Raw genomic sequence first — 72089 nt, 5'->3', positions numbered from 1 at the left:
ATGTAAATCTGAAAAGAAACCAAAAGAGTTTAATCTAAGAGTTTAGATACAAGAAAATCTTAAAGTTATTGGACATCCAGCACTGCTCTGATCTCCTCATTTCTCCTTTCATTTTCTCTTCTCTGCTGCCTTCTCTCCTCACTTCTCTTTTCCACTCTGATCTGGATGTCCTAAAACAGGGATATGTTTTATTATCCAACATTTTTGAAACAACATTTGATTGTGATTTGTAAAACAGGTTCTACTTGAAATGTTGTGTAAAGCTGTTGTTGTGTAAAGGTGTTTCATAGGATTTTTTGGGATTAAAAACATTGATCTGATGGACCATCTGAATGTCTTTATTGTGGGCAGTACATTATACCTTCTCTGAATAAGTAATTAGCTTTTATTTGAAGAGATAATTTTTACCTAATTTTAATGAGTAAGTATCTATTGATAAATGTGAGGTATTGTTACCCAATTTATGCAAGTATTTAATAGCTATTTACTTCAGATAGTTTATACTCACTATATGGGATTAAATTTACCCCACCAAAGTCAATGCAAATTGTTACCTCACATTTATTGGGTAAATTCTATAGATTAGTTTTTACAATGTATCTGGCGTTTATAACCACCAATGTTGTGGAACTGCATTAGTAGCATGGAAGTTGGACAAAAAGCAAATTTACACAATGTTTTGAGAAAATGTACCATATAGTCACACACAGGCATCAAGAATTTGCATGATTCACAAAAATGGAGACAATAAATAATAAAAAAAAAATGCTTCATGCTGCAATGCATGATGGGTAGCTTTCATAGTACAAAACATCCTTGATTCCCAGGCTTTTTTGTTTTGGTTTTCACCATCGTTGAGAATCATATGCAAAATCTTGAAATCTGTGTGTGACTATGTGATTCACTTTCTTAAAACACATTGTACGCAGTGGTCATTATAAAGTCCAAATAATGCAGTTCCACAAGACGAATAATTAGAAATTTCAGATATAAAAACAAAAGTTTAGATGTTGTTTAATGCTTGCATTGTGTTGATTTTGTCATCATCAACAAGCAGCTGATGACAACTAATTTTTAATTTTCTTGGCTTTCTCTGCACAATGAATGGTGTTATGCAAATAGTTACAAAAGCCAAAGAAAAGCTAAAGTAAGAAGAACTGGGACCAAAAGCCCAACTAAAGCAAACACTCATCACCACAATGGTGATTTAAAATGAAACCAATATCACCATCTAAACCACATCTAAACAATGTAAATAAACATGAGTTTTAATTTAATGCATCCCAAGAGTGTTTATTTGGTCAAGAAACAGTTTAAATTGTCTAAATAAGACCATAAGTTATGATGAAAACATGTCCACAATGGCCACATTTGCACTTGTTTTTAACCTTGTACGGAGGATCCATTAATGTCTATATCGGACGTGCAGAACACGTCACAAAAAGACATTCATGCCCCTCAGTGGACTTCTTTTCAACGTCAGACTTTTGTGACAAAGACAAAAGACAATAGACAATATCTAAAGTATAAAATGTAAGGGTTGACAGACTGCCCCACTGAAGCAAACACCGATCTCCATAATGGTGACTTATAATTTTGATTTTTCACTTTCAGTGATTCTACTTGTTAACATCAGGTATCTTCAATGTTGGTCAATCATCGCTCAATTAATCACTTAATTATCTCATTAACTTTAACACTGATTCAGTGTTAATTTAACACTCTTGAGTGTGGAGTCATATAAACTCCCCAGGAGAGTTAATTTAACACTGGAGTTTTTGCTCTACTAAAGTTCACCAAAAATCTCAAACGTTTGCACAAATCATGACTAGATCATGTAGTAACACTTGAGTACTAGTTAGTTCCAATGATCTTCACTTTATAATACAGATCCAAATAATTAGTAATTCCCACAGAAGTATCTAGTAACACTTTCATCTGTGAGCTATTACTTACTAATTTGTTAATAAGAGTTTCTTTTAGTTAATAGTAGTTACTAGATTCTTAATAAACTTTTTCAGTAGTTCTCTGGAAAGTATTAAAAAAATAGTAGTTATTGATTACTTAATAGTGAACTACCACTTTCGTCTGTGCGCTATTACTTACTAGTTCGTTAATCTGAGTTTCTTGTTAGTTAATAATAGTTACTAGATTGTTAATATTGTGTTACTCAATGGTTCTTGTGTAGTTATTCATTAACGAAGTAACCGTATTCTAAAGTGTTGCCGACATTTCAACTAGTGACAATTTAATTATTGATATCAGGAATTCGCATTTTTACTAACAATGTAATTATTGATATCAAAATGATATTTCTACTAGTAAAAAATCAATTCTTGATATCAACAATTCATTTTGAATGGCAGCCTATGGTGACATTTCACTAGTGAAAATACAATTACAGATATCAGCAATTCAGTTGTTGATATCAACAATTCAATTGTTGATATCAAGAATTCTTGATATCAACAATTCAATTGTTGATATCAAAAAATTGCATTGTTGATAGCAAGAATTCATATCCTGGAAGTGAATTAAAGCTATTCAAATTGAATTGTTGATATCAAGAATTGATTTTTTACTAGAAACATCATTTTTGATATCATAATTACATTGTTACTAGTAAAAATGTGAATTCCTGATATGTAATTGTTGATATCAAGAATGTAATTGTTGATATCAAGAATTCATATCCTGGAAATTATTAAAAGCTTAAACGGCTTGCCATAGAAACCTGTGTTTTAAACGCGTCTCTTGTGACCATTAGCCTTTGGTTTTCATTGAGATCCTCCCCTTTTGCGTCATTAACGTTTGACTGCCTGAATAGGATAATTCAAATGTTTTTGCTTAATCCATTGTATTTATGGCAAGCCGTTTTAACATTTAATCATTTTAACCTACTAGTCTCTATTTTCATGCTACTAGTACTTATTTTTTAGATACTAGTATCTATTCCATTAAGTACTAGTACCTATTCATTAGGTACTAGTACTTATTCATTAGATACTAGTACTTATTCATTAGATACTAGTACTTATTCATTAGATACTAGTTCTTATTTATAAGATACCAGTGCTTATTCATTAGTTACTGGTACTTATTCATTACATACTAGTACTTATTCATTAGATACTAGTCCTTATTCATTAGATACTAGTACTTATTCATTAGATACTAGTGCTTATTTCAATAGTGACTAGTAACTATTATTTTGTTACTAGTAACAATTTTTTTTTTTTTTTGCCATTGACTTCTATTGGGATCTGTCATTCAGATATCAACTATTCAGTTCTGACTAGTATGTATTCCAATTGTGACTAGTACATATATATTAGATACTAGTAGTTATTCATTAGGTACTAGTGCCAATTAAATAGATACTAGTACTAATTAAATAGATACTAGTACTTAATCATTAGATAATAGTACTTATGCATTAGCTACTAGTACTTATTAATTAGATACTAGTACTTATTCATTAGATACTAGTACTTATTAATTAGATACTAGTACTTATTCCATAGATACTAGTACTTATTCCATAGATACTAGTACCTATTTAGTAGATACTAGTATTTATTCCAAATGTTACTAGTAAGAATTTTTAATTTACTAGTACATTTTTTAATTTAACTATACAGCGGCTGTTCTGACTAGTCATAACTTAAGACTAGTAAATAAGCAGTTTTGACTAGTAATATAAGATTTGTTACTAGTAACAATTACAAAAGATACTAGTGTCTAATAAATAGTTACTAGTATCTATTGAATAAGTACTAGTATCTAATGAATAAGTACTAGTATCTATTTAATAGGTACTAGTATCTAATGAATACATACTAGTATCTAAAGAATAAGCACTAGTATGTTTTAAGACTATACTAGTCAAAATTGGAATACTTACTTGTCATAAATTAATAAATGATATCAAAAAAGAATAGCTACTAGTATCTATTAATTTGCAGATATCTTCAAACTTATAAGGAACTAGTAAGGAAATATGAAGAGATATCTTCTTTCAAGCAAATTATTACATAAACATGAGTATTCTAAACCATCCAATCAGAGTTCATATGGTAATGTAGGCTAAACTAAGGCTATGAGAAGAAGCTAATTGGTTAAGGGGAGAAAATGCGTTTAATATGGCCATACTGAATACATAATATGCAGTAATAAAATCCAAACAATAGTTAAAAACCTACTTATCAGCCAAACGACCACAATCCAGAGATTGTGACTTTTGGAGAGCATTCATAATGCACAATTAAAAATTCGGAATAAGTCTTCGTCTGATATACGATTCGTGTCAAAATAAGAGTTGTTTATTCATTTTTTTTTTTTTTTTTTGCGCACTCGCACACATGACTGCAGCACAAGATTTTGTATACAAAGTTCATAAAGGTAATAACTTTTCATTTTGGTCTGTTTGCGACAGATTTGCATGGGCTCTATTTTTTATTTTTTTTTAAATCCACCATTCAATGACATTAAATGGGCAAGTGCGAGCATACTTTTCTCTCTCTCTATCTCTCTCTCTCTCTCTCTCTCTCTCTCTCTCTCTCTCTCTCTGGTGCATGCTGGGAGTGTGTGAGGAGCTTGAGTATATGTCGGGAGCGAGTGTGTTTTCTTTATCTAATTTGTTTTTCCTCCTTTTTTTTTGTTCTTCCCCTCGGGGTTACTTTTTTTCTAGTTTGAGGCAGAGGCTAGAAAACGAGAGTGCGGTTTTCTAAACCGCGTGCGTCTGATAGACGCAGGTATGGAGTCTGTTCCCGGGTCAGCTCTGTCACTCCGGCATGGTTGCAGGTGTGTGCCAGAGCCTGGAGTGACAGTGGAAGATCTGCTCGTAGTTATCGGTGAGCAGATCGGTTTTGATAATATACTGTCGGCATCTCGAATGAATAAAGCGATCGTGGTATTTTTGAAATCTGAAACGCTGGTAAACCAGGTGACGGTGAGCGGGTTATGGGTTAAGGAAACGTTTGTTGCTGTAAGCCCATTATCCGCTCCGGCAACTAAAATCAATATATCAAACGTGCCTCCGTTCGTGTCGAATGACGTGATTATGAAAGAGTTGCAGCGGTTCGGTAAGATAGCAAGTCCCGTAAAAATGATTCCTCTTGGCTGTAAAAATGCGGCACTTAAACATGTACTCTCTTTTAGACGTCAGGTCTATATGTTTCTTACTTCACCCACGCGTACTCTTGAAGTTTCCTTTCGTGTGAATCACGGAGAAAACATGTTTATGATTTATGCGAGTACTGAGAGTTTGAAGTGTTTTGAGTGTGGTGATTTGGGCCATAAACGCCTCGCGTGTCCACATCGAGATGAGCAAAGGCCGTCCACATCTAGAGAGGATACTGGAGTTACTGTTGAACATCATAATAATGCTGTAGAGCAGAGGAGTGTGGAACAAGGAGGAGTGACAAAGGAGGCGAAAGAACAAGAGGAGGTGAGTGTCAATGCTGAACGTGTGAATGATACTGAGGCTATTGTACAGGTTGGCTCAAAGAATACTGCTGTTTCTGATATGATTGAGATGAATGATGGAAGTAAAGGAGTTGTAATGGAGGTAGTTGATGATGAGGGAGCTCAGGCAGGAGGCTCAGAGGAGAACATTGTTGATGAGGTTGAGGAGTGTTCACAGTCAACTGATGATGGCATGAGAGAGGGAGAGCAGTGTTCAGATGGAGAGGTTGGAAATGATCTATACACTGTTGAAGAGATTAATGCTTTCTTAGATGAGACAAAAGGAAAGTCTGGGGTTGAAATTGAGGATTATTTTCCTGACCTTGAAAAATTTGTTAGTTCTGTGATGAAGGTAAGAAAAATGAGTAGTTATGAAGCAATCTCACAACAAAAGAGGTTCCGTCTTAAAAAGCATCTGTAGAGACCTGGATAAATGTTTGGGTTTTTAAAATACAGTAGAGTTTTTGTATGGGAAGAGAATTTTATTATTTGTGTTTGGGTCCGAATAGAAACACACATATGGAAACAAAAATGTTGATGGACTTGTTTATTCTTTTCATGTTCTTATTTGAGACATGTTTACAAAAGTTTTTTTCAAATGTGTGTGTAAAGGAAAACAAATAATACAATGGGACATTTAATTGTATTTTCTGAGATCGCCAGTTTGACGATGAGAACTGTGTACTTTGACCTCGGAAGTTTACGTCATGAAAAAAAAAGAAGGAGAGAAGGAAATGGAAGCAACGCAGTTTTTTTCTCTCCCGCGATTGGCGAGTGAAGTTCGTCGTTCTGAAAATGCTGACAGCAGTCAAAGCTCAGGAATAATTTTGAGTTTTGTGTGAACTGGAAAAAGTGTCACGCATGAGTTTTCAGCCGATTGGGGAAGGGGGAAAAGACCGAGGGAGAGTTCGGTGAGAGACTGAGCACTTCATTTTCACATCGTCGAAAGTGGGAGGTCTGTGTTGATTTTCGGGGATTCCTTCAACCAGTTCGAGGAGGAAGGCGTTCATCGACATCCACTCAACATCGATGTGGGTTGCGTCACGGATGCTGTTTGTCATCTCGTTGGAGAGTGAAGATTGTGGATGACTATTCAACAAATGGAATTGTTGGTTTTCACTGATTTGTGAGTACACTTTTGCATCAAAGAGCTCCAACTAGCGCGCCATCTGTGTACTGAAAATCCCAGCTGGGTAAATTTTGAGTTGTACATTGACATTTGTTTTTTTGGTGGGGTTATGGTGATGATTGGTATTCAATGTTGAGTTGTGACTTTGTGAATTGAATTATTTGTTCATTCAAGGAGGGGAAAAACAAGACAAAAGAGTACTGAGAGAAATAAATACACAATTATTAATCTGTTATAATTTTGTGTGGTTTTGATAATTTGTTTGTTTTTTTTTTCTTTGAGGGATTTTTCATTGTCAAATCTAAAGAAACATAATTTGACACTATCAGGTGAAGATCTGAGATCTGGGTTATATGTTGATAGTGTAACTGAAGGGAAATGTGCCTCCACCGGGGTAGTGGATAAAATTAAGATCCCCTAGAAAGACTTTTACCTTGTGAGCCACAAGATTCTAACCGGTAGGAGGGCTACATTTTGTGGGGGCTCGTCCGGGATCGGTCAGATCATTCAGATTGTGTTTCAGAAACAGTGAACGTGTGTTCTTTGAAAAAAAAAATTGTGAAATTTATTTTTTTTGGGACAAGTGGGATTTTTTTTTTAGTGATTTATGTGTATATTGTTTCTTTGAGAATTCTGTGAAGAGAACTTTGTTTAACATTGTTATTTTTCTTTCCCCGAGCACATACTGTTGAGGACACGGAGAAGAAAAAATGGAGGTTATTGAGATTATTGATTGGTGCAGAGAGAAAGGTCTTGAGTTGGACAGGGTTATCATTCTGAGAAATGTACCTGCAGATTGTGAAGAAAAAGTAGTTTATGAAGTGCTGGATGCTGCTCTGGGAATGAGGAAATGCAAAGTGATTGATCGCCTCTTTGATAAGACTAAGCGACAGCAGTTTCTTCTGATTGAGACAGTCAGCAAAGTTTCTGAGATGTCTATACCTGCAGAGCTTGGAGGACCTGAAGTAGGTACCTGGTACACACAGGTTGTGCATGTTGCAGTTGAAGCACCTAAACACAGTAAGGAAGATGAGTTTCAGACTAAGCTGATGTCTTTTCTGCAAGCAGAGGGAAAGTCACTATCTGACATTCCAAGTTTAGCTTCCCCTACACCTGTGCTTGACACTAGACTGGTTGATGCCATAAACTCCCTTGTTCAAACATGTCACGTGGCTTCGTCTGAGGAGAGAGCTGGATATAGGAAGCTGCGTCCCTTCTCTGGGTTCATTCCCACTCCCCATGGAGAGGATGAGTATGAGGTCTGGGTGGAGCAGACTACTCACATTCTGGAAGAGTGGCAGTGTTCGGATAATGTCAAAAAGCAGAGACTAGTAGAGTGTCTCAGAGGTCCTGCAGCGGACATTGTAAGGTTCGAGAAGACCGGCAACCCATCTGCTACTTTCAGTGACTACCTCAGTGCATTAGAGTCAGCGTTTGGCACCACTGAAGATGCTGCAGATTTGATGTTGAAATTTAGGAGCACTTACCAGAGTGATGGAGAGAAGCTCTCAGCCTACATAATGAGGTTGGATAGGATGCTACACAGTATGCTGAGGAAAAGAGGCATTGAGTTCTCTGAAATGAATCGTCTTCGAATGCAGCAAATAGTTAGAGGTGCTCTTTCAAGTGACATGGTGGCAATGCGCTTGAGGATGACCCATAAGCTGTGTGCCCCTCCTTCCTTCAATGAGCTAATGAAAGAGGTGCGAGAAGAAGAGAGCATGTTAAAACAAAGGAGCTCAGTGCATGCAAATGTAGCGGTGTCTGGTTTGCCCCCTGCAAAGACTGAGTCATCTGGTAACACCAACCTGGCAAATTCAGAAGTAGAAATGCTGAAGAGGGAGATTAGGGGGTTGAAGAACGAGGTGTCTCGCTTGACAGCTGTGGCGAAGGAACCAGCGACTTATGATCATTCCGCTATGCACAGTTTAGCTGCAACTGCAGAGAGTAACACACCAAACAGACCAGTGAACAAGCCAAACATCTTTTGTTACAGATGTGGAGAAGATGGGCATCTGAAACGTGATTGTACCAAGGAAGAGAATCTCAGGAGGGTAAACCAGCGGCTCATCAAAATGAGACAGCCGTCGGGAAATGCCTCCGGGGCTCAGTAGAGGAACGGCCTGAAGCTCCGGGGAAGACACGTTCCACAAAGTGCAAAAGAGCAAGAGCTGAGCAAGTAGATCTTCCGAACGGGTTAGTGGGACCCAGCTCTGTCCTTCCCATCCAGGTGGAAGGTATCTACACTAAGGCTTTGCTAGATAGTGGATCGCAGGTTACGCTGTTGTACAGATCTTTCTATGAGAAACACTTAAAGCATCTGCCATTGACACCAATTGAAAATCTGGAGATATGGGGATTAAGCTCGCAGAGATACCCTTATGATGGCTGCTTGTCTTTAAGGCTGGAGTTTCCAGGATCTGTGGCAGGAGTGGTGGAATCCATAGATGCACTTGTGTTGGTCTGTCCCGATCCTGTCATGAAAGGCGATGTCAACATTCTGGTGGGAATAAATACGGCTGTGGTAAAGAAGCTTGTGGAAGTCTGCAAGATGAAGATGGGTAATGATTTCCTCCATACCCTCACTGTTCATCCTGAGATCAGAACTGCCTATGAACGGGTCATTGCTGTTAACAAGTGTGACATTGATGACTGTAGAGGGACAGTCTGGTTTCATCGCCTTAAGCCATTGAGGTTGTCTCCGGGAGAGAGTGTGAGGGTTTCTGGAATCTTGAAATACCCAGCCACATCATCTTCTAAAACCTTGTTAGTGGATCAGCCTGAGGAGTCCCGGTTTCCTGAGGAACTGCTGGTGAGAGCTGAGGTGCAGTCTGCTGCTGTAGTCCAGTCAAAAAGAATTGGAGTCACTATTAGGAATGTCTCTACTTGCCCAGTAACGATTAAGAGAGGAATGCCGATCGCCCATGTGTTTCCGGTTGACGTTGTGCCTACTGTTTCTAAACCCAGAGAGAGTAGTGGACAAACCAAACTGACCAAGGATTCATTTAATTTTGGCGATACCTCAGTTCCTGAAGAATGGAAACAACGGCTTGCAGAGAAGATGTTGGCGAGAAAGGATGTTTTCTCGTGCGATGAATTTGATGTGGGATGTTCGAAGAGTACCCAACATCATATCAGACTGACAGAGGATAAGCCTTTTCGTGAGAGGTCACGGCGGCTTGCACCAGCCGACATCGAGGATGTTAGGGAGCACTTGGAGAAGCTAAAAGAGGCTGGAATCATTGCAGACTCCAGAAGTCCCTACGCTTCACCGATCGTTGTAGTCCGGAAAAAGAATGGACAGATAAGGATGTGTGTGGACTACAGAACATTGAATCGTCGCACAATCCCTGACCAATACACCGTTCCACGCATTGAAGATGCTCTGGCCTGCTTAAATGGGAGCCAGTGGTTCAGTGTATTGGATCTTAGGAGTGGATATTATCAGATCCCTCTGAGTGAAGACGACCAAGAAAAGACAGCTTTCATTTGCCCAGTGGGGTTTTATCAATTTCAACGGATGCCACAAGGGATTTGTGGGGCTCCCTCAACTTTTCAAAGAGTGATGGAAAAGACGGTGGGAGACATGAACCTGTTGGAAGTGTTGGTCTACTTGGACGACCTGATTATCTTTGGACGGACTTTGGAGGAGCATGAGGAGAGGCTGCTCAAGGTATTGGACCGCTTGCAGAGCGAAGGGTTAAAGTTGTCCCTGGACAAGTGCACCTTTTGTCAGACTTCTGTCAGCTATGTTGGTCACATTGTATCTCAAGATGGTGTCTCAACTGATCCTTCCAAAATTGAAGCTGTCAAGTCATGGCCCAGACCCCAGAATGTGACAGAGCTACGTTCCTTCTTAGGTTTCTGTGGGTACTACAGGAGATTTGTCAAAGACTATTCAAGAACGTCTTACCCACTAAACCAGTTGCTGCAGGGATGTCTACCTGCTAAGACCATGAAGAAGATAAAAGCTGGGGACAACATAGACAGAGTCGTGTACAAAGCCTCAGATCCATTTGGAAGTAGATGGACTGATGCTTGTGAAGCTGCTTTCAATGAGTTGAAGGTGAGACTTACCCAGGCTCCTGTGTTGGTTTTTGCTAATTCTCAGCTCCCGTACGTCTTACATGTTGATGCCTGCTGTGAAGGGTTGGGCGGGGTGCTGTATCAGGACCAAGGACAGGGGTTGAGGCCTGTAGCGTTTGTCAGCAGAAGCTTGACGCCTTCAGAAAGGAACTATCCAGTCCATAAACTTAAGTTCTTGGCGTTAAAGTGGGCTGTTGTTGACAAGCTACATGATTATCTGTATGGAGCAAAGTTTGAAGTGCAGACGGACAACAATCCGCTAACTTACGTTCTGACCACAGCCAAACTGGATGCTACGGGACATAGGTGGCTGGCAGCCCTTTCTGCATACGACTTCAGTCTCAAGTACAGGCCTGGGAGACAAAATGTTGATGCCGATGCTTTGTCTCGTCGTCCTCATAGGGGAGTGAAGGAGCAGGAGTGGGCTAATATATCATCCTCTGGAGTAAGATCCCTGTGTAAGCTTCCAGTGCAAGACAAGTATAACTGTTTCACGACTGCCAGCAGGATTGTCATGTCATTGGGAGGATCTCTTAAATCAGTCCCCAAAGCTTACTGTAACTTAGCCACTTTGGATACTTCTATGATTCCAAAACTGAGTTCTGCAGATCTTTCACATGCCCAGCAAGAGGATCCTTGTCTTGGAGAGGTATGGAAAGCTCTTAAAGGAGGGGATCTGTCTACGGTCAAGAAGGAATCCCACAAGGATCTCCCCTTGATCATGAGAGAGTGGGAAAGATTAAGAATGGAAAATGGAGTGATGTTTCGGTGCACTCAAGCCCCAGACAAACCTTGTCGTAAGCAGTTATGCTTGCCCAGGAAGTTCCATGATGTAGTTCTCAGGTCACTTCATGATGATTCTGGACACATGGGACTTGACAAGACCTATGGATTGGTGAGAGAGCGATTCTACTGGCCACGAATGAAGATTGAGGTGGAGAAGTACTGCCAAACATGTGCCAGATGTGTCCAAAGGAAGACTCTGCCAAAGAGAGTTGCGCCATTGTCACACTTATCCAGTGATGGACCCATGGATCTTGTGTGTATGGATTTTCTATCCATAGAGCCAGACTCCAAGAACATCTGTAATGTCCTTGTCATCACGGACCACTACACAAGGTATGCGCAGGCGTTTCCAACTAAGGATCAGAAGTCGTCCACAGTTGCGAAAGTCCTGTGGGAGAAATACTTCATTCACTATGGACTGCCTAGACGGATGCACTCAGACCAGGGACGGGATTTCGAGAGCAGGCTCATACAGGAGTTGTTTGACCTCTTAGGGGTGGAGAAATCCCGGACAACACCGTACCATCCCCAGGGTGATCCGCAACCTGAACGGTTCAATCGGACACTTTTGGACATGTTGGGGACCCTGGATCCGAAGCAGAAACCGCAGTGGAGCCGTCACATTGGACATCTTGTACACGTGTATAATAGCAGCCTGAACGAAGCCACAGGATACTCGCCTTACTTCCTTATGTTCGGAAGGGAAGCCAGATTGCCCATAGATCTGAGTTTTGGTGTGTCTAGTGATGGTACTTCCACTAAGTCTTACCAGCGTTTTGTCAAGACCATGCAGCAAGAGCTGAAGTCTGCATACGAGCTGGCGGAGAAAAAAGCTGGAAAGAAGAATGCAGGAAACAAGAGAAGATATGATCAGAAACTGCATTACTCTCACCTTGTTCCTGGAGATAGAGTGCTGATCAGGAATCTTGGATTGCAAGGAAAGCACAAGTTGGCAGACAGATGGAGTGCTGAGCCATACATTGTCCAAAGTCAGATGCCTCACTTGCCTGTGTTTCGTCTTAAGCCAGAGAGTGGAACTGGACCTGTCAAGATTCTGCATAGGAATCACATTCTTCCTGTTGGACAAGGATTGAGACAGCAACAAGTTCTTAACAGGGTCCGGGAACCCAGAAAGAGAGTTCTAAGGAAAAAGAAGGATACTGGACAGACACAGAGTCCAGAACAGAACGGTGAAAATGCACCTGTGAGACAGGAAACAGAAGCGAGAGTTGATCAGAATTCTGATGTGAGTTCAGAGAGTGAGGATGAAATGTATGGAGTGTGGTATCATGTACCTGAAAATCATCCTTTGACTCCTAGGAGTAGAGACACTTCACATAATGATTCTGAAAATGTTGTCTCAGAGACTGTTGAACATAGTACTTCTGAGGAATTTGAGCATTCTGGAGCCAGAGTTGAGATTCCTCAAAAAGTCCAGACAGATGAGTCAGTAGAGTCTGTTTCAAGACTGCTACCAGAACGTGATTCTGATAACTTACAAAGTGTGAGTCAGCCGTCAGACATTGGTGATGTTGGTGCAAGTGAAGTGCAAGACCTTTCAAATGTGAATGAGGATGATGTAAATCAAGGTATCTCTACGGAGGTAGTTGAAAAGGAGAGAAGGTCTCAAAGAGAGAGAACTGTGCCTAAGAGGTTAACCTATGATACTCTTGGGAAGCCAAAATTTGAGCCTGCCATTGCTCAAATTAAAAGTGTAAGTCCTGTTAGATACTGTTCTACCATCTTTTTGAGGTTGAATGTGCCTGCAAGAAGGTTAAGTACCTGTTCAGTTGTCTTAACTGCTAGTCACTAATTTGAGTGAATTGCTTCAGAATAGATATGGGTCTATTGTAATCTTATTTTGCTCATTCATTTGAAAAATGGATATTTGTATATGTTAAAAAAGCTAAGATATTGAAATGTAAATTGCGTGATTCTCAGTTTTCCCTCGTTATGAGGACATAACGATTTTTGGTGGGGGGAGAATGTAGAGACCTGGATAAATGTTTGGGTTTTTAAAATACAGTAGAGTTTTTGTATGGGAAGAGAATTTTATTATTTGTGTTTGGGTCCGAATAGAAACACACATATGGAAACAAAAATGTTGATGGACTTGTTTATTCTTTTCATGTTCTTATTTGAGACATGTTTACAAAAGTTTTTTTCAAATGTGTGTGTAAAGGAAAACAAATAATACAATGGGACATTTAATTGTATTTTCTGAGATCGCCAGTTTGACGATGAGAACTGTGTACTTTGACCTCGGAAGTTTACGTCATGAAAAAAAAAGAAGGAGAGAAGGAAATGGAAGCAACGCAGTTTTTTTCTCTCCCGCGATTGGCGAGTGAAGTTCGTCGTTCTGAAAATGCTGACAGCAGTCAAAGCTCAGGAATAATTTTGAGTTTTGTGTGAACTGGAAAAAGTGTCACGCATGAGTTTTCAGCCGATTGGGGAAGGGGGAAAAGACCGAGGGAGAGTTCGGTGAGAGACTGAGCACTTCATTTTCACATCGTCGAAAGTGGGAGGTCTGTGTTGATTTTCGGGGATTCCTTCAACCAGTTCGAGGAGGAAGGCGTTCATCGACATCCACTCAACATCGATGTGGGTTGCGTCACGGATGCTGTTTGTCATCTCGTTGGAGAGTGAAGATTGTGGATGACTATTCAACAAATGGAATTGTTGGTTTTCACTGATTTGTGAGTACACTTTTGCATCAAAGAGCTCCAACTAGCGCGCCATCTGTGTACTGAAAATCCCAGCTGGGTAAATTTTGAGTTGTACATTGACATTTGTTTTTTTGGTGGGGTTATGGTGATGATTGGTATTCAATGTTGAGTTGTGACTTTGTGAATTGAATTATTTGTTCATTCAAGGAGGGGAAAAACAAGACAAAAGAGTACTGAGAGAAATAAATACACAATTATTAATCTGTTATAATTTTGTGTGGTTTTGATAATTTGTTTGTTTTTTTTTTCTTTGAGGGATTTTTCATTGTCAAATCTAAAGAAACATAATTTGACACTATCAGGTGAAGATCTGAGATCTGGGTTATATGTTGATAGTGTAACTGAAGGGAAATGTGCCTCCACCGGGGTAGTGGATAAAATTAAGATCCCCTAGAAAGACTTTTACCTTGTGAGCCACAAGATTCTAACCGGTAGGAGGGCTACACATCTAACTGCTATAAGACGGAATAAGAATACAGGAAGAGGAGGAATAACGAGGGGAACAGCAAAACTCTTATTATGATAACTTTTAACTTTGTTTTTCTTTCCTACCTTTTTCTCCTCTTCTCTTTAATGGAGTGTATGCGGGTGGGTTCTCTTAATATCAATGGGATGCGAGATGGGAGGAAGAGCGTGATATTATCAGAAATAATTAAATTGAAAGATTTAAGTGTTATTTTGCTACAAGAGACCCATAGTACTTATAGCAATGAAGTTGAATGGGGATTATGGTGGAAGGGTGGCTATGTGTTGAGTCATGGGACGAATCTAAGTGCCGGTGTAGCTGTTCTTTTTTCCCCTTCTGTTAAAGCAAATATTCTATCAAAAAATGAAGTGGAGCCAGGAAGGTGCTTAATAGTTAAGGCTGAAATTTGTAATTTTATTTTTTTGTTTGTAAATATATATGCTCCTAATGTTGGAGCTGATCGTTTAACATTTTTTGCCCGGTTAGAAAACATTTTAAAAGAAGAAAAAGATGATGTTTTCATTGTTGTTGGAGGAGACTGGAATTGTACCCTTGATTTCACACTAGATAGAAATAGGGAGGAGCCTCATGCAGTGTCAGCTGCCTGTTTAGCTGGTGTTGTAAAAAAGTTAAGTTTGTTTGATGTATGGAGAGAACATAATCCTCTTACAAAGCAATATACATGGGTGAGAGTATGTAATGAAAATATTTCTGCTGCTCGTTTGGATCGCTTTTATTTGTCTTACAATATAAGAAATAGAGTTGTCAATGTAAATATCATTCCTAATGCTATCTCTGATCATAAATTCATTACTGTTACAGTTGCTATGGAAAAAAACACGTACAAAAGTTGTTATTGGCATTTTAATATAAAATTATTGGAAGATAAACAATTTTGTGAAACTTTTAAAATGTTTTGGGAAACATGGAAAACAGAAAAAAGTAATTTTGAAAGTATTGTACAATGGTGGGAAGTTGGGAAAGTGCATATAAGAGATTTTTGCCAAAAATATGCATCTCATTCTTCTTCTCAATTAAAAAAAACTTTGGAGTGGCTAGAAAGAGAGATTTGTGTTATTGAAAACAAAATGACTGATAATGTTGCTGACAATCTAAAAGATTTATGGACTGAAAAAAAAAATCAATTAAGCTCAATTTTAAATGAAAGAGTTAAAGGAGCTCTTATTAGAAGCCGCTTTCTGACAATAAAAGACACAGATGCTCCTACGGCTTACTTCTTTAATCTGGAGCGGAAAAAGAGCCAACAAAAGCAGATGTACTCGTTGAAGGACGACAATGGAAATGTGACCTCGGATCCGCTGGAGATGCGTAGACTGGCTGTGTCTTTTTACTCCAGCTTGTACTCTGCTGAAGGCTCAGATGAACACTCCAGGAATGAGCTGCTCAGGGATCTTCCTGTTCTGCCTGAAGAAAACAAGGCTTCTCTAGAGACTGAACTGACCTTTGATGAAGTCACTGAGGCTGTAAAGGGCCTCTCCTCAGGTCGGACTCCAGGACTCGATGGACTTCCTGGTGAATTCTACAAATTCTTTTGGGACATTATTGGTGAGGACTTTTTTACAATATTGAAAAAATGCTTTCTGGATGGTTTTCTTCCAACGAGTTGTCAACGAGCTGTTTTATCTTTGCTCCCAAAAAAGGGTGATTTGACACTTTTAAAGAACTGGAGGCCAGTAGCACTTTTATGTACTGAATATAAGATATTTTCTAAATGTTTGGCCAATAGACTGAAATTGGTTCTACAAGAAATAGTGCACAAAGATCAATCTTATTGTATAAAGAATAGATCCATTACAGATAATCTTCACCTGATAAGAGATGTCTTTGATTTTACTGATTGCAGTGATGATAATGTGGGATTGTTATCTTTGGATCAAGAAAAGGCTTTCGACAGGGTTGACCATGTTTTTCTCTTTGAAACGTTGAAGGCTTTTGGTTTTGGGGTTGGTTTTATTTCAAAAATTAAACTTTTATATACTGAGGCAAAATGCATGATTAAAATGGCTGGTGGCTTGAGTATCCCAATAGGTGTAGAAAGAGGTATCAGACAGGGCTGTCCTCTCTCAGGTCAACTGTACAGTATTGTAATCGAACCTTTTCTGTGTAAGTTGAGGAAAGAGTTAATGGGTCTAAAGGTTGAAAATGTGCTCTCTAATATCAAACTTTCTGCTTACGCTGATGACGTCACTGTTATAATACGGGAGCAAAATGACATTCAGAAGCTTAAGGGGGCCTTAGAGTGTTATGGTAGAGCCTCGTCAGCGGTTGTAAATTGGGGTAAATGTGAGGCATTGTGGTGTGGAAAACATCTTAAAGGTCCGGTACTTCCTGGTGGCTTACAGTGGGGAAGAGCAGGTTTTAAATATTTGGGGGTTTTTATAGGTACAGAAGAGTATAAAAGAAAAAACTGGGAGGGCCTAGTGGAGAAAGTGTGTGCTCGGTTGTCTAAATGGAAATGGTTGCTACCCCAGCTATCCTACAGGGGGAGGGTACTGGTTTGTAACAACTTGGCTGCATCTTCTTTATGGCATAGAATGGCTGTACTTGAACCTCCCGAAGAGCTGGTGAGAGAAATTCAGCGGCGACTGGTGGAGTTTTTCTGGACAGGACATCACTGGTTGAAGGCGGAGGTTCTTTATCTGCCTAGACATGAAGGAGGCCAGGGGCTGATCGATGTTTCGTCAAAAATCAAGGCCTTCAGAATCCAGACGGCACAGAGACTGCTTTATGGAGAAGAGGTGAGCTGGGCTGGAGTCGCCTGTGCCCTCATGAGGAGAGGAGGGAAAATGGGCCTAGATCGTCACCTTTTCCTTATGGAAATTAACAAACTGGACCTTTCTGGACTGAGCCCTTTTTATAGATCAATTTTAAGATCATGGACACTCTTTAGTTGTTCACGGAGTGCAAATGGGAGACAGAAATTATGGATGACAGAAGAGCCGCTATTTTTTAATCGTGAATTAGATTTGGACATTTCTAAATCAGACACCATCAGAAAAGCCATGTGGAAAGCAAGAATTGTAAAGATTGGACATTTAAGAGAAAGACAAGAATGGATAACTGCTGAAAGTTTGGCTTGTAAACTGGGACTAAGATCAATCAGATTGGCACAGAAAGTGCTAGATCAGATTTTAGAGTCTCTGCCACTGGACTACAGACTTGCACTGGAAGCCTTTGAAGAGGAGGTGGACACATGTGAGTTTCCAGAGTTGAGTGTCTCTGCTGAGACAGGGACATGGGAAGAGAAGCAGGGTTGCTTGCTATCTTTTAAGACGCCACAGATGGCTCTGTTTCGAGATGCTGGAAAGAAAGATATCTACAACCTGTGTGTTAAAATACGTCACCTCAAATCCCTGGAGAGTGTCAAAGAGTCAAAATGGCAAGAGGTGTTTGGGCTGGGCGCTTCCCCTAAAGGTAGCTGGCGGTCCGTGTACAAACCACCCCTTGAGAAGCGATCTGGAGATCTGCAGTGGAGAATTGTACACGGGATTATAGCTACGAACAGACACAGAGCACACTTTGATCCACAGGCAGGGAGGGGTTGTCCTCAATGTGGAGAGGAGGAAACAGTTTTTCATTTGTTTTTAGAATGTGATAGGCTTCAAGTACTTTTTAATATTTTGGACGAGTGGTGTAATACTCTGGGGGAAGTTTTTACACCAGTTTTTTTCATTTATGGACCAAAATATAGAAGTAATAAGAAGGAAGTTCATGTTTTGATTAATTTTTTATTTGGGCAAGCAAAAATGGCTATATGGTTGTCACGGAAAAAGCTGTTGAGTGGCGATGCATCAACGGATGTGGTGTCCATTTTTAAGGGTTTATTAAAATCTCGCATTCAAATTGAATTTACTTTCTATAAATTGGTCAGAGACATGGAAATGTTTAGATATAAATGGGGAATAAATCAATGCATTTGTAATGTTGATGAAGATGGCTGTTTGAAATTGTATGTTTAAGTGTATCTGTGCTTTGAAAAAGTTTTTAAAGGAAAAAAAAAAAAAAAAAAAAAATTAAATCCTAACCTCAGATTTTTCAGATCTACTGTAACTCTGAAAAATTTGTTGATATGAAAAAAAAAGTAATGTTTTTTTAAATTTCTTTTGTAAATAAATAGACGTTTAAAAGTCAAGTCTCTCTCTCTCTCTCTCTCTCTCTCTCTCTCTCTCTCTCTCTCTCTCTCTGAGCGGATGTTGGGAGTGAGTGTGGGTGGAGGCTGCGTGAGAGTGTGGTGCGAAACGAGTGAGTTTCTTTTTTCCTGTCCTTTTTTCTGTCTTTTTCCCTTGCTGTGTTTGAGTATAAAGTTCTGGTTTGAGAGAATTTTTGGTTTTTGGTTTTGTGTGTAGAAAGGAAAGGCTTTGTGTGAGGCTATAAGCTGAGACCGCCGCCTGCCAGCGTTTGCTGGCCAGGTGTATAACACCGGCAATGGCGGTATCGGCGGCGTTAAACCCATTGGCGTTTGACAGACTCTCACGCAGGCACGGAATTAAAATCGTGCCGGTAATGGATTGCTCTGTTGAAGAGTGTAGTCTCGCGGTCGGAAAGGCCGTCGGGTATGAGAGTATCATGTCAGCGTCACGAATGAGTAGTGCGGTTGTTATTTTTCTTGACAGTATAGAGAAAGTGACTAGTGTGGTTCAAAGTGGGGTGGTAATAAAAGATACGTTTACCCCGGTAATTCCTCTGGTTCAGCCAGCAAGGAAAGTCACGCTATCAAATGTGCCTCCCTTCATAAAAGATGATATTTTGTTAACAGAATTATCAAGGCACGGAAAGGTAGTCTCCCAAATGAAAAAAATTCCTTTAGGCTGCAAATCGCCTTTGTTAAAACATGTTGTATGTTTTAGACGTCAGGTTCATATGATTCTGAAAAATGAAACAGATGAACTTAGTGTGGCTTTAAAATTTAAGATTGATGGGTTTGATTACATCGTGTTTGTTTCGTCTGAAACGATGAAATGTTTTGGATGCGGACGAGAGGGCCACATAAGACGTGCATGTCCAGAGAAGACTGATACTGCTGATGCTGGTACTGCTGAGGATAGAGGTGTAGTTGGGGTGCAGGAACAGGAAAATGAGGTGGAGAGCGAGAAGGAACAGGTGAATGATATGGAGATAGAAGTGCCGGTTGAATGTAGTCAGGTGGTTGAGGCTGCAGCAGAGGCAGTTCTAAAGGGAGGAGGAGTGGACAGTGAGTCAGTCAATGAGGAGGACATTTTCAAAACTCCTAATATCAAGAGGAAAAGGGTCAGGACAAGGATGGGAAGAGCCAGTAAAAGTAGTGACAGTGATGGTAAACATGATGATAGTGCACATAGCACAGTGGATGATTCAGATGAGGCACCTGACTGTAAAAATAGAGCAAAACAGAGTGAATACTCGTTTGTAAAAATCAGGGATTTTTTGCACAAAACTAAGAATGCAAAAAATGTACATGTTGTGGATTTTTTTCCTGATCGGAGATTGTTCATTGAGTCAGTTGGACCATTAATGAGGGGTGAAGGAACTGAACAATTCACTGTCCAAGAAATTTACAGGCTTAAAAAGTTTGTTGCAAAATTGAGACAAGAGCTACATAATGAAAATGGTTTTGAAACAACATAATTCCATGTGTCCTTTTCTTTTAATGATTTTTTGTGCCATTTTTTTTCATTTTTATTAATGAGTGCAATTAAGGTGGGCTCACTTAATATAAATGGTGCAAGAGATATTCAGAAAAGGATGTTGCTGTATGAGTTAATAAATCAAAAGAATATAGATGTAATGTATGTACAGGAAACTCATAGCGACTGCATGAATGCAATTGATTGGAAAAGGGAATGGGAGGGAGAAGTGCTCCTAACACATATGAGTTCTAACAGAGGAGGAGGGGCTGTTTTATTTTCAAAAAGGTTTTTGCCTGTATCATGTCAGGTGGAAGAGGTAATAGCTGGCAGGCTTTTGATAATACGGGCTACTTTTGAAAAGTGTAAAATGGTGTTTGTAAATGTGTATGCCCCTACAAATGGTGTAGAACGAATTGGTTCTCTTTCATAGGTTCACTCAACGCTGCGGATAGCGCAGTGGGATATTCTCTGAATATGCCGATTGTCTGAAGCCCAATAGAATCACGCCAATCCATTGGCTGATGGCGCTCGCGCAATCTGGCCCCGCCCCGACGCAATTACGTCGCATAATCATATACGCGCGTGCGCCATCTTCCCCTCAGATTTCTCTGCCTTCACGAAGCGATCACATCGCCCTTCGTCTCGGTTTTTCTAAGCCTACTTCGGATTATTCGGATTCTTGCACTTCAGCGACTGCACAAGTGGAACTCTGTTCTCCTTCCAGTGAAGCTGCAATGGAGTATCGACGTTGCTCTCCGCCATGTGCTCGCTTCATCGCAAGCGACGACCCTCACAGTAAGTGCATCAGGTGTTTGGGTTTCTCACATGCGCGCGAGGCCGTTTTGGGTTTTTCTAAATGTAAATTTTGCGATAATTTACTTCTAAAAACTCTCCGCTCTCGGCTTGCGGTTTTTGAGAAGGATTCTAAATTCGTTTCCCCCCGTCGCGCTCCCGAGGCTTCTCGAGGATCCGTGGCCTGGGGTTCGGATGTTGAGCTCGAGGATGTGGAGTTTGAGCAGACGGGCCCCGCTCTTTCTCTCCCTCCATCTCCCGAGCTCGCTCACTCGCCGGTCGAGTTTGCTCATGATTATTTGTGTCCCAGCCCGGGAGCACGCGATTCTGTTTCTTTCGGGCTGGAGGACGTCATCTTTACCGCGGCTTCCGACTCCGAGGATTTCGGGCCTGCTCTCGTCGATGACGTTATCCCGCCTAGCGGCCAGGAAACGCGGCCTACCGCGGCCTACTCTGAGCTCGTGGATGTGCTTTCGCGCGCCACGGAGAAACTCTCGATCGACTGGCCTGACGAGCCTCGCGAATCGCAGTCTTCCAAACTCGACGAGAGGTTTTTCAGTGGCCCTAATTCTAGGCCCCAACGGAGAAAATTGCCATTTTTCAATGATCTGCATCGGGAGATTTCCAGATCCTGGAAGCAGCCTTTTTCTTCGCGTCTCACTAATGCATCAGCTGCTGATTTCACCAACCTCGTGGGTTCTGTGGAACAGGGCTACTCTGCCATTCCGGCTATCGAGGATACTTTGGCCAGCCATCTTGCTCCATCGTCGGCGCCATCTTGGAGGGCACGTCCTCTCCTTCCATCGAAGGCATGTAGAACCTCTTCCTCTCTCATCGGGAAATCCTACATAGCGGCTGGTCAGGCAGGCATGACCCTTCACACCATGGCCATCCTTCAGGCCTACCAGGCCGATATCCTTAAAGAGATGGATGAGGGTAGTGGTGTCACTCCTGAGGCTGTGAAGGAGCTGCGTAAGGCCACGGATTTGGCCTTGAGGGCCACCAAACATACCGCACGTGCGGTGGGCCGCTCTATGGCTGGCGCGGTTGCTGCGGAACGCCACTTATGGCTCAACCTCACTGAAATTCGCGATAGAGATAAGGTTTTCCTCCTCGACGCCCCTATCTCTCAGTCAGGTCTGTTTGGGGAGGCGGTAAATACGGTGGTTGAGAAATTCCGCTCTTCCAAGTCTCAATCTGCCGCTTTTAAGCAGTTCATGCCCAGGAGAGTTAGGGAATCCCCCGCTCCCTCCCCTGCCCGAAGACCTAGAGAACGCTTTTCTCAGGGAGCGGAGTCCTCTTTCAGGAGGAGTGACCCAGCGCGTCCCCCACCTCCCACGGTTTGGGGAGCCAGCGGTCGCCCGTTCCCTCGTCAGCGACCTCATAAACGTGTGCAGCTGAAGCGATCCGACAAGCCGCCCGCTCCAGCTGCCTCGTCCCGCTCCTGACCCGTTGGTCGGGAAAAGGAGAGCTCCTCCACAGGCACGAGGTTGGGACAGACCGCGCAAGCGTTTCTGTCCACCTCCAACCAGCTCTCCTTTTCTTACCCTGTCTCCTTCGCCACCCTGGGTGTTTCGAAGAGCAGGCCATATTTCACCGCTTCTACGCAGCCCGGTGCGAGAGGAAGGAGACACCCTGGGTTTTCTCTCCTCTCCCCCGACACTCTCTTTGACTGCCGGTCACGTCCTCAGAAACGTTCTTCCTTTTTCTCTGGAGCAGGCAGGCCCGGTCACCCAGACCTCAGCGTTAGCACCTCTCATCGCGTGTCAGGACGCCAAGGGCTCTCCTGCACGGCCAACCTTGCAACTCCACGGCCTTCAGCACGACACCCTCACTCAGGTATGTCATTTGCATTGCAACACCCCTCTTCCTCTTTCACATTTCTTTCCAGAATGGGAGCGGTTACAAGGGGTATCGCCGTGGATTCTTCGCACAGTTCGGTTCGGCTACACTCTCCAGTTTTGCCGCAACCCCCCTCGGTTCAACAGGATTTTTCCTACTGTAGTCAACAGCGCCACTCAGGCTTCTGTGCTACAGCGGGAAATTTCTTCCCTCCTTCTCAATGGAGCTATAGAGGAGGTTCCTGCGGAGGAAACCGAACAAGGCTTCTACAGCCGTTATTTCCTGGTTCCGAAGAAAGGCGGCGGCTTGCGTCCCATTCTAGACCTCCGCAGACTAAATTTCGCCCTCTTCAGAGGGAAATTCAAGATGTTGACGTTGAAAGCCATCATCTCTCAGATTCGACCAGGAGATTGGTTCGTGACAATAGACCTCAAGGATGCCTATTTTCACATCCAGGTCGTGCGGCGTCACAGAAAGTTCCTCAGGTTCGCCTTTGGAGGGAGGGCATTCCAGTACAAGGTCCTTCCCTTTGGCCTTGCCCTGGCACCGAGAACGTTCACGAAATGCGTGGATGCAGCACTGGCCCCCTTGCGGCTCCAGGGCATCCGCATTCTCAATTATCTGGACGACTGGCTCATTCTAGCCCAGTCCAGGGAGTTGGTTACCCACCACAGGGACACTGTTCTCCGCCATATTCAGTCTCTCGGCCTGAGGTTGAACGTGGAGAAGAGTGTTCTTACTCCAGCTCAGCACACAGTCTTCCTGGGTGTGCACATGGATTCCGTTCGTATGCAGGCCCGTTTGGCTCCTGCACGGATTTGCAGTTTGATGACATGTTTGGCCCGTTTTTCGCTTGGCCATCATGTTTCTGTGGGCACTTGCCGCAGGCTTCTGGGCTTAATGGCCGCAGCCTCCCCTGTGCTACCCCTGGGTCTGCTCCACATGAGACCCTTCCTGTGGTGGATGAAGCTCTCAGGCATCCGGCCCACTGGGTCAGCCTTTCGCCTGTTGAGGGTGTCGGGCAGTTGCTCTCGCGCCCTGTCGATTTGGCGGGACCATCTCTTTCTTCAGAAAGGGGTCAGCATGGGTACGGTATTCCGTCGCCAGATGCTTACGACGGATGCCTCTCTAACCGGTTGGGGAGCAGTTTTCGAGGGCAGGCCAGCATGCGGGGTCTGGACGGGCGAGACCCTCGCTTGGCACATAAACTGCTTAGAACTGAGAGCCGTCTTCCTGGCTTTGCGTCATTTCCTCCCTTTTCTAAAGGGTCACCATGTCATTGTCAGGACGGACAACATGGCGGTAGTTTCCCATGTAAACCGGCAAGGAGGTTCTCGATCTCGCACCCTGGACAGGCATGCGCGTCATCTTCTATTATGGTCTCAGAGCAGGTTTCTTTCTCTGAGAGCGGTCCATGTCCCAGGGGTTCTGAACCTCGCAGCGGATTTTCTATCGAGGCAGAAACTCCAGTCGGGGGATTGGATGTTGAACCGTCAGACAGTTTCCCTGATCTGGGAGGTGTTCGGAAAAGCGGAGGTGGACCTCTTTGCCTCGCAGGAGTCATCCCAATGCCCGCTCTGGTTCTCCCTGAATCCTCCAGCTCCGTTGGGGATAGATGCATTCGCCCACCCTTGGCCAATGCAGAAACTCTACGCCTTCCCGCCCATCAAACTGATCCAGGCGGTCCTGGCCAGAGTGAGGGAGAGCGGAGTCCGCCTCCTTCTAGTAGCCCCATTCTGGCCGTCTCAGCCATGGTTTTCGGAGTTAATTCCTCTGCTGGAATCGCCTCCCTGGAAGATTCCAATCAGAGAGGATCTGCTTTCCCAACTTCAGGGCAGGATTTGGCATCCTCGCCCGGACATGTGGAAGCTGTACGTTTGGCCGATCAAGGGTCGTCGACTTTAGGCTTGGATCTCCCGACTGACGTTCAGGAGACCATCGCTAGTGCTAGAGCTCTTTCTACAAGGAGACTGTATTCTTCCAAATGGAAGGTTTTTGCGTCTTGGTGCTTGGCACGTGATAGGAACCCAGTTAACTGCCCTGTCGCTTCAGTGTTGGAGTTCCTGCAAGAGAGATTTTCCTCCGGGGCGGCGGCTACCACCCTCAGGGTCTATGTTGCAGCCATTGCGGCACATAGAGAGTCAGACGAGATTCCTTTGGGCAAATTGAGGTTAGTTTCGGCCTTCATGCGTGGGGTTAGGCGCCTGAAACCAGTTCGCTCCCCTAGAGTTCCCTCTTGGGATCTTTCTGTCGTCTTGGAGGGTTTAAAGGAGGCCCCCTTTGAACCCTTAGAGTCAGCTCCAGATCGGATTCTGACTCTTAAGGTGTCACTTTTGTTGGCTTTGTCTTCTTTAAAGCGGGTAGGGGACTTGCAGGCTCTTTCGGTTAGTGAGTCATGCTTAGACTTTGCTCCCGGGTTAGTCAAAGTTTCCTTGAGACCTAGGCCAGGCTATGTTCCTAAGGTTCTCTCCACAGCGTTCCGCTCTCAGGTTGTTAGCCTTAACGCTTTCCACCCTCCGCCTTTTTCCTCTGAGGAGGATAGGAAGCTTAATCTGCTCTGCCCGGTTCGGTCTTTGAAGTTTTATGTAGACCGCTCCAGCTGTTGGAGGAAATCTAACCAGCTTCTGGTTTGTTTTGGTGCTGGCCGCCGTGGGCTTGCTGCATCGAAACAGAGGATTTCTCATTGGGTCACAGAGGCGATATCGATTGCCTACCAGGCGCGTGGTTTGCCTTCGCCTCTTGGCATTAGAGCGCATTCCACCAGGAGTGTGGCATCCTCTCAAGCTCTTTTCAGGGGAGCTCTATTAGAGGACATTTGTGTTGCGGCCGGATGGTCCTCTCCGCACACTTTTGTACGTTTCTACAATTTGGATCTTGACATGACCCCGGGTTCCCAGATTCTTTCTGTTTAAACCGTTTGTAGTCTTTATCTTTTGATACCAGTCATTGCAGCGCTCTTTGCTTGGCGAGTTTGGTATCCCGTTCCCACTGCGCTATCCGCAGCGTTGAGTGAACCTATGAAAGAGAACGTCTCTGGTTACTTACGTAACCTATGTTCTCTGAATAGGGAACGAGACGCTGCGTTAGCGGCCAAGCTCCTCGCGCTGCTGACAGTCTTCTTTTCGGCAGAGAAATCTGAGGGGAAGATGGCGCACGCGCGTATATGATTATGCGACGTAATTGCGTCGGGGCGGGGCCAGATTGCGCGAGCGCCATCAGCCAATGGATTGGCGTGATTCTATTGGGCTTCAGACAATCGGCATATTCAGAGAATATCCCACTGCGCTATCCGCAGCGTCTCGTTCCCTATTCAGAGAACATAGGTTACGTAAGTAACCAGAGACGTTTTCTTAATAGCTTAAATACAATTTTACAGAGTTGTAAAAATGATGAATATGTGTTTTTGGGTGGAGACTTCAACTGCACAGAAAATTATATGTTGGACAGGAACCATGTTGAGCCACATGCAGCTTCAAGCCGAGCTCTTCGTGAACTGATAGAGACACATAGTTTATGTGATTTATGGAGAGAATTTAATAGTCATGTGAAGCAGTACACGTGGCTCCATACAAGAGACAATTTTCTTTCCATGGCAAGACTTGATCGTTTTTATTGTTTTAAACACCATGTAAATGTTGTGAAAAAATGTGAAATTGTGCCAGTTGGTTTTACTGATCATTTTTTGGTTTTATGTCAGGTGTTTATTGCAAATGTTAAGGTTAAAAGTGCGTACTGGCACTTCAATACTTCCTTGTTAGGCGATGTGAATTTTAAAGGAGTTTTTTGTTTCTTTTGGAGTCAATTCAAATTAAGAAAGCAAGAATTTAATGATTTGAGAGAATGGTGGGACTATGGAAAAATTGAAATTAAAATGCTTTGTCAACAGTATGCTTTCAATGTTTCTCGAGACATCACTCGACAAATGAGACTTTTGGAATCTGAAATTGTTAAATTACAAGCGTTGGCTGATGTTGAACCTAGACAAGCTGAGACATTGAAGTCCAAAAGGTCTCTTTTAGATAATATGCTTGGTATAAAGGCACAAGGAGCATTGATAAGGTCAAGACATCAGAATGTAACTGATATGGATGCTCCAACTAAATTCTTTTTTAGCTTGGAGAAAAAGAATGGACAATGCAGATATATTCACTCTTTGCGGTCAGAAAGTGGCCAGGAATTAACTGAAGTAAATGAAATAAGACAAAGAGCTGTAAGGTTCTATAAGGAGCTGTTTAAGTGTGAATATGAAGAGAATGTTCAGTTGTCTGCTGATTTTCTTGAAGGATTGCCCAGTGTTGCTGAAGACTCAAAGGCACATTTGGAAAGACCCCTGTCTAATCAGGAACTTTTGAATGCCCTTAAAGATATGAAAGGTGGGAAGTCTCCTGGTATTGACGGAATCCCTGTGGATTTCTATAAAGAGTTCTGGTCTGTGCTTGGTGAGGACCTACTAAGTGTTCTTAATGAGAGTCTGACGGAAGGCTCATTGCCTTTGAGTTGCAGAAGAGCTGTTATAACACTGCTTCCTAAGAAGGGCAGTTTACAGGAGATTAAGAACTGGCGTCCTATAAGTTTGTTATGTTCTGATATGAAGATTCTATCAAAGGCCTTGGCTAACAGACTGAGAGAAGTAATGAACCAAGTTGTTCATGTGGATCAGACGTATTGTGTGCCAGGTAGATCAATTTTAGATAATGTTCATCTAATAAGAGATGTTTTGGATGTTTCTGGTTTTTTGGGGGTGGATTTGGGATTTATCTCGCTCGATCAAGAAAAAGCCTTTGACAGAATTGAACATCAATATCTGTGGAGGACTTTAGAGTCTTTTGGTTTTGGATTGAAATTTGTTAAAATGATTCGAGTGTTGTATCAGAGCATTGAAAGCATGTTGAAAGTCAATGGTGGTTTAAGCGCCCCGTTTAATATCGGTAGGGGTATAAGGCAAGGTTGTGCACTATCGGGAATGTTATACTCCCTAGCCATTGAACCTTTGTTAATTAAACTAAGAAACAAAATTGTGGGTTTGCATTGCACAGAGTTACAGCATCAGGTGTCAGCATATGCTGACGATGTTATAATAATAATTAACAGTCAAAAGGATATTGAAAATTTGGTGTCTGTTGTAAAGGCTTTTGGTTTAATATCGTCTGCTAGAGTAAATTGGGAGAAGAGTGATGCTCTGGCAATTGGAAAATGGGAGGAGGGTTTGCCAAAGTTACCTGGTGAGATGTTATGGAAAAGGGGGGGGTTCAAATATTTGGGAGTATACCTGGGTGATGAAGCTGCACAACAGAAAAATTGGGAGGGAATTGTGGAAAAGATAGAGGGCAGACTTAAAAAATGGAAATGGATCCATCCACAAATGTCTTTTCGAGGAAGAGTGATAGTCATTAATAATTTAGTAGCCTCAACATTGTGGCATAAGCTGTCCTGTGTAGATCCACCTGTTGGCCTTTTGCCAAAATTACAGACAATTTTGGTTAATTTTTTCTGGGACAAACTACACTGGATTCCTCAAAGTGTGCTTTATTTGCCCAGAGAGGAGGGTGGGCAAGGCCTGGTACACTTGCAAAGCAGGCTAGCGACTTTCCGCTTACAATTTGTACAAACGTTTTTGAAGGGGTCTGCGGATCTGGTGTGGAGAATGATAGCTAAAACAATCCTACAAAGGGTAGAAGGTCTTGGCATGGATGCTGCATTGTTTTTAATGGACCACAAGAACATTTGCCTTAATGGACTACCATCTTTCTATCGTGGACTTTTTAAAGTTTGGAGACTTTTTGTCATTCAAAGACTGGAGAAAACAGACTCTTTGTTTTGGTTGCTCGAAGAACCCTTGGTTAAAGGAGCTAGGCTCGATATAACAGGAGAGAGCACAATTGGTCTCACCCAGAGATTGTGCACTTCTAAAAAAGTTCAATTGAAGCATGTTATTGATGTGGCCGGGCCTGAACTGAATGATATTAATGCTGTGGCTACTTTGCTGGGGCAGAGATCAATTCGCCAAACTGCAAAAATAATTGAACTTTGGAAGGAAAAACTAACACATGATGAATTAAAGCTGTTGAAAGGATTTAAAGATGGGTCTGTAAGTCTGGATGAGACTGATTCCTTTCCAAAACTTGGTCTTACACCAGATTTTAAAGATGCAACAGGTCCTTTATTGGATTTGAATGTTTTAACAGATTTAGATTTGAACACGCTAGGGGGTAAATTGATGTACAAATGTTTTGTGAAAGTGCATAATAAAACAATGTTAGATAAAAGAACTGACACAGTGTGGAGAAGTAAACTTGAAATAGATGATGAAGTAAAACCAGTGTGGAGGGCGCTGTATAAACCACCATTGATAAAACGTGTTGGAGATTTACAGTGGAAAATTTTACATGGTGTTGTGGCAGTAAATGCTTTTATATCTATTATCAACCCTAGTGTTGATGATAAGTGTATTTTTTGTGGGCATAGAGAGACTGTATTTCATTGCTATTCAGAATGTGAAAGATTGGTGCCATTGTTTGATATTTTAGGCCAGGTTTTTTATAATTGTGGAGAGGTTTTTACTCAAAGCACTTTTATTTTGGGAGCTGGCTATAGGCAGAATCAAAAGATGAAATGGCAGTTGATTAATTTTTTGGTAGGTCAAGCAAAACTTGCCATACTTATCACAAGAAGGAATACAATTGAGAAAACACATGGTCAGGAGCTTTTGCCTGTTTTCAAAGCTTTTGTAAAATCTAGAATCACAATAGATTTTAGGTATTATAGAGCAATGAATGATGTTGGAACTTTTGTACAACAATGGTGTTATAATGATGCTGTTTGTACAGTGGAGGAGGGAGAGTTGTGTTTTTTGCTGTAATTTTTTTTTTGATGAATTGAATTGAAGTGATATGAATTAAAGTTATTTTATAAAAATCAAAAATCTCTCTCTCTCTCTCTCTCTCTCTCTCTCTCTCTCTCTCTCTCTCTCTCTGAGTTACCCCAGTTTACAGTTCTAATAAAACATTTTTTCGGCCAAATGGTCTCCATCCTATGCATTTTGTAATAATACAGAAAGCTTTATATATATATATAGTCACACCGGGCCACGAGAGAGAAACACGCGCGCGCAGTTGTAAAAATCATATTTTATTATTTAGAAATAGTGTAAAAGGCCGGTAAATAAAATACAACCTTAACAATGTAAACACTACAAACAAAGTATATGCATATTTTACTTCCCCTTACTGTATGACAAATCCTTAAATTAATCGTAGCTAGGCTATTCAGAAAACAAGAATTAAAAATAAGTAGGCATATAGTAGACTATAATAAAAATAGCCTTTAAAAGCCTATTTCCTCTTTATTACAATCAACATTTAGCCTTATTTTTAAACACCAAGCCTAAACGAATTTACCTGAATCGAAACTGAAACTGTGCGGACGTTGGGTTCGCGCATCTCTCAATATTTACAATGTAACATTTGCTTGCTAACTATTAATATGAAGAAGGCTTCACACTTCAGTCGAGTCCCAACATAGCCTAAGCTAAATCCGCGACTTCACAGCAAGGGAATTGATTTATTTGACTAACTGGCACATCCTTTATATTTGAGGCAACAGACAAATTAAATTAAGCATGAATAACTTTTTATGCTTTATTTATTTGTTTTATTTTTTGATAGACAGGCTGCGATGTCAGCAAATAGGCTACACTGTCATTTATAGTCATAGCCCATACAGGCTAAATGTATATTTTTATTTTTTGGAACATCTTTCTGGCGCACACCAAAAATTAACCAAAATACAGCAATAAACGCCTTCTTTGAATGCATTATATTGGCCTAAGTCACTTTGGAATAAATCACAGCGTGTTTCATTAGCCTATAAAAAACGTGACTTTAGTCCGGAAAATGCAGTATAGCCTAGATGTGGCTTATCAAATTATTTCATGCACCCCCCTACACTTGAGAACTGCTGGTCTACACCAGTGGTCTCTACACAGAAGAAATTCCCTGTCTACTCATCCCTGGTGCAGATTGTGTCTGGTTGTTTGATGAGAAAAAGATGAAATGAAGTTGCAATAAACGTGCTAAGAACCGTACAAATGCAGCAGCGGATGACTTTTATGTAGCTAATCAATAGTTACTAGCATCTAATGAAAAATTACTAGTATATAAGTACTAGTATCTAAAGAATAAGCACTAGTATCTAATGAATAAGTACTAGTATCTAATGAATAAGTACTAGTACCTAAAGAATAAGCACTAGTATCTAAAGAAAATGCACTAGTATCTAAAGAATAAGCACTAGTAGCTAATGAATAGGTACTAGTACTTAATGGAATAGATACTAGTATCTAAAATATAAGTACTAGTAGCATGAAAATAGAGACTAGTAGGTTAAAATGATTAAATGTTAAAACGGCTTGCCATAGATCGCCTCCCTGTCTGGGTGCTTTTATTGTTTAGGTTCCTTGTTGGATATCTACAGATGCAGGGAGTGTCTTTATACATGGGTGGGGAATCTTGGCTGACAAGGGCTAAATGTTCAATTTATCTATCTATCTATCTATCTATCTATCTATCTATCTATCTATCTATCTATCTATCTATCTATCTATCTATCTATCTATCTATCTATCTATCTATCTATCTATCCATCCATCCACCCACCCACCCACCCACCCATCCATCCATCTACCCACCCACCCACCCACCCACCCATCCATCCATCCATCCATCCATCCATCCATCCATCCATCCATCCATCCATCCATCCATCTATCTATCTATCTATCTATCTATCTATCTATATCCATCCATCCATACATCCATCCATCTATCATAGATATCTATCAAATCACATCTATCATATTTTTTCACAAAGGACCAGAAATCCATGTGGATTGTTTTGAAGTTAAATATTAAAGAATAATTACCATACCATACCATGCATGTTACAGTTTGTCTCAGTCGCTTTGGTTACATATGTCAATTAACAGATTGCTATCAGAATGATGCGTCCTTGTGTCATTGTTCAAAAACAAGATAGTCAAATAGTTGTATTGTTAATTACGCACACCCTGACAGTATTTTCAGATTTAAACTATACCAATGATTTGTAACACTTATAACACAATAATAGTACATGAATAATGTACTAATACCTGAATTAATAGTTACTTCAACATTAACTCATGAACCAATTAAGAACCAATGAACCAATGAAGAGCAACCCTCAACTACAACATCTCATACATGTTTGCTTTTTTGTAAACAGAATTAATAATTAAAAACATGTTTGCATGTTGTATTTTGGAAATTTCAGGAGGCTATGGCTAATTAACTTTTTTTTTGAACCCCTAAATTAAATGTCAGAATGAGAAAGAAAGGTGCTTTAAGCCATTTTGAGCGTGGCATGGTTGTTGGTGCCAGACGGGCCGGTCTGAGTATTTCAAAATCTGCTCATTTACAGGGATTTTTACGCATAACCATTTCAAGGGTTTACAAAGAATGGTGTGAAAAGGGAAAAACATCCAGTATGCGGCAGTCCTGTGGGCAAAAATGCCTTGTTGATGCTAGAGGTCGGAGGAGAATGGGCCAACTGATTCAAGCTGATAGAACTTTGACTGAAATAACCACTTGTTACAACCGAGGAATGCAGCAAAGCATTTGTGAAGCCACAACACACACAACCTTGAGGCGGATGGGCTACAACAGCAGAAGACCCCACTGGGTACCACTCATCTCCACTACAAATAGGAAAAAGAGGCTACAATTTGCAAGAGCTCACCAAAATTGGACTGTTGAAGACTGGAAAAAAAGACGAAACAACGGATTGGCCTAGGCAACTGTCACTTTCTCGCAACCATGGCAACCACCCTTTTGCCACACAGGACCTGCCCACTTGCGCGTATCCAGATACCTGTTCACATGCTTTGTTTGAGCTTGAAGATGCAAAACTCGACGCAGGTCCTCTTTTCCAAGAAGTGCTCCTTGCCCTGCACTTCGACCACCCCGTCCTCGGCCTCTACTTCCTCGGACCCTAGCTGCATGGCCTCTTGCATGACCCAATCTGCTTCGCCCTCGACCACGGATCTGTCCTCGAGCTGATGAAGCGGTAGGCTACTTGTCTCTGGAGTGTCAACATGAAAACATGACTTTTGCGTAAACGCCACTTTCAAGTCAAGTGCTGTATTATCTATACACATTTTCAGCTATCTGCGTGTATGCGTGTATGTACACACCGTTAAATGTCCGAGCGAAACGAAGCAAAATGTAGATCTACATCTGGGTAGCGATATTTTTTTCCTTGGATGGTAGGGTAAGACTCATAAATGCTATTAACCCCACTGTCCTCATCAGAGTCAACAATGCTTTCATCATGGAAACTCTTAACGTTACATGCCGAACACCATAGGCTATATGTTATGAATCTCACACGAAATTCATCTTCATCACGATGGCAATCTTCTTAAATGATGGCAATGGAAAAACGTGTATAATGCAACTTTTTTTTAGCTTTGCCTTAGGCTATAGATGACTTTACCAATAGCTTGATGCTTGATAGTGAGTACTAAAATACATCTTATTTGTTTATCTTCATAATTATAAAGTTAGAAGTAGTTCTAATAGGCCTGCTTGTGTCAAAATGATTTATTGCTTTTTGATTGACAAGGGGCGTGGCTGACCTTTGACCTTCCGGATTCCATCTTTGAAGTAGTCATAAACCTTTGACCTTTGACATACCATGTCTGGGGTATTGATTAACCTTTGACCTAACGATCAATCAAATGGACAGGTGGTATTTGACCCGTTGACCTTTTTTAATCCAAAAAAACATGTGTGGGAACATCTGTGGTTTTGACCCGTTGACCTTTTCTAATTCAAAAAACATGCGTGTGAACATCTGTGGTTTTGCCCACTTAGTGACCCCAGGAAGCGATCGGTTGACCCTGGTTGACAGTTGTCTGGTTTTATCATTTATGTAGCCGTGATACCCCCTCCCATACCAGAAACCCGTCTATAAAATGGGTGGTCTCTGTTCTACAGAATTCCCCATCCCATCCTGCTGTTGCAATGATGGAATAATTTTCTAGTAATCCCCGTATCACAATATGGTCTGTAAAATAAAAGCGGCTTACTTGAGTGTTGATGATCCCTTCAGATTCTCTCACCGGCCTTCGGCCCTGTGACAGTGGCTGTGTGAGATGGCTGAACATTCCTACACCCAGAGAAAAAAATCTTACACGAGCTAAAAAATGAAACCGTGTTTTATAGATTATAAGGAAAAACATTTAGATTTAAATGTGAAAAAAGCATCTTACTTTATCAGTCATTTCCATAAAGATGTGAAAAACCTCTCTCCCTCACATCAACAGCAGCATCTGTGAGCCTGTGTTTTTCTGTCTGTGTGTGTGTCTGTGACTGCATTACATTCCTGCATCCTCTGCTGAAACAGTTACAGAAAAAAGTTCAAACTTTTTCTCACTAGTTAAAGTTAAAACCATGGATCTAAAAAGAATATCAATAAAATGCTTTATCATTCATTGTAAAATAATACAACATGTTTTATAGATTATAAGTTGACTAACAGTCTATCAAAAATAAAACCAAATTCCAACTGGTTGACAAAGTAGTTCCTAAGATGTCCATACAATACATGGATGGTTTACAAAAGATGTAAAAGAAGTTTAAAGTTGTGAAGATCTCCCTGTGATTCTCTCTCCCCCATGCATGGCCGGAGTGGTGTGTGTCTATGTGTGTGTGTCACAGGTCGAGGGGAGGAACGCTCGGGTGACCAACCACCCCCCCTCTAACCGAGTCACCACCGTGAGGAGCCGACACCACAGGCACACAACAGAGGACCACAGAGACAGAGATAAGTTTCAAAGGAGTAACAATCTTTATTAAACCAAGGGTTTCTCACAGTTTAAGATACTCTCGTTGATGCACGATAATGGAGCAGGGGGTTGCAGCTTACTTCTCCCCAGCGGTGCTGCAGGCTTCCAGACTCATGAGTAAGTATGGCAGGTAAGGATTCTTCACAGTACAGGGTACTCTCGTTGGTGCACGGTAATGAAGCAGTGGATTAAAAGCTTACTTCTCCTCAGCGGTGCTGCAGACTTCCAGACTCAGACAGTAAGTATGGCAGGTAAGGATTCTTCACAGTACAGGGTACTCTCTCTCTTCAGTTCACAGTATGGCGACAGTGGGTCAAACGATTACTTTACCAGCGATGCTGTATGCTTCTGGGCTCAAACAGTAAGTAGAACAGGTGAGGATATTCACAGGACACAGTACTCTCTCTTCAGTTCGCAATAGGGAGACAGTGAGTCATAAGGTTACTTTACCAGCGATGTTGTGTGCTTCTGGGCTCAAACAGAAAGTAGAACAGGTGGGGATCTTCACAGTACAAAGTACTCTCTCCTCAGTTCACAGTAGGGCGACAGTGGGTTAAACGATTACTTTACCAGCGATGCTGTATGCTTCTGGGCTCAAACAGTAAGTAGAACAGGTGAGGATATTCACAGTACAAAGTACTCTCTCTTCAGTTCACAATAGGGAGACAGTGAGTCATAAGGTTACTTTACCAGCGATGTTGTGTGCTTCTGGGCTCAAACAGCAAGTAGAACAGGTGGGGATCTTCACAGTACAAAGTACTCTCTCCTCAGTTCACAGTAGGGCGACAGTGGGTTAAACGATTACTTTACCAGCGATGCTGTATGCTTCTGGGCTCAAACAGTAAGTAGAACAGGTGAAGACATTAACAGTACACAGTACTCTCTCTTCAGTTCACTATATCACTCTGGGCTTCTGACGGGGGCAGATATAATAACCTTCCGATTTTTCAGAGGAAGCCTGTATCCAGCACTGCCTAGAGTCAACCCACTTTAATGCCTGATCTTGTCAACCCTTTGGACTCTTGACCCACTGTACACCCACCGAACGCGCTCCAAACACTCTCTAAATGCCCCTTTTATATCGTGGCTTATGAAACAGGAAGCCTGTGTACGCGCCGCTTCTCTCTCTCTCACACCTGCAATGCATTAGCGCTAATCAGTACGGGCATGTTTCCATCACACCCGGAACCGTAGTGGAGTGTTGCACCCAATACGCTCCCCTAGGAAACTCGGGACTCTCAAGAAGGTTCCGTTTACTGAGCGATTTTGTCACCCGTGACATCCCCCCTTGCCAATCGGTTCCAGTACCTGGAACCGGCGTCCCTCAATTCCATTCGCCGTATCTCTCAGGTGGTTGTCCTCGGGTGTTCCGTTGAGATCGTCGGGGTGGCGAAGGCGGAGCCGCTCTGGCTTCAACTTCGGGGTCCCTCGGGACCACAACCCACCCAACCATAGGTGCCTCTGAGGCAGGTGGTGCACTTGGGGCCTCAGCCGCTAGTTGCGGGTAGTTCGGACAGGGACGGAGCAGGTTTCGATGGAGCACCCGTATTGGTCCAGGCTTCCCTTCGGGCCGTACGGAGTAGACGGGGGCATCAGGCCCTTGTCGCTGTTCCACCACATATGGCGTCGACTCCCAGTGGGCACTGAGCTTCCCTTTCCCTGGGCGCCGGTTGTCCCATACCAGCACTCGCTCCCCAGGTAACAGAGGGGCCTCTCGGGCAGTCCGGTCATATCGTCTCTTATTCTTGGCGGCTGCTGCACTCAGATGGTCTGAGACTCGTCGGTAGGCATTGAGCAGTTGGTGGTGGTGCCGATTTACCCAGTCAGTGGTACTATACCCTCTTTCTGCAGCCTCGGTCCCTATGAGCAAGTCCACAGGCAAGCGGAGATGGCGCCCAAACATAAGGTAGGAAGGAGCATACCCGGTGACACTGTGCACACTGTTGTTGTATGCTTGTAACAGCGAGGGAAGACTCTCGGCCCATTGGCCCTGTTGTTCACTCTCTAGGGTCCCCAGCAACCCCAGCAAGGTCTGGTTGAATCTTTCGCACCCTCCGTTACCCTGAGGGTGGTATGAGGTCGAATGGGTCTTTCGGCACCCATAGAGGCGGTTCAGCTCTTGGATGACCCGGGACTCGAAATTTGAACCTTGGTCCGAGTGTAGGGTTTCTGGGCAGCCAAAAGGTTGTATCACTGCTCTCCAAAGGGCATTGGCTGTGGTCACTGCCGTTTGATCGACGGTGGGGACGGCCCAGGCATATTTAGTAAATAGGTCGGTCATGACCAGAATATTCTGGAATCGGTCTGTTGGTCGACCCAGAGTCAGGAAATCTATCCCTACGATATGCAGAGGTGCTTTCGGTCGCAGGGGGACCAATGGGGCCCGGACTTCCTTCCTGCGTTTGAACAATGTACACCGTGGGCAGCTCTGAACAAATTCCTCAACTTTCTTTTCCATCCTAGGCCAGTGGAAATACCTCCTCAGCAGGGACAGTGTCCTCTCTTGGCCCTGATGTCCAATATGGGTGTAATAGGCATTCAACAGCTCCGAGACTTGGCCCTCCGGTACATCAACTTGGTATACAGTCTCCTGTGTGCGGGGATCCCACCTTGAATGACAGATTACTCCTTCTCGGAGTTGCAGCCTCTTCCACTGACTCAGAAGCTGTCGTACCCCCACCGTCTGAGACCGTCTTTCCTCTGCCCTCGGCATGTTTCCCTGTTGGAGGTATAACAGGAGCTGACCCAAATCTGCATCTCTCTGCTGCAGCTCTCTCTATCGTCCGGGGTCCCACCCCCAACTAGATGGAACAGACTCCGGGGCCCCGGGAGCTTCCACCACGGCCACCAGCAACTCATCTTCGGTACCAAGGGCACCGAGGGGTGCTTGATCGTCTCTCTGGGTGGCTGGGAGTCTGGACAAGGCATCTGCATTTACGTGCTCTCTGCCGGGACAATATTTTAGCTGGTAATCATAATTTGCTAGCTGTGCCACCCAGCGCTGCTCCACTGCCCCCAAATTAGCGGATTGCAAGTGTACTAAGGGATTGTTGTCTGTAATCACCGTTACCTTGGCTCCCCACAAGTAGTCTTTAAACTTCTCCGTCATGGCCCACTTCATCGCCAGTAGTTCGATTTTAAAGGAGCTATAGTTTGCAGCGTTTTGCTCCGCGGGATGTAAACTTCGACTTGCGTACGCTATCACTCTCTCCACTCCTTGATGCTCTTGGGCCAGCACGGCCCTCAATCCTGCATTGCTGGCGTCAGTGTACATGAGAAACGGCTGGGTGAAAGGCTAAGATTGGGGCCTTCAGGAGTTCCTGTTTAAGGTTCTGGAAAGCGGTCTCACAGGTGGAATCCCAGTGTACTGAGGGGGAGCCTTTACCACGGGCACGTCCAGTGCCAGCCAAGAGTTGGTTCAGTGGCTTAGCAAGCCCAGAGAATCCCTTTATAAAGCGACGATAATATCCCACAAAGCCCAGGAACGACCACACCTGTCTTACTGTCCGGGGTGGCTCCCATCCTTGGACCGCTGCCACCTTCTCTGGGTCAGGGGAGATCCCTACAGCACTTAAAAACGATGTCCCAAGAACTGCACCTCTTTCCGCAGTAACTGGCATTTCTCCGGCCTAATCTTCAGCCCATATTTCTCCATGGCCCTGAAAACTCCTTCCAGATGATGCAGGTGAGTGTGGAAATCAGGGGAGAAGACGATCACATCGTCTAGGTAGACCAGCGTTGAGTCAACTAATTGTCCTCCTAGGCAGCGCTGCATCAGGCGTTGGAAAGTCGCAGGAGCGTTGCACAGACCGAACGCCATACGGTCCCATTCAAATAGCCCGAACGGGGTGGTGAAAGCTGTCTTCTCCCTATCTCGGTCATCTACCTGCACCTGCCAGTATCCACTTGCCAGGTCCAATGTCGAGTACCATGCCAAGACTGGTGAGTGAGTCTTCAATCCGTGGCAACGGGAATGCACCTTTCTTCGTTACACTGTTAAGTTTGCGATAGTCAACGCAAAACCTCCAGGCTCCCGTCTTCTTCTGCACCAGAACGATGGGCGCAGCCCAAGGACTACTGCTTTCTCGGATGATTCCTCCCTCCAGCATACCTTTCAACAGGGTGCGGACCTCGGTATAAAGAGTGGGGGGCACCGGACGGTACCGCTCTCGACTAGGCGTCGCCTCACCAGTGGGTATTTGATGCTTCACCACCCCTGTGCAGCCATAGTCCTCTTCATGTGTTGAAAACACATGTTGCCACTTCCTCAAAAGCTCCTGAAGCTGTACCACTTGTTCCTCTTCCAGATTCTCACCCTTCAGGGACTCTCCCATCAGATGGGCCGGGATCCCTCCTCCAACCGAACCCAGTTCTACCTCGACAGGGCGGACAGCAACTTCCACCACCGCAGGGCTCACCTGTCTGAAGCAGACAGCTTGGTGCTCGTGCACCTGGGCAGGACGTACCGAGGAAACTCAGGCCAGACGTTGGTGTCAACGAAGGAGCACGGGGTAAGGATTTGTGTTCCGTACTTTCACTGAGACTCGCCCCCGATGGACAACCGCCAGCCCGTGAGCCACTTCAACTGGCTGACAATCTTCGTGAGGCTCTACCAGGACACAGGTGCCTGACCCACGGGGTCTTGCTGGTACTCGGACCCAAAGAACAGTCTCACTCTGAGCTGGGATGGACAGAGCATACCTACAGGCAACTCGACCGACGTCTTCCCTCTCTTCTATGTGATTAGCTGCGTGCACTCTTTGGCAATCGGCCAGAATTCGGTCCCAGTCCTGTTTTGCCGGTGACGGAGACATCCGAGCCGGCCGGCCCCGAAACAATTCTTCCCAGCAATCCAGTATAACGTTCATTCTTAAAAGTGCTCGATGATTTCCCAAGCAATGATCTCGGACGATAACTACCCCTTTTTGTTGGACGGGGACCCCTCGGACAAGAAAGTCTACCACGATGTACCCTGTGTAGGGGATGTCCAAACCATTGGCCCCCCGTAGGGTCAGCCTGGAAGCTTCAGTTGCTTGGAGCCGATAATCTGCGAACAACTCCTGGGCCAGGCTCTCCGAGAATAGCGTAACTTGAGACCCTGTGTCAACCAAACAGTCTATCGTGACTCCATTAGCTTGAACCTCCACGGTAGGGCAATGTCCCACCCAGTCATCTTGTGCAACAGGAACAGAAAGAGGGTCACACAAAGGGGTCCCGGCCACTTGACCCACAGTGGCCGGTGGGACTAAAAACCCCCCTGAGAACCCCGACGAAGCCCACACTGGCGACTGATATGTCCAGGGTCTCCACAATTTATACAGATGGGCCTTCCTTGGTCGTCCCACTGGAACCGGGGGCCCACAGGACGTAGGGGGCGGCGCAGAGGACCTCGCCCTTCCTCTGAATACGACCTCTCTCGCCCCACTGCTCCGCCTTCGACTCGTCCTCGACGAAGTTCACCCAGCAGGTTCCGGGATAATTCCGCCATCTGTCCCTTGACATCCTCTAACAGTTCGGCCCTCAGTTTCTGCTTCCATTCGCTCGGTTCGACAGGTGCAGGTCCACTGGCACTACTTGCTGCCACACAGACTGGTGTGCGAGTTACCTCTCCCTGGTCCAGTTCCAACGCCAAGGCCTCTTGTCGCAGAGCCTCAAAGGTCATAGTGGGGTCTCGTCGAAGCTGGAGTCGTATGCCCTGACGTACTGGCCCTTCACGCAGCCCCAAGACGAATTGATCTCGTAACAAGTCATCCCCTTCCCCCAGTCCATGGTCCGGACGCCCCCTTCAGCCGGCCAAACTGCTCCCGCAACTTCAATGAATATGCCCGAAGTGTCTGCGTAGGCCCCTGTTGATAGTTAAAGAACTGGGCTCGAAGAGTGGCCACTGGGGTGGAGTCTCCAGATAATCCGAACAAGAAATCAAAGATAGCTTTTGCGGTAGCACGTGTGGCTTCCGATGCAGTCAGAACTTCCCTTTTGGCTTCTCCTTCCAGCGACCCCAACACAAACTGTACTCTCTGTGCTGCACTCAGTCCCTGTAGTCCAGCCAGATACTCCGTCTGCGCCTTCCAATCCTGTAAGATTAACTCCGATCCTGGTCCTCCATAGCGCTGCTCCCAGGGAGCTCCCATGAAGATCGGCATGACTTGAGGACGAGCCACTGGTGCCTCTTCGTCCGCCATCGCGTACCTGTGGCCGCTACAACTCACGGTGTGTACCCTGCCGACTACGCCACTTTAGGTGTCACAGGTCGAGGGGAGGAACGCTCGGGTGACCAACCACCCCCCCTCTAACCGAGTCACCACCGTGAGGAGCCGACACCACAGGCACACAACAGAGGACCACAGAGACAGAGATAAGTTTCAAAGGAGTAACAATCTTTATTAAACCAAGGGTTTCTCACAGTTTAAGATACTCTCGTTGATGCACGATAATGGAGCAGGGGGTTGCAGCTTACTTCTCCCCAGCGGTGCTGCAGACTTCCAGACTCACGAGTAAGTATGGCAGGTAAGGATTCTTCACAGTACAGGGTACTCTCGTTGGTCCACGGTAATGAAGCAGTGGATTAAAAGCTTACTTCTCCTCAGCGGTGCTGCAGACTTCCAGACTCAGACAGTAAGTATGGCAGGTAAGGATTCTTCACAGTACAGGGTACTCTCTCTCTTCAGTTCACAGTATGGCGACAGTGGGTCAAATGATTACTTTACCAGCGATGCTGTATGCTTCTGGGCTCAAACAGTAAGTAGAACAGGTGAGGATATTCACAGTACACAGTACTCTCTCTTCAGTTCGCAATAGGGAGACAGTGAGTCATAAGGTTACTTTACCAGCGATGTTGTGTGCTTCTGGGCTCAAACAGCAAGTAGAACAGGTGGGGATCCTCACAGTACAAAGTACTCTCTCCTCAGTTCACAGTAGGGCGACAGTGGGTTAAACGATTACTTTACCAGCGATGCTGTATGCTTCTGGGCTCAAACAGTAAGTAGAACAGGTGAAGACATTAACAGTACACAGTACTCTCTCTTCAGATCACTATATCACTCTGGGCTTCTGACGGGGGCAGATTTAATAACCTTCCACGAACGTGCAAGCATGGATAGGGGCCACTTCTCAACAAAGACACAGCACACTTGTGTTCACTTCAATTCCACAGCAATAAATCAATGTGTATCAATAAGGCAAAAGCACTGCAATTCACTCACACGATAGGGTTGGACAGAGGCCCCACTCCGCCCGTTGCATGCGCTCGTTTACAGGGGTTTCACTTTTAATTCCTCCTCATCACACTCTGAAACACATAGCTCCTCCAACAGTCAGATCCACATTCACTATATCCTCTTCAAGCGGTTCAAATGTCCATAAGATGAAAACAATTCACTTATCTTTCCTCTCTCCTTCCACAGCACAGATCCAGTCCTAGCTCGGTCCAGCAGTCTTCCCACAAACGATCACTCTGACCCAGCAAACTCGAATGGGCGATCTCCACACCCCAACGATTTTTCAGAGGAAGCCTGTATCCAGCACTGCCCAGAGTCAACCCACTTTAATGCCTGATCTTGTCAACCCTTTGGACTCTTGACCCACTGTACACCCACCGAACGCGCTCCAAACACTCTCTAAATGCCCCTTTTATATCGTGGCTTATGAAACAGGAAGCCTGTGTAAGCGCCGCTTCTCTCTCTCTCACACCTGCAATGCATTAGCGCTAATCAGTACGGGCATGTTTCCATCACACCCGGAACCATAGTGGAGTGTTGCACCCAATACGCTCCCCTAGGAAACTCGGGACTCTCAAGAAGGTTCCGTTTACTGAGCGATTTTGTCACCCGTGACGTGTGTGTGTGTGTGTCTCTGTGTAAGAAATGACAATAAATTACTTTAGACCTCTCTGAATCCTCTAAGTCAGAGGGACCCTCTCACACTTATTTTCTGTGTGTTACATTATACCCCTTCAAGTTAGGACAATATATATCATATATTTCACACTAAACATTATGCTCTATATAAATGAAAATAGTTATACATTTACATCTAGTATTTTACAAAATTATTATTATTTAACACTAACTAGAGTTGAAAAACATTGATCTTCAAAAGTATATAAATGAAATGGTAATAAATGTGCAATTATTAATTTACAAATATAACATTTCACACTAACTGAGTTGAAGTTGAACAACAACGTTCATTTAAAAGTATATAAATTAAATGCTTTTATCGTTCATTTCAAAAGTAAATGACTTACTAAGATCTCCCACAAGTGATCCTCTCTCCCCCTCGCTTTACAGGCATGCAGTGTGTGTGTGTCGGTTCAGCGGAGACATTCCATATGTTTGATTAGTGTTAATCTTACTTCATAGTATAATCATTAAAAGTTTAAATGATATCTTTTAAAAATACCAGATGTTTTAAAATAAATGTAAAAAAATTCATAAAACAAATATGTTACATCAGCGGTCTATGGAAAAACTTGACTATATTTTTATTTATCAGGCATGTAAAAAATTCGATCTCTCACAAGTCATCTCACACATTATGTGAAATGTTCAATAATTCTTAATGTTCAAATGTTCTTAAGTAGTATCTCTGCGAAAATCACCACATAGGCCTATCTTTAGTGCGAGAGCACCAATGAAGACATTTAGAATCTGTGATGCCAATGGCCGGCCACCTATTAGCTTCAGGATATAGGGTGACAGAGCAGATGAGTCTCTGTGCATCGCCGAGTCAAAGTTTGTTCGTACTAGAATTATTTCGAATCATAATCGTAAAAGTTTCAAGCTTTTAAAATGAAAAGATTGTTTAAATTAAATCTTCATAGTTTTAATACATTCATATCTTCTATTTCTTTTAAAGATTACTCTAATGATTTTGTTTATGCCGACCTAAAAGTATTTTTTTATTAATATAGCCATAACAATTTTTGTACTGTAACTGCGTATTCTATACCGTACACCTAAAACACGACCGTCAGAGAAAACTGCATTAATAAATAAATAAATAATTGAATATAATTTATAATAAAGCTGTTCCCTTTCGTAGTCACTTCGAGTTACGTCAGAAGTGACGGAGATTGGGGGTTTCGCATAGAAAGCCAATCCTCTTCGAGTATTTAAACACGAGCCAATGGCATGCAATGCCTTGGGGCTGCAGAAATTTGCATAGCGTACTCCGCCCTACTCCGTGAGTATAAAAGGAGGAAGTGAACGCAACCGCAGTATGTTTTCGCTTCGGAGCCAAGAGAACCTCTTCACTCCTGAAAGCTATTACAAGACTCTTCGAGACGAGCGTCCTCTTCAGTGTTGGTGTGACGGCGGTACCCAGCGAGTTTCTGCATTGCCTGCGATCTGTGCAGTGGTCTGCCAGACTTTGCGCTTCTCCCTGGTCGCCTCAGCGCTGAAAGAGTGAATTTCCTCCTCTCTGTAAAAGAGCTACACGCGGCACGTCTTTTTAAAGCCCGTGTTCTTCTGGATGCGGTCGATTTCTGTCGTCATCTGATGGTCGCGATCGCTGCTCTGTATGCCTGGGCATTCAGCATGCAGCAGCAGCGTTCGTGGATGACTCATGTTCCTGCTATGGGGACATGACCATCTCCACACTGAGGAAAAAAAAAAAAAAAAGATATATATATATATATAAAAAAATTATATTTTATATATAGAATATATATTTTTATAAAAAAAAAAAAAAAAAATCTCACTAGAGTGAGAGCCCCGGTCCCCCTTACTCGATCGGCTTCCTTCACGAAAGGGGGCCCGTCGACCGGGGACCCGGCGAATTAACGGTGACGGTGTGGCATAAAGCCCCGACGATTTCTCGGGCCACACCTCCCGCCTCAGTGCGTGAGCCAGCGAGCGTTAGTTCGATTCAGTCGGCTGCCTCTTCAGCGGTACCGGCTGCTTCGAGCAGCGCTCCAGATGATGATGTCGATCGCAGCATCACTAGGTGGGCTACAGTCCTCGGGAGATGAGGATGCGGCTGCACTGCCCCCTTCGGGAGAGCCAGCGCTGCCCGTGTCGGATCCCGAGCTGACGGCATGCTGTCTCAAGCCGCTGGGAGTATTGGGTTAGGGTGGCATCCTCCATTCTCCCCCGATCTCTCACGGAGGGATAATTGGTTTTTGGACAAAGCTGCCGCCGCGAGGCCACGGCCAACTCCATTGCCTTTTTTTCCCCGAGCTGCATGCGGAGTTATCGCGCTCTTGGGGGACTCCTCTGTCCACTCGAGAGCGCGATCTCTCCCCCGCCTTTCCCCCCTCGATGGGGGGGCCGCCCGTGGGTGCACTGGGATGCCCCCGCTGGAGCGTTCTGTTGCGATACAGCTGTGTCCACAGGGCGCCTCCTCCGTGGTCCTCCTAGGCACCCGTCCAAAGCCTGTAGGTTCTCGTCTGCCATGGTGGCGCGTTCCTGTAGAGCGGCGGGACGGGCGGCCTCCGCTTTGCATGCGATGAGCACTGTGCAAGCGCAGATGCTCAGAGATATGCTCGAGGGCGGGACTGATCCAACGGCATTCGAAGATTTGCGGTCCGCCACTGACCTTGCTCTCCAAAAGGGCCACGAAAGTGGCCGCTCGCGCCGTTGGTCAGGTGATGGCCACTAGTGTGGTCCAGGAGCGTCAACCTGGCAGACACTCGGAGCGCTGAGCGGATTCGTCTGCTCGACGCCCTTCTCTCCCAGGTTGGCCTTTTTTGGCGGTGCAGTCGAGAACTCTTGCCCAGCAGTCTCCACTGCCCAGGAGCAGACGGAGGCAATCAAACATGTTCTGCCCCGACGACCAGCTGCTGCCTCCACCCAGTCGTCGGCACAGATGCCTCCCGCTGCTTGCCGCTGAGGACGCCCCCCCGCGGCTCCCCTGCCTCCCGCCCCGCCCCAGCAGCAGCCTTCATCCGGGCCACGGCGTGGAGGAGGCCGCCGACAGGCGTCACAGCCCCCTCAGGCCGCACACCCCGCTAAACGCCAGGTAAGCGATGATCCTGATACGGGCTGCTCAGTGATGGAGTTGAGTTTTTCCCCAGGAGGCGGGAGCAGGCCCCCTCCTGCCCCCGGTGGAGGGCCGGGGGGAAAATCTTTCGTTTTCAGTTCCCGCTGCTCGCCCACGGGTGGGCAGCGCCCTGAGTTGGATAAGAAAGACTTGACATCATCACTGAGCCCACAGACTGGAATGAGTGCGCTCGACGTTCCAGTGCGTCAGCCCACACATTCCTCTCTGTCTCTGAGGGTGCGGAAGGGTGCGAGTGTCGTCCCCGGGCTACGCCAATCCCTTCCCCCTCTGTCGCCAGACCCCCGGCGGAATGGACCCCCGTGGAACGCTCCGCTTTCCCTGGTCCCTTCCGTCGGGGAGCGGGCTTCGACGCATCCGAGCGGGGTCATCCCTGCACGCGTGCCAGTCGACCCGCCACGCTGCCCCTCCGGGGGGACGTCTGTGGTTCACATGACCCCGTTGGCTCACTTCCTGGAAGCCTGGCTAGTGCTTCCCGGGATACCCCGCTGGGTCATCAGAACGATCAGATTCGGCTACGCGATTCAGTTCGCACGGTCTCCTCCCCGCTTCAGGGGAGTTCGCTCCACGATAGTTGGTGGCAATGCCCCACTCCTGAGAGCGGAGATTGCGACCCTGTTGGCGAAGGGTGCAATCGAGACGGTCCCTCCAGCCGAGGTGGAGTCCGGGTTTTACAGCCCCTACTTCATTGTCCCCAAGAAGACCGGTGGGTTACGACCGATCCTGGACCTGCGCATTTTGAACCGTTCTCTCCATCGACTACCGTTCAAAATGCTCACGGCCAAACGCATTTTCGAATGTGTTCGGTATCAGGATTGGTTTGCAGCGAACGACCTGAAGGACGCGCACTTCCATGTGTCCATCTTACCTCGACACAGACCGTTTCTTCGGTTTGCCTTCGAGGGCCAGGCATATCAGTACGCCATTCTCCCATTCGGGTTAGCTCTGTCCCCTCGCGTCTTCACGAAGATCGTCGAGGCAGCCCTTGTTCCCCTTCGCAAACACGGGGTTCGCATCCTGAATTATCTCGACGACTGGCTGATACTAGCACACTCTCGAGCTCAGCTTTGCGAACACAGAGACTTGGTGCTCCGGCACCTAGCCCGTTTGGGCCTTCGGGTCAACCGGGAAAAGAGCAAACTTTGCCCCGTGCAGAGGATCTCTTTTCTCGGCATGGAGATAGACTCGGTCGCCATGTCCGCGCAGCTCACGAACGAGCGCGCGCACTCACTGCTGACTTGTCTTCGACAGTTCGAGGGCAAGAGTGCGGTTCCACTGAAACTATTTCAGAGGCTCCTGGGGCATATGGCATCCGCGGCCGCGGCAACGCCGCTCGGTTTGCTTCATATGAGACCGCTTCAGCTGTGGCTTCGCGATCGAGTCCCGAGGTGGGCATGGCATCGCGGCTCGCTCCGAGTTCCAGTGACTCCAGCGTGCCGCCGAACCTTCTTCCCGTGGTCGAACCTCAGCTTCTTACGGACCGACGTCCCTATTCAGCGAGTTTCCAGGCATCTCGTTGTCTCCACGGATGCATCTACCACGGGTTGGGGTGCCATGTGCAATGGGCATGCAGCCGCCGGTTCCTGGACAGGAGCCCAGCGCCTCATGCACATCAATTGCCTCGAGCTGTTGGCAGTACGGCTCGCCCTACACCGCTTCCGAGCGTTGCTCAAGGGCCAGCATGTGCTTGTCCGCTCAGACAACACTATGGCAGTAGCGTACATCAACCACCAGGGGGGTCTACGCTCACGCCAGTTGTCGCAGCTCGCCCGCCACCTCTTGATATGGAGTCAGAAGCACCTGAGGTCCCTTCGTGCAGTTACATTCCTGGAGACCGGAACTGGGCAGCCGACGAGCTGTCCCGGGTCCGCCCCATCTCCGGCGAATGGCGACTCCATCCCCAGTCGGTCCAGCTGATTTGGGACGAGTTCGGGGAGGCACAGATAGACCTGTTCGCCTCTCTGGACTCGTCCCACTGCGCCCAGTTTTATTCTTTGACCCGCGGCACTCTCGGCTCGGATGCGCTGGCGCACATCTGGCCACGGGGCCCACGCAAGTATGCGTTTCCCCCAGCGAGCCTCCTTGCACGGGTGTTGTGCAAGATCAAGGAGGACGAGGAGCAGGTCTTGCTGGTAGCCCCCTACTGGCCCACCAAGACGTGGTTCTCCGATCTCTTGCTCCTCGCGACAGCACCTCCTTGGCCTATTCCTCTGAGACAAGACCTACTCTCTCAGAGACGGGGCACTCTGTGGCACCCTCGTCCCGATCTTTGGAGGCTGCACGTGTGGCTCCTGGACGGCACGAGGCAGGTTTGAGTTCGCTGCCACCTGCGGTGGCGGCAACCATCACTTCCGCAAGAGCGTCGTCCACGAGACACCTTTATGCGTTGAAGTGGTACCTCTTCGTCAATTGGTGCTCTTCTCGCGGAGAAGACCCCCGGAGATGTTCGATCAGTGTCGTGCTTTCCTTCCTGCAAGAAGGGTTGGAGCGCAGGCTGTCGCCCTCCACCCTTAAGGTTTACGTCGCGGCCATTGCCGCTTCTCATGAAGCAGTGGAAGGTAAGTCCTTAGGGAAGCACGACCTGGTCATCAGGTTCCTGAGGGGAGCGAGGAGGCTGCATCCGCCTCGTCCTCCCCTCGTACCCTCTTGGGACCTCTCGGTAGTTTTAAGTGCTCAGCAGAGGCATCCCGTTGAGCCTTTGCAATCGGTAGAGTTAAAGTTCTATCCATGAAGACAGCACTCCTGGTTGCATTGGCCTCCATCAAGAGGGTGGGGGACCTGCACGCATTCTCCGTTGACGAAGCGTGCCTGGAGTTCGGGCCGGCTTACTCTCACGTGATCCTGAGACCCCGGCCTGGATATGTGCCCAAGGTTCCCACCACTCCCTTCCGGGACCAGGTGGTGAACCTGCAAGCGCTGCCCCCGGAGGAGGCAGACCCAGCCTTGGCACTGCTCTGTCCGGTACGTGCTCTCCGCACCTATGTCGACAGAACGCAGTGTTTCAGGACCTCAGACCAGCTCTTTGTCTGTCATGGAGGGAGCCAGAAGGGAAGGGCTCTCTCAAAGCAACGGCTGTCCCACTGTGTGGATGCCATTGCTTTGTCTTACCAGCAGCAAGGCCTTCCGTGCCCCCTTGGTGTGACGGCCCATTCCACTCGGAGTGTGGCCTCCTCTTGGGCTTTAGCGCACGGCGCCTCGCTAACAGACATCTGCAGAGCTGCAGGCTGGGCGACACCCAACACCTTCGCCAGATTCTATAATCTGCGAATTGAGCCGGTATCCTCTCACGTACTCGTTTCGGCCAGTTCTGGATCCGCTCAGGTGTCTTCGCTTGCTCGCCACTCCACTCCCCGGACTGGATAAGTGCGATATTTCCTCAGTTCTTCCATTGAAGCCTTGAGTCCTCCAGCACCGACGATGCGGGCACCACTGCTGTGGCTCTGGATGCTGGCTAGGTGCCTCCATGCGTACGGTTCCCCCTTGGTAACCGTCTCATGTGTATTATCCACTGTAAGCCTCTCTGAGCATGTGTCTTCCCTTGGCAAGCCATCTGCCACCCCTGGAGCTGAAATTAGTAGCCACCTGCGGTTGGTGCTCCAGTGATTCCATATGTGTTCCTATGTGGCCATATGTGTATTCGTAAGTCCTCCCTTCGGTAGGCAGCTGGTAGCATGTCCCCTTCGGGATATGTTCCCAGTGTACCTTGGTAATCCTGTGTCTAAGTCGGATCCCCTAAGGAAAACAGGTAAGGCTCGGGGGTTCAGACTTTCGCAGGGCACTGGAAGACAGCCTGAAGTTGGCGTGATGGCACAGACCCCCAATCTCCGTCACTTCTGACGTAACTCGAAGTGACTACGAAAGGGAACGTCTCGGTTACGTATGTAACCCTCGTTCCCTGAGTAGGGAACGGAGACGTTACGTCTCCCTGCCACTTCTGCTGTATCGCTGGGTAGATGCCGAGTTCAGTCTTGGCTCCTCAGCGAAGACATACTGCGGTTGCGTTCACTTCCTCCTTTTATACTCACGGAGTAGGGCGGAGTACGCTATGCAAATTTCCGCAGCCCCAAGGCATTGCATGCCATTGGCTCGTGTTTAAATACTCGAAGAGGATTGGCTTTCTATGCGAAACCCCCAATCTCCGTCACTTCTGACGTAACGTCTCCGTTCCCTACTCAGGGAACGAGGGTTACATACGTAACCGAGACGTTTTGCACTCACAAAGCATAAAATCTCTATTTTTAAATTAAATGATATATAACTCTATAATGAATAATAACACATATGTTACTAAAATGTATTCGTACAAATTAAACATAGTTTTATCTAAAGAATATATCAATTACATGTATAATTACAAAAACTCCTTCTATGCAAACTAGATGTATGCAATGATAAAGACTATACAAAAAACAAATAGTTTATGAATTAAGTTTATGAATCAGTTTAAGCTGTCATAAACAAAGACCTCTCACATCCGTGAGATGAAGCTTCAGACCCTCACAGAGACGGAGGAGTTACGGGCCAGATGAGCCACTGGGCCACAATTATGTCACAGCGCATGCAATGCTAGTCTACTTTTCAGAGTTTTATTCTAAATTCACATAAAAGCATTATCTAAAAAGTTTCAATTAGATCTTTTAAAATTAAAAGACTGTTTAAAGTTTTTATTAAAGTCCTATCATCTGTTTATCTTACAAGAATTCTGTATGATATAAATGGGTTTGCATAAATTTAACCAAAGGTATTATTTATACTAAAATGTAAGAAAAATTAAAAGCAAAAACTGTGCTTTGGCATCTTAGATCTTATTTATACAAAATAATTCAAACATTATTTTGTCCATGCCACATGAAACAAGTTGTCAAAGTTTGTTTTTGTGGTTTCAAAAGAAATCACACGACTCTACATTGCACTTGGTCTTGACCGAATATTTAATTTACTCATCTTAATTCAAAGCATGATCTTACTTTTTCTACGGTAGCTATATGACCATTTGTACGTATAAGTTATATAATTTTTACTTTTCTTGTATCTCCCAAACTATCCTTATTCATTGTGGAAAGACACAGGTGAAACCCTTCACTGAGAATATACTATCGGTTTTCTACTCAAAATACATGTAGAATTTTCAAATGTTAGCTTTTGTCTGTTGACCACATGAACAGACTTTGTGGAGAGCTGATGATACTATAGCAGAAACATGCCCTTTGACCTCCATTTTGGAGGCTTTTTTGTTAAAGACCCTATATACAGCATCGTCCTTAAAAGGCACGCCGAATGTCTCCCATCTAGCGGTGAAATTGTATTTAGCATTCAAACCCATAGTACTCTCTCTTTTTTAAATGCGTGTTGTGATTACGGTGACCGTTATGTGGCAAGAAGCTGGGACATGTCGTCCAATAGCACTTTTTCAAGTTTAACTATATTCTACCGTTACGCCGCCTATATAATGAATTACACAACATTTACCCTCGTTTTCAATTTGCCGGTCACCCTTCCTTTTAGATTCAATTTTTAAGCTTTATCATGGCAACGAGGATTCCACTACCGTGCAGTGCGGCCTTTTTAATCGCCTCTCACTGACCTCCTTGCGTCCGTTTCAGTCAGCCGGCTCTCAATGAAAACTCGTTGCGGTGGACTAGTGCTTTTTTGTCCCTCTCCGTTATTATAGTTTTTCAAGATGGCGGAACGATACGGAGGCCTCCGTGACTCACCTGTCAGATCGTCAAAGCTAATTTTACACCAATGAGATCATATTTATAGACATTAAAGACATTGAGTTTAGCTAATGAAATACGTTTTAAAAAATATTTAAAGGTGCTCTACTGAGTTTTTAGCGGCCTCTAGCGGTGATGTTTCAGAATGCAACAAGAGCTCTTGTGCTCGTGTGCGTGTGCATGCTCGCTCACGACACCGGCAGCAACACGGACTCACAGAGACTTTCAATGCAACGGCGGCAGCATCACACAACATGCTGGAAACGAATGTAAACTCCCACTGCATTTACAATAATAGGCTACTTTTATCAGCTTGACGTTGAACTAATGCTCTGTGCTCGTACCATGATAATATTAGAATAAACTGCATTTTGCCGACATATGATGTTATATACGTTAGCATAAGGCATTTCACTAACTATCCGTGAGTCTTTCACAGTCAGCAATGTCAACATAGGTGGATGTGTAATATGATAACGAAAATGGTTATTGAACTAAACTGAACAATTTCAGTGAAACAGTAAGACCGTAGGTAGTAATATTAGCCTACTGTACTGAACGTGTCTGGAAATGTGTATAAAAAATATGATAGTAGTGGGATGGGTGACGTTAGTCAGTAGATCTAGCAAATAAAATAAGTTAGCCTACATGCTAAAGCCCCAATTTTTTGTTATCCTGTGGAACATTCATTTGTATTCAGTTCATGTTTCATTTAGTTTACCATGCTATTTCGCTACAGTTTACTAATATTTATTTCAACATATTTCAAAAAATGAAAATTTTCAAACTATAAATAGCCACTGCATTGGTTGAATTTCAGGATTCCGATTCAGAAAATTATGAACCTCTACAAACTGAAAGCAGTGACAGTGGTAGTGGAGAGGGGAGAGGGAGAGGTAGAGCAAGAAGAAGAGGAAGAGGCCGAGGTAGAGGCCGAGGAAGAGCTGGAGCTGTTTCGGAAGAGGACAGACACCGGGTTGCTATGCTGAGTGCTGCCAGGACAGCAGAGATGCAGGTTCGTCAGTCGTACATTATTGTTCAAGAAAAAAATATACAATTTGAAAATTATCAATACACTTGAAATGTGAATGTAGCAATCCTAAACACAGATTCTTGCTTGTTCAATTTCTAGACAACACTGCAACAACTCTCCCAGGAGGAGAGGGATGAACTTTTACAGATGGTGGTAAATCGCATGCCAGGGGTTATTACAGTTTTTCTCAATTGCTTAAACACTATAACCAGGCTTTTGAACTAAAATTTCAAAACCATAATGTAATTTATCAAAAAGCACACCCATTTCCCTAAACTATAAACACTATTCCGTGTTTTGACACATGAGTCAGAATTGTTGAACAATCACTGCAAAACTCTACACACAAATCCCTTAATTTCTCATTGCCTAGACCATGTGGTCATTTAGAAAGCACTAGCATTCAATATTGTTCACTCAAGTCAGCGTAGTTTCAGCTCAATTAGCACACAATTACCCAGATGAAAACACTAAGAGTCACAATTTAACACACATCAATCAGAACTTTCAAGATGCCTAAAAGTGCCAGAGTCAGTTCATCTGAGTTTTGGAACAATGGATCCACAAAGAAATGAAGGAAGAGGACGTGGAGGGAGCGGAAGAGGATATGGTGAAGGAGGAGGAAGAGGAGGAAGAAGAAGAGGAAGAGGTGGACGTGGTGAAGGAGGAGGAAGAGGATATGGTGAAGGAGGATGAAGAGGATATGGTGAAGGAGGAGGAAGAAGAGGAAGAGGAGGACGTGGTGAAGGAGGAGGAAGAGGAGGATGTGGTGAAGGAGGAGGAAGAGGATATGGTGAAGGAGGAGGAAGAGGATATGGTGAAGGAGGAGGAAGAAGAGGAGGACGTGGTGAAGGAGGAGGAAGAGGATATGGTGAATGAGGAGGAAGAAGAGGAGGACGTGGTGAAGGAGGAGGAAGAGGACATGGTGAAGGAGGAAGAAGAGGACATGGTGAATGAGGAGGAAGAAGAGGAAGAGGAGGATGTGGTGAAGGAGGAGGAAGAGGATATGGTGAAGGAGGAGGAAGAGGATATGGTGAAGGAGGAGGAAGAGGATATGGTGACGGAGGAAGAAGGAGAGGAAGAGGAGGACGTGGTGAAGGAGGAGGAAGAGGATATGGTGAAGGAGGAGGAAATGATGAAGGAGGAGGAAAAAGAGGAAGAGGAGGACGTGGTGAAGGAGGAGGAAGAGGACATGGTGAAGGAGGAGGAAAAGGACATGGTGAAGGAGGGAGAGGAGGAGGAAGAGGGGGACGTGGTGAAGGATGAGGTAGAAGGGATGGTGAAGGAGGAGGAGGAGACAAGCAGTCTCGGATTAAATTAGAGCCACTTGAGTAGTCCATGGCATGACTATGAGAGAGGCTGAACAACGAGTACAGCCTAATTTGAGTCACTTCACCTTCGCCTTCATCATCAGAACTTACAGGGAGAAAAACAGGGGTGAGTCAGGCAAAAGGATTTTACCTCTGCTGCCGGGTTAGGGCTAATATAGCCAGTGATGTGGATGTGATTGGCTTGACCCAGACCAAAGACAACAGGCTGAGGTGGAATAATCTTTTTTTTTTTTTTTTTTTTTTGTGGTACTGTGTAGTACAATAATGAATAAAAATTTGCCAATGTAACCATTGGTTGTGTCTTTTGTCATGTGAAAAGGTTTGTGAGGAGGGGAACCACAAGTAACATAACTTACCAGTTTTGGAAATGTTGTTTTGAATTTATTGGACCAGTGTATTAGACTATGTTGTAGTGTGTGTTATTTTGAGGGCTTGTGTGTCCTGTCTGAGGGCAAAGTTTGTTTTTTCAGCAAGAGTGAATGGTTTTGAATGTAGAGTTTCATTTTGACCTGAAAATAGGTTGTTTGGGAAACTGGGTGAGACGTTATGGATTTGTGTTTACTGTTTTGAGAATAAGAGGCATAGTTTCAAGAAATGTGTTTAAGCAATCGAGAAAAACTGTAATTGACATTATGGACCAAAGGCGAGTGACACCTGGAGAAAATATCCAACACAGAGGACAGCCCACATGGTGCACCTGCCTGTCGGCTTAAGCCGACAGATCTGGAAAACAAATGTTGCAGTCAGGATCCTGAGCATTGTCTCAGTAGGAGTGCCCATATGGAACTCTATTGTCTTGATGAGGGCATCCTACGCTTGGCTCGGCAGACCTGGAATGACATCCTGGCACTCAATGACTTGCAGGAACCAGGGTCGGACAACCAAGAGTATCGCTACTCTGCATATCGCCAATTCACCGTCTGGCAACATGGACAACTTGGGACCGGAAACAGGGTGGTAATACCTAGTTGCTGTGTATGGCGTATAAGAGAGAAATACCCTGACCCATTTTCAAACTATGTTGGTTACAAAGAAGCCCCATTTAGGTGAAAAGTAAAGAGATGTTTATTAAAAACAACAATTTCTATTAGAAAGAATTTTATTTTGATAAAATAAAAAATTGTTTTTTGTTTACACATTTTACAATTTGCATGCCTATTATTTATTTGCACAATGGTTACTCTTATAATTGTTTATAAGAACAATTTATAATAATAATAATAAAAAAGGCTACAGTCACAAATACTTCCGGACTTCTCTCTTTTCTTGTACCCAATGGTTAGGTAGTTGAAGTCATGTCCTATATATGAATAGAAAAAAGGGTAAGAATTACAACCAGAATATCCACAAACCATTCCTCTGTCCTGTTTGACAGAGGTCAAACAGGCTAAGGTCAATCATTAGCAAAAAATAAAGTATAAAAAGGTGCCATTTCAACAATAAATTAACATTGAGCTGATACAAATTAATCAAATTAACTAGCAGTGCCATATAATTCATAAGTTATGAGATTAGAAGAAAAATGCATCTTGACATTACAGAATAAAGATTTGTAATCTTGACGACTTTTCTTTTGTTGCATGACTCATAATCAAAATGCTTGTGACCAATCAGATGTGACAGTAGGCACATTGTCCACATACCTGTCCTCGGCAGATCTGTGCCCGGGCCAGTTCAGCTGTTGGTGTTGGCACAAGTCCAGAAAGTAGACCAAGACTCCGTGGGTCATCTTGCCTGAGAATTCTTCTTCTCGGGAGTCCTCCAGTGGATTTCAAACGTTCCAGCAAAAATTTCGCGCTGCAGTTGAGGGATGTAGCTGTAGTTTTTTGCAACTTTTACCGTGTGGACACGATAACGTTTTGACTTTTTGCTGTATATTCTTCTTTGTCTGAAATACAAGAAACATTAGTTGGCAGTAACAACTTATCCATTCAGTGTGGTCGGCTCCCCATTGTCAGTTTTCTTCAGAACAATTCAAATGCAAACGGTAAAATATATATATATATATATATATATATATATATATATATATGTATGTATGTATGTATGACTTACGAAAATTCGCCCCTCTGGTTGATTTGTACTGGTAGGTGGTTGTGGTGATTGTAGTCCAGTGCAGCGAGGAGGGTCCTTGCTTCATATACAGGAGGAGTGAAGGCAAACCGCTTGCTAACATACATCAACAGATGATTCTGGAAAGACTCAAGTTCAGAAGTTGACCTGTATGGAAAAGTAAGAAAAAAAACATATTACTTTATATGAAAAATTATGTAGACAACACTATCATGTAAAATGATTATTTTGATTATTTATAATAATAATTATTTATAGTGATGTTATAATATCAGTAAGGGTGTTATTTGAGGTTATATACAAGGGTGTTATGTTTTACCGAAATGTCAGAAATTTTTCTACAGTACATCCTTCAGCCATCGTCTGTTGAGCATGATTTGTGAGAGTGCCTCATGTGCTGCTGAACGGGACAGCATGCATTCTTTAGCACTGCTCACCCCATCCAGTGGCTGATGTAGACATTTTCCAAGTGCCCATTCATGCACACCACAGACATGGTGAAGGACCCCTCGCCACATACCCTAAAATACAATAAGTTTTTAGTTTAATTACAAATGCTGTGTATCAAACATGAACATTCACCACCTACAAGAGCATATTTCACTATAATAGACTGCACATTTCTGCCAAAACTTTATCGGAGGGAAATTCACACAAGCACAGCAAATGTTTTGATATCCATTAGACACTTTACATGCTGAATGAGAGTACCATCCGGACCTGTGTGCAGTGATTACAAACAAAACCAATTGTTGGCCATTATAATCACCATGAACTCCTCTCGATTGTCCGCCGTCTGGCAACAAAACCAAAAATTATTAACAATGTCCTTCATCCAGACAAGTATGGCTGACAAATAAAAACAAACACATAGACACAATCACACAATAACTGGTACTATTCTGATATCAACATGACTGTATTTGTATTGTCTTCCCCACTACAGTACTCCTCATTTTACTTGAGATACAATGGTATTGTATTGTCTGTAATCTCATAAATTTTATAAAAGTAAACATTGAAATAATCATATAAAGCAGCAGTCTTAGTAAATAATTTACTAAGAATAAAATTGATAAATATATACTCACTCAAAAGTGCTGAAATCTGCATATGTGCATCTGTGACAATCTCTGTTATGTTTAGTTCTCCAAGAAGCTGGTCAAATGTCTGTATAAAGGCATGCCTTTCCATGACCACACTGTTCAGGTTGGTTAGTCGTTTGTCAACTGTAACTACACTAATTATGTCCTTGGAGTCATGCTCCATGGTAGTGTAGGTGCAATATTGGGCGGAGTAACCTATAGAAAAAAATATGTCATAATACTCTAAAGTATACAGGTGAATAATCTGTTTAGTGAACACACTACAGAGAAATTCAATGACTAACCTGGGGAGTCCATCCTTCCATCAGCTGAAACATATAAATAGTATTTAATGTTATTTTTGATAATACAATGTGCATTATCTAACCTGTTAGGTGAAAGGGGTTATACAATATGCAAGATAACAGAAAGTAATACATATTACAATTCAGTTACCTACTAACCTAGAGCTACAACACTTTCCTTTGTTCTCAAGCGGTCAATTATCAAAGTCATCTTGTGCTCCCAAAAATGTTTTATAGCATCCACACAGTACGTGTCCTGCAACGCGTAGAATGTTGAGGGTGCCACCATTCCCATATTCATAAATCGGAAAAGGAGGGCAACCTTTGAGAAGTTATTTCCAGAAAGCAGTATGTTTGTAGACAACATGAAGTCCCCTCTTTGCATTCCATACTTCAGGAGTGGCTGGCTGTACCACTTCCAGAGATTATGCCCATTTGAACACAACTGTAAATGAAAAGACAACACTTGGTGTGGTTGAATCCGTGCAAATTTTCTTTTAGTAACCGAGAACTAACTCTAATACTGACAATTATTTTAATTTTTAGTCACAAGAATCTAATATAAAAAGATTGACTGAAGTTTTTGTTAACCCACTCTGTAACAGTGCAGTAATAGGAGAGAGGAAAGGGAAAACAAATGTTAGTAGTCGAAATAAGAGAATACAACCTAAAAAACCAGGAGAATTACATTGTGTGCAAGGAGGTATGATACGTAACTAATTGTACACACACAATTATAAAATTGGGTTAGTATGTAAAAGCTGTCATTACATGTATGCATTCATAGAGCTGATGTGCAAACCGTCATAAATGTTGGAAGAGATGTAGGAATAATTATAGTATATAATTACAAATGAGTCGGGTCAGAGAATGTAGAATGTCATTTCTGAGTTCCTTATGGATTCCTTATCGCGGCTCTATGAGTATTAAAAACATTTGTAAGGCTGGAAGATTAAAACAGTAATGTTTACTCACCCACTCTACAACGGCCGCAGTACCCCTTGAATGAAGTTTCACCTGGAAAGGTGGAATGCCGTTACATTCACTACCTGTGCGGTGGTCAATGTAAAAGCACTTCTTGATGGGCAGCTGGAGGAAAGTGGCCAGTTGCATTGAGCTGCTATTATAAGTGATGCAAGCAGGCTTGTCAATGAGGTCATCTTCAGAACTGACTGTCTCTGGGCCGGGGAAGGTGGGCATGTTAGAGGCTGGTAGCTGCTCTGGGTTATCCGGAACATCTGGCTCATTGCCTGGCGCATCTCCACGGTCATGTATGTCTAGTACAGATTCCCCAAGACCAATAATGGGGAGTCTGTCAATGACATTCTGTAATGCACTAGCTGCTCTGTGTGTCAAAAAAACAACAACTGTCAAATACACATTGGACTTTACAATTACAGACTGAAAATTTCTACATTTGTGATTTTTGACAAACCTTGCCAATAAATTACAGCAATACATACCGCACACATATTGGTGGGACATAGTCAACATCAGAAAATTCTGAGGCCATTTTGTCTGTCAATTCAATTCTACAAAAGACAACCAGAAAATGTCACTTACAAACTCAAACGTGTTATCAAAAAAAGATGATTACATTATGTTTTCCACTTACACACTGTTCTGAAGGCTGTTAGCCTGTTGTTCATCCACTACTACAGAGCCATCCACAAGTATCATGGAATTCATACTAAATACAAAGCATGTTTGAGTACATAGAAAACGAAACAATGTACAATACAAAAAAAAGAGTACTTTTAGCGGTGTCAATGTAATGTCCACTTTTAGACATATACCTGTCTTCCATAGACCTCAAAGATTGATCCTCAGCTCCAAATAGAAAATCGTCACTGTCAACAAAACAAATTACATAACAAATATAATACATGTGTACAGCATTACGACATGTAAACCAGCTGTATAATGTAATGAAAGGTGCAAACAAATTGTGTGCATTTCATGTAACTACATAGTACTGACTTTAATGATGGTAAAGTCACTGTTTTATTTATTTATTTATTTATTTTCTACAGACAGACAGAAGTATTACAAATTCAATGACTAGACAAACTCTTCCAGATAGCAAACTGACATTGAATCAACGTGGAAATATGACATCGAAACAACGTTGATCTGACATTGTTTTGCTCATCGAATTAACGTTTGTAATGAATCTTGGCCAGGCGAATTATACCACACACACACACACACACACATACACATTCATCCACGTACCTCAGTGGCATCGAGTTACAAGACTTTTATGGGACCAATGGAATGTGGACAAACTAATGTCTCTGAACAAAGAGAAATACATCTCTTTTGGTTTTAAAGACATTTAACAAAGGTATTCAATGGTTTTTGTGTATATGTGTCTTCCCCATGTCACAGTGAAATAACTTTGTTTGGTCACAGTTTAAATAGGAATTAAAAATACCTTCGTCATGCATTTGAAACATAAGTGTATATTCCTTTGATATAACATAATGTTCCTTGATATCTCTAGAATGCTTATTGAATGAAACACTCGAATATGCATAGAGATGTAAAGTAAAGTGTATTTTTAATTCGTTTTACTGCCAATGAAGATCAAATTGTTATTAGAGAACACACCCCCTTCCACGAGAAGCGCGCGCTGAGGAACAAAGGACCATAAAAAGGACCATAAAAGAAGGCTTCTCGCGTGTAATATCCACTCTCCGATTGGCTCAAGCCAACAGGAAGGGGATGGATTTCTCCAAGGTGATAAATGTGAGAACGCAGGTCCGCCCTCCTCTTCTGAACTTTCCAGCGCTCAACATGTAAACCTAATGGGACTCTGATCCAACCATGGATCTTTCCTTTTGTTCGTCTAAAAGTTTCATCTTTTCCTCAAGTGGACTACCAAGTTCGTCTTCCAGGAAAGGGAGTGGACTTTGCCGAACTATCTCCTCGGGTAACGCAACCTCAAAGACTCTCAGCCTTTCAAACGCTGGCGCTAAATGCCGACGAACGCCACGTGACTCCCCACGGAACAAAGCAGCCATGAACGAGTCGGGACGGGCCGCGCAAACACGCCGCGGCCGCGCTTCACGTGACGCACGCGCGCCGGACCGGCGCACCTCTAGCCGACACGTGCAACGAGCCCACGACTCACACAGACCCAATTGTGCCCTGCAAGTATACCTTCTTTTAGAGCTTCTAAGAAGCGTTAAGAAAGTGTTTTCGTGGTGTTCAGAAAGGTTAACTGACTGTTTTGATGAACGTAACTCTCTCTCTCTCTTACAACTCACTCTCTCTCTCACTCTCTCTCTCAAACTCACTTAACTTGCGCGTATCCATTGTCTAAACGCTCTGCGTCGTCTTAGTTTGTGTTTTAATGTTTGTAAATACATGTATCATTGTAACTTAGTGAATGCTTAAGTAGGAACTTTATTAAATACAAAATATGCTTACCTTGACTGATTGTCTTGCTCATGATACGGGTCAATGAAATGTCGATTTAAAGCTACACGCTTTACAGAACTATAAATACCTAAGAGGGTATTTGGTTATATAGCAGGGAAGGCAGATTCTAGTGGCCACAGAATTTGTTTTCACAAGCTATATAACTTAATTGAGCTAATTGATTTTACCTGTCTTGTAAAACGTGGTCCTTGCAATCAATAACAATTAATTTGTGGTGGATTGCGGGGATGCACATGTATGCATATGGGTAAAATTAATAAATTAACATGTAAGACCGGTCTGATCCAAATCTGTATGAATAATTATTAATTATCAATTATTAATTATGATATGCAAATCCCCCCCTGATCAGAACCGACCCAGAGTCTTTACATGAATGGTGGAGAATGCTGAGCATTTCAAACTTGTTTATGAGCAATCAATTTCAAGCTAATGTGTATATTGTTATTTAATATGGTTTATGTAATATTTAATATTACACGCGCGCATCGGAGTGAACGCTTTGCGAACTCACGATATGACTGATCTGGGCACGAAAGCCGCCTCAGTCAAGCACATTTAACAAGCTGCTAAATGTTCAAACATTTCAGTCACTGTTAATTGTTAAAAATAAACTGCAGTTTCCATAGTATTAAATTTGTTCTGGCACAGATGGAAGAGAAACCTCTGTGCATAAACGACACTTTTAATAATTTTAACTCCACTGTCCGGACGAAATTCTCCGAATAGTGTCGAAGACAAGATACGGTAAAACGATGCTCTTTTACTGTTCTTAAAAGGCCTTATATTATAATCGTTAGAGTAACGATAAGCTCCTGGTTGAAAAAACATTGACTTAGCTACTCAATGTATAAAACCGCCAAGCATATTATCATAAGTGCTATTTGATATATGCCTGTTGGAGCAGGAAACAGACGAGTAATTCCTGTTTTCCTTTGCACAATGCAGCGAAGAAAACCTGCGAACGTGTTTTAAACAAATATAGCACCAAAAAAAATCCCAAACTGAAAACATTCTTATCATTAATACTAGTTGTGATAAATGTTATTTGGAGTTTAGAAAACAGACGAGTAATTCCTGTTTTCCTTTGCACAATGCAGCTAAGAAAACCTGCGAACGTGTTTTAAACAAATATAGCAAAAAAAAAAATCCAAAACTGAGAACATTCCAATCATTAATACTAGTTTTGATAAATGTTATTTGGAGTTTTGAAACAGACGAGTAATTCCTGTTTTCTTTTGCACAACGCAGCGAAAAGAAAAAAAAAATCCTGCCAAACGTGCTTGTAAAATATCGTACCGGAAAGAAATCCGTCGAGATTTAAAATTGCGCAATATTTGTGATTATTCTCTCTCTGAGAAGATCACAGGGGCAGCAGGCTGGTTGCAATACTACTGCCAGACACTAGGGTGCGCCCTCGAGTGCTTTGCAGTATCAAATTTCCACCGGTGTCCTGACTTTACCCCGTGTGAACGCAGTGGCGCCATCGTGTGGACACTAACAGCTAGGTCATCTTTTCCTCAAAATTCTCTGTTAGAAAATTCCTATTTTCTTACTGAAATTTTGAACTAGTTTCTCTAACTTTCAATGCATGTGCAATTTACAGCCTCGTTGTAATAACATGATTTTCTTTACCTTGACTGTGTGCACTTGTTTTGAATTTGGTTCAAACCACGTTTGAATTTAAAATTCAGAATTAAGTCTTAGCAGCTTCTGATGACCACTTAGAGGAAAGCGCCCCCTTTGTGGCAAGCCCTTTTGCTAAGTCATCAGCTAACATCACTCTGTTTTTGCATGGCTCTCTCCGTTGGTTGTATTCTGGTTATCACTGATCCCTCACCGTAATCGTGATTATCATCAAATATGACACCAACCTTTAATTTCCTACACTTATTCAAATTTGGTTTGAAACAGACAAATTTCGAAGTTAATTTGAATTAATTCTCTCATTTCCCATTGGGAATTGTTTATGGCTTTATTTCTATATTTCCTCCTCAAATTATTTTTAATAATTTTGATCTGGTCCCGGTACAACTGTATCCTTATTAATCTAATGGTTACTTAACCCCTATGCATTTGCTCAAATTTGAATTGTGTTTAAATCAGTTTGAATGCAATTTAAATCAAGCTCTCTGTCAGCCCGGTGAAACACTAGCAGGAAGTGGCCCAAAACCCTTAGTGGCCAAAACCCGCCACTACAGCTCGCTTCCTCCTGTGTTCTTCATTGCGGCACTCTATCCCTTTCCTGAATGGAGGCTAGGTTATTCTGATAAGTAACATTGTCATAATTTCCTTTTTGTTTATACCATAATTTTAGTAAAGCTGTTGCCTTTGATTTTTCTACAAAAGACACTCAATTTGATTTAGATAAAGGAGCTTTAATTCACATTGAAGTACACTTGTTCTTCATCCTGTTTTGTGTTTGCAAGTAGAAATCTCTCTCGTGCTGTGATGATTTGACAGTCATCTCTGCCTGGGGTCCAGCGAGCTGGTTCGTCTGATCTGCGTCACCATCACTGACTGAGCGCGAGTCTCTGACTTTTCTGTATCTTCTGTTGGTGCGGCCCGCAACACGATATCACCAATCTGGCACTGCCGGTTGTGTTCAAGGTCAAGTTGCTTGAGAGGGCGCACCTCGGTACAGATGCACCGAAAGGCCCGGGACACTGCTGTCATGTGTGGGGCGACAGAAGGACCAACCACGATGCTGACTCCGGCCAGAGTGACCTCATTTCACCCCAGGCAAACTAGAAAAGGTATTAAAACCCATCCACTTACTATTTGCCACAGAACCTAGAGATTCCCCTGGTAATTTGAAGTGGTTGGCTTCCTCCTCTCTGAGCCACAAACCGGCTCCAAACAGGCTTAGGCCTTCTCTTCTTCCCCTTTCTAACACTGCTGGGGTACTACTACTAATGCCATTTCAGTACAGACCTCCCCATCTCTGATGGTTGCATGTTACTTCAAACTTTGCTAGATTGCCATTGCTCTGTTCTGTTGTGCTCTGTTCCTTTCAGTTCACCTAGAGACAGAACCTCTCTGACACACCAAGGAAAGCTGAAGAATAGTTTGACAACCAAGTCGTTAGCACCAACAGGTGACCCCTAAGCTAGCGCCCTGTCAAAAACCTTCATTCAGACCCATGATGACCTACCCAAATTGTCCCACCAAACGGTTTAACTGTCTGCATCAGTTAACCAGAATTCTCATACACGGCTTAGCCTGTATTATAGCTCGTTAAAAGTAGTCGAACTGGCATTGGTCTGTCTGTGTGTGTTGTGTTCCTCTCGTCCACAGTGAAGCCAGTATGTTCCAGTCCTACAGTCCCACAACCCGCTGGGACGACCTGGGACAACCTGGAGACATGGCTGAGAGTCATGACATCTCCATCCCTGCCCAAAGCCACCAGCAACTCAGAGCCCCGAGCCAAGAGCAGCTGACAAAGACTGGGCCAGACACGTCACAACCTCGCTCACCAGCTCAACGCACACGCACGCCTCCGCGAAAGGAGCCGCATCGCCCTGGAGCACAAGGTTGTAACGCCGAGGATGACAACGACCCCGAGCTACCGAAGGAAGTGGAAAGACTTCAAACTGCCCTGTCTAATTTTCTATACAGACTGAAGAAGAATAGTCAGAGAAAAGAACTAAAAAGAATTCAACGAGAAACTCCGACAAAGTGAAGTCTCTTGCAAAGAGCAGAGACTGAACTGAAAGAGACTCAAAAGCCACGGCCTGCGCAAGAGGCCCGTGCGACCACCCACAAGCTTCCCCTGACCAGTCTGCACATTTCAGCCAATGCACAAGAGCTGAAAAAGGGGGGTGGAAAAGCCCGCCTTCCACAACATCTCTGACAATCTACAAGACGGTGACCTTTCACCTGCTGTCTCCAACCGGTGAACACGACACCGACACCCAGCAAGACAGACCCCGGAGGGCCTGTACCATCACCACCGGCTCCGAACGAGTTTTCTGTGGAACTTATAACGAACATGTAACTGAGGAGGACGCCAGTTTCAAGAAACTTTCCCTCCAAAAACCCGTCAGTCACCATAGTTCTCTCGGCCCCACACCATGCCCACTCAACGAGGCGTGAAGGCCCCCAGTAAAAATTCCTCAAACCCCAAATTATTCTGAACTGCAGAACCAGAAGACACACAGCACGAACACCGTGCAAGACTCTGCGTTTGTAGAATTAGAATTTTACTAAGTTAAAGGAATCTGAGATAGGCATGTAAGCCTCAACGGCCGACGGACTATGCACGACTCTTTTGAAACAGACAGTTTCTAGATGTTGTTTAAATCAGCACCGTTAATCCTTAGGTTTCGTGACAGTGAAGAATTACAGAAAACACCAACTCCGAACAGGGCATACAGTACGTTACCCTGACGACAGAGTGTAGTAAAATCACCCGAGTTTTAACTATTGTTAACCTACAGGCGTGCACTCGATCATCGCGACCCAACTAAAACGCAACGTGCAACACGCATCTTGATCGCTGGCTTATCTAAATGCAGATAAAACAAATAGCTGGAATTGACACCTCTACTTTGAAAAAAAAACAGCCTTAGAGTCCCAACTGATATCAAGAACTTCAGCATTAAAGCGTAAGTCTGTGTAACAAAGGTATCACCTCAGCAGCTTGTAATCTGTACCGATATCTATTCTGCTTTGGGTAAAAAGAAATCCAAATCGCGGTATGACTAAACCTGTTCCTGACGAAGGAAGCCCAGGACAGAGTTATATGTAGGTAGACCTGGGAGACGCTCCCCCTTTCTACGAAGTAAAGGCTTTAATGTTATTGTTAGATTGATGTAATTCACCTAAATTTTAGCTGCATCGACAAGCAGAAAGCCACCAAACGATCAAAACAAGTTACTCGCGGAAGAGCTAACACTCATGCATGAGAGAGACGTACCTATATATGCTTAGACGAGCTTTGACTCAGCAGCAAACCTATTTCCTTACTCTGTAAACAAATAGAACAAGACAAGCTTTGACTTGCAGCAAATCTATTTCCTTACTTTGTAAACAAATAGAAGACGTGTAAAGTAAAGAACAGAGTTCCATGAGAAAATCAGCAAATGCCAAAACACATTTGCGTTTTACTGAATGCAACCAAAGTTCTTGAAAATCCTAAAGTATAGGCGCCTCCTTTTAACCCATTAAAACGTGCATGATTCATGTAAAATATACAGACATTCTTCAGATACTGTTGAATTGCTCTGACACGCTCTGGTTCCCATGACAACAACTTGTCACAGGAAGTGTTACCTTGTAATGTCACTGTTGTAAACAAACCAGCCTGGGTGGCTAAGCTAACCTAGCCTAGCGACACGCTCTGGTTCCCATGACAACAACTTGTCACAGGAAGTGTTACCTTGTAATGTCACTTTTGTAAGCAAACCAGCCTGGGTGGCTAGCCTAGCATCAAGCTAACTTAGGCTAAGCTAAACTAACCCAGCACTAAGCTAACTCCGGCTAAGCTAACCTAGCTTAGCATCAAGCTAACTTAGGCTAAGCTAACCTTACCTAGCTCCCATCCAACATAAGCTAAGCTGAATAACCTCCACAGTTAAGAGTTAGCATCATTTACGTGAACCCTTACTCACCGCTCGTGTTCCACAGTGCAAAGTATTCTAGAATACTTTCTCAACACCAGTTAGGGTTTTAAATTACTCACTTTCCATGTTTACCATTCTTATTAGCTAAAGTTTACCTTCACAGGGTTAGGAATACTCCTTGCTAACCGTTAAGGACGAACTTCGCAGATGCCTTGTTAATTAAACTTAAGTTTAACTACATGAAAACTGCGTAACTAACTACAGAATAACGCGTGTAACCGTAGGAATTTTCATCGGCATGTTGACTAAAGCTTTGGAGGGACACACAATGTGGTTTTGAACACCCAACCGCTACAACCCACTATAGTGTTGATCAAAGCAAATCCAAAGTTTAGTCACTAATGCCACTGAACACTCTTGACCTCAGATCATTCCCGTGTTTTGATCACTTTATTTCCTTTTGCTTTAATTTTATTTTGCCTCATTGATTATTTCTTTCCTTCGACCTTGATGATAATAGCAAGCAGCTATTCCCTTAGGTCATCTATATGATTTAATTTCATTTCCTCTCTTGTCCAAGTGTGGTTCTATTCCCAATAGGGCCCAGAAAGGAAACAGAGACCCCCTTTTTGTTATTTTGGCTTAGTTTCAACCAATGCACTCGTTTGTGACCCTGCAACGCAAGTAATTTCAACAATTTACTAGGGCGCTACTAGAGTCCTGAGGGTCGATAATAAGCAGAATTTAAATAAGAAAGCGGTCCTTTTCCTATTATTGTTCACTTCGTCGAGCCATAGTGGACCACCAGCTAAGTCCAGAGAAATAATTTAGTCATAAGGACCACCTTACGTTATTTATTTCATCTCGGATATGTCCTTTCCAGGAAATACGCTCGGAACCACACAAAACTTAGCCCTAACATTGACAGCTAAGATAAGGACACAAGAGACACATAGCTTCAGGCTAAACACTTAACTAACTTATTAAGCAGTAGTTCTGAACTTTTAGGGCCATGCATTAGTCACTCACAACAAGTGTGCCAGAATGCCACAGAGCCCCTGCTTAAACAGACCTCAACCTGCCAAGGAACCACTGCCCCAAACCACGGCATGGCTCCAAAAAGGATGCAACAAAGCTAACCAGAAAGGGCCCAAGATTCACTCAGGACCCTGCATCTACCCACGACATGCAGACAAGACTTTCACTTGCAAACTGTCTAACCAACATGACTGCATGAAACAGATTCTGCTTGATATGGATTACGTCCAGTCGCGAGGTGCACAGCTTCCTAGATCGTCAAACAGAGACTGTCAAAATGGACTACCAGCTGTTGCAATAAGCTTTGATCGCTTAACTCCCTGATCCAGAATCAGACCAAGGGTTATCACCACCGTGGACATCAAGTAAGACCGACTTGAAACTCCACCGACTTCGGCAAGCCTACTTCGAGAAGCAAACCATCAGGTATGAAAAGGATACCAGTTTCAGAACTTTGTTCCCTTAAAACCTGCATCCCACAGTGAGTTAGTCGATAAGCACCCTGGCCTGTGTTTGTAGCCTGTCTACCTCAGCTACGAGACTGGGCCCGCAAAGCTCACATTAAGCAAAGACTTTGTCCGAAAAGACTGTGTAAAAACCCTCAGACTAACCTGTCTCTGAGCACGACTCAGAGCTGCCCCTAGAAGGCACCCCATACATCACAAACACCTTCACTGAGAGTTAAACCGTTCCAGGCCAGCAGAGGGCAACACAACAGTCATGGTGCTCATCTAACGCCCCAGAGCAAGAGCTCTGAAACATTTCTGGAAGCCAGCCGGCGACCCAGAATGGACCGCCCAGCACCAAGAGACTCAAGCCCAACCAGCCCAGAGCGGTACCCTCTCAACACGCCACTGGTAAGCACAAGTCTGAGCACACATCAGATAACAACAGTGCAGCCACGTCACAGACGGCAGAAATCCTGAAGGTGCTGAAAGCGTTTCTGCATGAGGCATCACAAGGAGACAAGTCAGACATCCTATGTCTCAGCGCAAGACCCAAGCCAGACACCCAGAACACTGCTTGTCAGCATCAGACCACAGAGCTCACTGTCGCATCACAAAGCGACAACACCAAGCAGCCGCTACAACTGACAGCTGCACAACCTGAGCATGACAGTCCGGTGTCCCACAAAACACCGGCCCTAACCGCTCATCGATCACAACACCAGCCCAGATGCCTAAACTTCTGGGAACCCTAAACAAAAGGGGGTGGCCCAAAAGACTCTACATAACCACCACCAGAGACAATCATTTGAGCCTTGAAGGCCTGTCAGACACTAGCTCAAACATCACGCTAATGTCAGCCCAACTCTTCAAAAGACTCACTGCTAAAGCTAAGAGTCAAGAACGCACTCTCAAAGCCCAAACATGTAAGCTGAATGAAAACCCTACAGCCAAAACAACTTCTGGCTCAAAACAGGTAGCTCCCATTCATCCTTCTGGTCCTATGAGCCTGATTCACCCAGGGTACCGATCACGAACGATCACGTACCCACTTCTGATTGCCCAAGATCTGTTAGATCGCTTTGAGCCTTTAATAGACTTTAAACAACTGAATGCCTGAGCTCAAGTTCAAGAACCCCTCCCCCTCCAGTCATACAGGTCAAGAGAACCTAACTGGCAGGTCACAGAGGTCACAAGAACTCCCGCAGCCAGCCATGAAGGCACAGCCTCAGCACCAAATGGAGAAATGAACTTGCTACTCTGCACCTTTCAGCTCACTAAAGACTTTGACTAACCAAATGAACTCTGAAACTACCACCTCTTTACCCCTCCAACCTCCCAAGCCTGCCGTCGGACACATCAGGCAGCACACCAAGAACATGCTGCTCAACGGCCCTACAACTCAGTTTCATGCACCTCGTGACATCACTTCGCCACGGCTTGTGCTGCCACGGTGCAGAAAGGGGGATATGCCAGTGTATGCCCAGTCACGCACCATGTGGGCTGCACACCGCAGCACCAGGACATCTCGGCATCCTCAAAGGCATCAGACTGTCCCAGACGACAGCCGCTGAATTCTTTCCTCCCTTTCTCTCTCTCTCCCCTGTCTCTGTTACAGGATGCTGCTGTGGTCGTCTTCCTGTGCCTCCAGCCAACCAGAGGACAGCTACTGTCGACCGCCTCACCGCCGGGTCCGACATCAGACAGCATATGGTCGACTGCCACGCAAGCAGAGCTAAATGGACTCCCACGCCGCTGCTGTCAGTACGCAGTCAAACACCGGCCTGTCCAGCAACCAAACGAACTGAAATCCCACAGCCAAAAGGTAACTCACAACACAGAGTGCCTCCTCACAGACCATCAAGAAATTGAAAGGAACTGTGATAAATCCGCAATGCACACAGCATTCTACTGAACCAGACAAGTGAGCTCCAGCGAGACAACTGTTCACTGTCTGCCAGAATGACTTTGCTAAAATTCACCAAGCAGCCTTTGCTCCAAGACCCGAGCTACCCTGCTGCAACCGAGCGTGAGTCAAGTCCCAGCCAGGACGAAACCCACGATTTCACCCTGATTCCAGAACTGGAATTATGAACGATGATAGGAGGGGTCCAGCCAAACTGGACTTGTTCCCAGTGACCGCTGTGTCTCAACTGCACACCTGTTGTACTGCACAACTGCCTCACCGGTAGTCCAATCCTGGACTGCAGCTGATTCTGCACTGGGTACCTCTACGGTAATCAACCACACCCTGACACTTGACATTCACGCTGCACAAGAGGCAAGGAAATGCAAACCTCCACAGCCACCACGGGACCCTCAGGAAGAGGGTACCACGCTGGAGACTGCGTCGAACCTCAGCAAGCTGAGCCCCTACCTCAGCCTAGCCGCCGCCTGCCACCTGACCCTCATGATTCACCTGCCATCCGTCCATTGCGATGGTGTCGTTCGATGAAGTCACACAAGGACTTCACCTAACGAAAAGGGGGAGATGTAATGAATCTTGGCCAGGCGAATTATACCACACACACACACACACACACATACACATTCATCCACGTACCTCAGTGGCATCGAGTTACAAGACTTTTATGGGACCAATGGAATGTGGACAAACTAATGTCTCTGAACAAAGAGAAATACATCTCTTTTGGTTTTAAAGACATTTAACAAAGGTATTCAATGGTTTTTGTGTATATGTGTCTTCCCCATGTCACAGTGAAATAACTTTGTTTGGTCACAGTTTAAATAGGAATTAAAAATACCTTCGTCATGCATTTGAAACATAAGTGTATATTCCTTTGATATAACATAATGTTCCTTGATATCTCTAGAATGCTTATTGAATGAAACACTCGAATATGCATAGAGATGTAAAGTAAAGTGTATTTTTAATTCGTTTTACTGCCAATGAAGATCAAATTGTTATTAGAGAACACACCCCCTTCCACGAGAAGCGCGCGCTGAGGAACAAAGGACCATAAAAAGGACCATAAAAGAAGGCTTCTCGCGTGTAATATCCACTCTCCGATTGGCTCAAGCCAACAGGAAGGGGATGGATTTCTCCAAGGTGATAAATGTGAGAACGCAGGTCCGCCCTCCTCTTCTGAACTTTCCAGCGCTCAACATGTAAACCTAATGGGACTCTGATCCAACCATGGATCTTTCCTTTTGTTCGTCTAAAAGTTTCATCTTTTCCTCAAGTGGACTACCAAGTTCGTCTTCCAGGAAAGGGAGTGGACTTTGCCGAACTATCTCCTCGGGTAACGCAACCTCAAAGACTCTCAGCCTTTCAAACGCTGGCGCTAAATGCCGACGAACGCCACGTGACTCCCCACGGAACAAAGCAGCCATGAACGAGTCGGGACGGGCCGCGCAAACACGCCGCGGCCGCGCTTCACGTGACGCACGCGCGCCGGACCGGCGCACCTCTAGCCGACACGTGCAACGAGCCCACGACTCACACAGACCCAATTGTGCCCTGCAAGTATACCTTCTTTTAGAGCTTCTAAGAAGCGTTAAGAAAGTGTTTTCGTGGTGTTCAGAAAGGTTAACTGACTGTTTTGATGAACGTAACTCTCTCTCTCTCTTACAACTCACTCTCTCTCTCACTCTCTCTCTCAAACTCACTTAACTTGCGCGTATCCATTGTCTAAACGCTCTGCGTCGTCTTAGTTTGTGTTTTAATGTTTGTAAATACATGTATCATTGTAACTTAGTGAATGCTTAAGTAGGAACTTTATTAAATACAAAATATGCTTACCTTGACTGATTGTCTTGCTCATGATACGGGTCAATGAAATGTCGATTTAAAGCTACACGCTTTACAGAACTATAAATACCTAAGAGGGTATTTGGTTATATAGCAGGGAAGGCAGATTCTAGTGGCCACAGAATTTGTTTTCACAAGCTATATAACTTAATTGAGCTAATTGATTTTACCTGTCTTGTAAAACGTGGTCCTTGCAATCAATAACAATTAATTTGTGGTGGATTGCGGGGATGCACATGTATGCATATGGGTAAAATTAATAAATTAACATGTAAGACCGGTCTGATCCAAATCTGTATGAATAATTATTAATTATCAATTATTAATTATGATATGCAAATCCCCCCCTGATCAGAACCGACCCAGAGTCTTTACACGTTGAACCAACGTCAGATGCGTCATTCTTTCAAAACTAACGGAAAATCAACTTGAAATCAACGCGTTGTTTCAACGTTATGAAAGCAAACCAATTTTCG

General features: G+C 44.0%; 1 protein-coding gene and 1 long non-coding RNA gene across 2 annotated transcripts; both read right to left on the bottom strand.

Annotated features, from left to right (window-relative positions):
• Window positions 1–55954: 55954 nt before the first annotated feature.
• On the bottom strand, window positions 55955–56938 carry LOC120480265 (uncharacterized). The gene is made up of 3 exons (XR_016169610.1): window positions 56726–56938; window positions 56276–56477; window positions 55955–56103 (listed from the first exon to the last, which is right to left on the bottom strand). It is a non-coding gene; the product is annotated as an uncharacterized LOC120480265 (long non-coding RNA).
• Window positions 56939–56940: 2 nt separating this feature from the next.
• On the bottom strand, window positions 56941–59026 carry LOC120480243 (uncharacterized; the record flags this gene model as incomplete). The annotated part of the gene is made up of 6 exons (XM_089134612.1): window positions 58962–59026; window positions 58810–58878; window positions 58322–58691; window positions 57506–57791; window positions 57347–57370; window positions 56941–57257 (listed from the first exon to the last, which is right to left on the bottom strand). Coding segments are annotated over exons 1-6 (1131 nt in total), but the record flags the coding sequence as incomplete, so codon positions are not given.
• Between the last annotated feature and the right edge of the window lie 13063 nt (window positions 59027–72089).

The sequence above is a fragment of the Pimephales promelas genome, chromosome 8 (genome assembly GCF_988280905.1).
Source record: "Pimephales promelas chromosome 8, fPimPro1.hap1.1, whole genome shotgun sequence".
NCBI lineage: Eukaryota > Metazoa > Chordata > Actinopteri > Cypriniformes > Leuciscidae > Pimephales > Pimephales promelas.
This window is presented reverse-complemented; position numbering and strand designations above follow the sequence as displayed.